General features: G+C 47.7%; 1 protein-coding gene across 1 annotated transcript; it reads right to left on the minus strand.

Moving 5' to 3' along the window:
* Positions 1–19,356: 19,356 nt before the first annotated feature.
* LOC122388686 (signal recognition particle 19 kDa protein-like) lies at positions 19,357–51,835 on the minus strand. The gene is made up of 4 exons (XM_043379989.1): positions 51,627–51,835; positions 47,963–48,038; positions 37,616–37,796; positions 19,357–19,753 (listed from the first exon to the last, which is right to left on the minus strand). Exons 1-4 carry the CDS (start codon positions 51,665–51,667, stop codon positions 19,614–19,616), a joined length of 438 nt encoding a protein of 145 aa, XP_043235924.1. The 5' UTR covers positions 51,668–51,835; the 3' UTR covers positions 19,357–19,613.
* Positions 51,836–72,089: the final 20,254 nt, after the last annotated feature.

A 72,089-nucleotide genomic window follows, 5' to 3' on the forward strand; every position in this document is an offset into this window, starting at 1 on the left:
GGCTACCAGGAAATTTTCCATTGGGATGCCGCCGCGTACGGGAGGTAACGGACTCGAGAACTGCGAGTCGATATGAGGGGAGGGACAGAGAATGGTTTGCGTGGGCAGAGGTGATTGGGTTGCGTGGGCAGAGGCGGATGGATTGTGCGCTTCTAACCGCACTAAGCGGAAGGAGTTAATCAGTTCAGGCGCTGCGCTTGGTCGCTATAAGATCGTCTTCTCGGTTGTCGTCGACAACGACAAAACGATACAATTTTTCACCCCTGTCTGTGTAGTCAAGCAGTGGAGTTTTGCCACAATCATGAAGTTGATTAAGGTGTCAATTTTTGCTCTGGCTTCGGGGACACCTGGGATCTACATTGCAACCTATGCTAGTGTTCAACATTTTGTGTCATAGTATCACTGATGCAAAGCGTGTTGCATCATACACAAATGAGAGCCAGCAAATTGTCAGATATTTTCTAGTGATAGAGAACTGCATGCCTTAAGCAATTGTTGAAGGTGATAAGTGGTGAATGGTAGGGCTCAGCCACTCAGCTCCTTCCTTCAAAAGCTATCAATCAGCTCTAGAAGAGCTGAGTAGGGGAGAACGGGGTCAATTGTAACATTTTTTGCATTTTATCATCTGGTGCAAACACGTTTGCAGTTATCAAGCTCTTTCTTTTATTTTCAGAAACTATGATGTTTTGTCTTTAAAATGCAGTTAAAACATTTCCGAGATAACTTCTTTTTCGGGTCAAAATTGTTGTCCGAAAAAGTCAATTCAGCTGTTACAATTCACCCCAGATACGGGGTCAAAAGTAACACCACCCGGGGACAATTGTTTATTGTAACATGTTAACTTACAGGCTAGAGCAACACAATTTTTTTCCAAAACTTTGATTTAATAAAAGTATTGAACACTTGTTCATCTTCCCAGACTTGGTAGGTACGGTTCTTCTCAGGAAAAAGGCTTAAAACCTCGCACTTATACAGGGGTTGGATGGACCTCCTCACCCTCGGTTTTTCGCAAATAAATCGCGTACAAAGCTGCCGATTGCGACAAAACTTTAAGTTCTCTTAATTCTAGCAATGTTTCATCTCCCTTGAAAATTTGACGACTTTGACATAATGGCCACTGACCTATAACCTGTTACATTTGACTCCCGCAAAAAAAATGTTACAATTGTCCCCGTCGCGCCTTGACATATTTGAGACGAAACTGGCGCAAAAAGATGTTGCATGTACAGCATTTAATGCTTTCAATTTATGGACAACAAACCTACCAACGCTTACACAAGGTCTGAAGTCGATATCTTTTCAATGGCGGGAATGAGCTAATCAAACATAACGGTATAAAAATTTACAAAATGCTCTAAAAAACACATTACAGTGCACAGCCATCGACATACCCGGCACTTTCGTTTCAAACTCCGTTGGGAAAGGCAGTATAGAATTACGCATTTTCGGTCTTAACATCAGCTCATTCTATTGGTAAGTTTATGAATTATTAACACTGTTACAATTGCTCCGTGTTACATTTGACCCCGCTCTCCCCTAGTCATAGCAATGCTTCATATGTGAAGGCTACTTGACTGAACAGAACATTGTGGATTTGTTAATTAAGTACCTCTTTATTACAAGTTTGTGCCCATTACAAGCCAAGCTTAGTTTACTTAGTTTGTTGCAAGTTTTCCAGGCAGCCTTCACACTTGTGTCGCTGAATATTAAACTTTAACTGAAGACCGACGAGATATTGTCCCTTTCGCATCAGATTGTAATCAGTCAGTCGTGTTGGTAGAAGGTACAGTCTGTCTTATAAGTACCGCGCAAAGTGACGGTGGATCCATCAAGCCTGACCGAGGAAGGGCCTGCTATAATTTTAAAGTCACCGAACCAAATGACCTGGGGAACGGACGAGGATGTCATGTAGAGCCACGCAGAAAACGCCGGTGATTCGTTGCCCATCATTACAGAATGAACGCATGCCGGATGAAGGGTTAAGTCAATAGTCTGTACAAACTATATACAGGGATGTGATTGACTTATCTGACAGTGACGAGCGCTAGAGGTCAACTTAAGACCGTAGGTATGCGTTCTTGTCATGGAATGTGTGCTGCAAATCGATTGTTTCATGCGTGTGAATATATGTCTGAATGTAATACTAATAAGGTTTTTAATTTCAACTGTGTAAGTTAAAATATGTGATAACATCGTATCTTTCGTACTCCGTAGCTTTTGGTGACCATTCGATCAGCTCCCTTTCCTTCCACTCAATGACGATGTAGCAGTTTGCCTTTCACACGCGTCATTGTCTTCCTAATATCGAAATCAACTGTAGCTACTCATTTTAGCAAAATGATGAACCTGAAAAATATATGAAACGCAGTTTCCGTTCGAGGCGCGTCGGCCGCCGTCGCCGCCTGCAGTGTTATCCTCGGCCCGGCCGGCGCGTTGTGTCCAAAGCATACCGTGCTGCCACCTGGCGAGACTTTTCGGAACTCTTAGCGCGAACATCCCCATTTCCCCTCCAACAGGGCGTGAGTGTCTAGGCATTCCTGTGGGGCACGGGCAATGACTATCTCATAATCATTGTGGCCATGAACGTCTGCTGCCATTCTTCAACACCGGTTTCGCTGCGCTGAGCGGTGGCCGTCCCGTTTGTTGGATTCTACAGCTGGCTGGCGGAAAGTGTTACCGGCCGCCCGTCCACCGCCCGCGGGCCGGACCGAGCGGTCCCGCTGACCCTACCTGACCTGAGCCCGGCGCGATATGGGACAGGCAGACGGGGTTCGACTCAGCGAAGGCAGCGCCCACTGGTGCTGGGGACTTTTTTAATAGACCTACTGTACACTGCGACATCCAGCGGCTGGGGCCGGTGCGAGCAGTGCGGTGGGAACGTCAGCAGGAGGATCCCGGTCGCTTGGCAGAAGCGCACGTCCTCCAGCGAGACGTGGCTCTCATGATTGTCCAGCAAGAGGAGGATGGGGTTGTCTTGCCTCGCTTTCGTGTGACGGACGACGTGTGGCAGCACATCTGTGGTGAAGATCTCGGCAGTCATCCAACCGGTCGCCGAATTCAGCGTCAGAGTCCCCGCCCGGTGGAGCACCCCGGCCCAGTCGATCGACGGGCACACGTGCAGGCGCGGGAACAGCAGGACCGGCGGGATGGTGTTCCCGTCGTTGGCGATGCAGCCGATCGCAGTCACCAGCGTTCCGCGCTCCGCGGCAGTGATCTACCCAGTCTGTTTTCGGCCGGTCGGCGCGAGAGTCTTGGGGCAGACGGCGACGTTCGTGATGCCAGTTTCATCCAGGTTCACGATCCGGCCGGGGCCGAAGCTGAATTTCTCCAGCAGGGTGACGAGGTTGTTAAAAAAACTGGTCCACCGCCTTGGCGTTGAAGCCGTTAGCCCGTGCCATCGAGGTAGCCTCCGGGCTGCGTAGTGACAGCTTGTTACGCCTCTGGAAGCCAGCCAGCCAGTCAGTGCCAGCTAGCCCACTAGCTGCCCAGCCTCGCGGAATGCTGACACCGTTCACCTGGGCGAAGTCTGCCGCCGCCCAGCTTCCTGGCTTCATTGCGACTGAGACCGTAGAAACGGTCAGTGCACGCGACGATATAATCAGTCAGCTCAGCCTCCTGCACCGCAGTGAACACTCTCCTTCTGCCCGGCCCTTTAGTGGTCCTGCCGTTCTTCTGACGACGCAGTGAGCGCACGGGGATGCCCGTTTCGGCAGGGACGTCCTTCATCAAGGCGCCATGCCGCACCCGATATACCGCGTTCATCAGCTGGAAGCGACTACACGGTCCGAGCTCCGCAAGCATGTAATTATAACGCAACCAGTAGTGCCCGCGGAGTGTAGAACAGTGAAAACGTGAAATGTTTAATTGCAACAACCACATTACATCTGCAACTTTTTAATAAGTGAAAATATATCCTATCTACAATATTTGCCAGTCTCTGTCCAAGGCAGACACATTAATAATTCAGGTATTCTAGGAGGCTGATCCGAAGATGGACATTGGGCAAGAATGGTCGTTAAATGACATGTTGGCTAAGAGGTAAGAGAAATGGTTGAAACATTTATTCTTTCGGGATCAATGTCTATTAAAAATCTATAGGTACTCATACTAGAAAGAATACGTATGTACAAGGAGATATTAAAACCGCATACCGAGACTGACCTGAACTCTGCTGCGAACGAGACAGAAACCGCCTCGGCCCCCGCTGACCGCTCACTTCAGACTGGGGATTGCCTTCTCTGTCTTGACTTGAGCTGACCTCGCCTTAAGGTCATGTGACCAGGAGCCGGCAGCCAATCAGTGGAGATTCCGGGAGCGTATACTAGCTCCTTGAAGGCAGACTGTGCCGCAATGCCACCGCCGTCGGCTGTGAATCCAGCCAGTAGCCTTTCTCATAAACATTTTTTTACTATTACTGGTGTATAGTAGAATAGTGATTTCAAGTTTACTCATCACTGTTGTCTTCTGTCTCATAAACAATAGTGAAAAGTAATTAGTAAATGAGTAAAGCCCGGTTCTGACTGCCGTTTTTCGATCGTTTGGCGGATCGTATGGTGATCGTATGGTGATCGTATGGTGATGGGATGAGGATCGGCTCGCCCGTTTCCCGATCGCCGCGATGGTAATCGTATGTGTGCAGTGAGAACCGGGAAAAAACGTGACTGTGCGCGACGTTCGGTAGCGGCAGATCGTACGTCATAGTGCGTTCCGTCGAAAGATGGATTGCGTTTATCTTTTGTCTTGATCGTATCGTACAGTTGACATCGTGTGGGGAACTCGCTGTGCTGCTGCTTTTCTTGCTGCTGTCTTGTGGAAGGTTTGTGCTAACATATTTGATATAACTTATCTTATCAGTAGCATACTTTAACCCTAGCCCGTAAACGGTGTTTTGCCACCTTCGCCCATGCAGGGGGGGGGGGGGGTTTGGTGCGACCCCCCCCCCCCCCCTGGCGTTTGAAAACGGAGCGTCGTAGAGCTTAGCGGAAAAGACCAACGGATTGCTCTCAACGAGATCTCGCGATTGATGGTATATGTTTTGGTCCTAGGTCAACATTTGACCTACTTATGACCGGTCAAAGGTCAAATTTTCGGAAAAATCCAACTTTTTCAGATTTCCGCGCCGATTGCGGCAAAACGGTAAGAGATATCGACTTGAAACCTTCACTTTCGTGATCCTTGATCAATTCTCTATCGTTTTGTGTGTATTTCGATGTCATAACTCCAAAAATGATGCGTTGGGAGCATCGGAAGTCTGCAAGGTCATTTATGCATTGGGTCACGTCAGGCGTGTGACGTCACTGACCTGACCCTGACCCAAAATGAACTACAAGAAACAACCGACGATGCCTGAAATGGATAGCAAATTCGAATTCAGGGCATCAAAATACCCCAAGAAGTCATTACAGGTCAACCGAGGTCACTGACCTTACCTTGACCTTTAGTAACCTTCAAAATGTCAACGGACATTGTGCCAATGTCAAATCAGCCAGTTGTGATTCTAAAACAATCCATCAGTGTGTCAGGTCAGTCGGCATTTATACCAATGTGAAGCAATCTCCAATTTAGCGTAAATCTGGCCGGAGGTTGTTCCCTTTATGACGTCATAAATCCGTGACCTGACATGACCTTGACAAAAAAAATACCAAAAGTTGCGCAAAGGATGCCCCATAGGGTACTGAAAATTTGAGCAGGCTATCTGAAACGGTTTGGCGTGTAGCTAAGAAAAACCTCAGGGGGGGGGGGGGTTGCACCAACCCTCAAGTAGAAGATTCAGGAAATGCGATGGTACTGAATGCCAAGGATATTATCCCGCGCCCTGCTGGGGGTGGGGGTGGGGGTGGGGGGGTACTTGAATTTTGAACCCTCCCTGTGGTTTTTCGCGAATATCTCTAAAAACGGCGGCTGTTTTTGGCACACCTTATCATGCATCTTTTCTGCACATGTTGTAAAAATTGTACACCAAGGTCACTTAAAGTCAGGTCACCAGGTCACTTCAAGTGACCTCACCTCATACAAAGTTTCAATGTCTTCCATATCTACATCGAGCGACCGACCTCTTTGAAACTCTCAGCGATTGATAAGGGCAACAATACGTCATCATCAGCCAATCAGCAATTCAGGGTGTGTCACTAGAAACAGATCAAGCGCTTCCGCTGATTTTCCTTGTCCCTGTGTCTATGGAAGCCCATTGGAGCAGTTCTTTTTTCCATGCATCGAAAATTCGATCGGCGCCGGCTGAAAGAAGTTCGGGATTTATCGTGGCGCCCGGCGTTGCAGTCTCCATGTTTGGCGTAATGCGTTTGATAACACTAACACCAGCCGCGCGCGTCTTTGCCTGTTAGCGTCGACAGACGCTGTCAATATGGATGTAAGCAATGCAAGCGAGACAGTATCCTCTATTTAGAAAACGGTTACACAGAAAAGATGCATCTTTGCCATTCAATAGCAAACTGAATTCAACTGAATTAGCATTTGCCTACCTTGCCTACCTTCAGGGGACCGATTTTCTTGCAGGCCAGGCCTCCTTTGCGGAGATGTTGCCCGTCCGCACGGCTCTGGTGAGCTGATACGGCAGGAGCAAGGCTATATAAACCAGGTAGAACGCTCCCGACGAAAAAGTGGTGACAAGCGATAATTAGTAGCCGCGACCCTCTTTTGTTCAAAACTATATCCGCAAGCAGCATTTACAGGCTAGCGGAAATCGACCAATCGGCGTTCGGCAATACTCAACGCTGATTGGCCCGATGCTCGTGACGAAATTGCGGGGGACTGCAGCTATTCCCCTATGGCGTTTAATAGACTTACGGCTTTTGAAGGGGATTTGTACCAGTTTTTGTTGGGTTTGAGGCCATTTTTGAGCTTGGATATTCTTTCTGTGACTTTTGACTGTGTAATAACGACATTTAATCATAACATTTCTATATACTACCGGTGTCACATCGACCAAAAAGACCGTAAGTACATGGGATAGACGGACCACTGCTGATGGGGCCACACATGCCGGCGTGTGGTCATCGGAGGCCCATGAGGGCTCGACATAGGCCCTTCATGGGTCGGTATAGGCCCGGTGGGTCCAGTGCAAGCCTATCAGGGGCCGGTGCTGACCCAACAGGGCCCAGTGACATATAATGTAAGGCCGTCTAGGGACGTTGAGGGCTCATGGGGGCCATATAGGACCAATAGGGACCACATAAGCCAATCAGGGGCCATTTAGGCCAATAAAGGCACTTCAAGGGACTTGAAAAGGTCATTCAAGAGCTGTGGTGGGCCCATGAGAGGACGGCACTGGTCCAGCAGGTGCAGTCAGGGGATGTTGTACGGGTTTCTCAGTGGCCCATTTGGGCATATCAGTGACCAATTTAGACCCAGCAGTGGGCTTTGTAGACCTATCAGGGGCTGGTGATGGTTCATCAGGGGCCAGCGTTAGTCCATCGGGGCACGGCATATGCCCATCAGAGGTAATTGCGAGCCCACGCTGAACAATGCTGGCCCTTCAACGGCCCCATGGATCTACATTGACCCATGGGCCATGATGTGTCATGTATGCCCCTATGACAGGCCTACTCAGACCCCTGATGGACGTTCCCGGCCTCTGATGACCCTATGCTGAATGCTGATGGGGCTCTAAGAGTCTCCAATAACCCTTCGTCACCCCATTATTACCATACGCTGGCATTAGGGACCCCACATCAGCCGCAGGGCAGTCCGTACCATGACAGCATGTCTTTTCGGCCGATATTTCATCGGTAATATTTATCAAAATCATGATTTTATGGTGCCATTATATAGGTAACAGTCATAAGAAATATATTTCAACTCGAAAACAGCTCGAAACAGCATATAATTTTAAAGAAACCCCTCCGAAATCCAAAAGCCTATTCGGGTCCATAGAGAATAACTGCGGTCCCCCGCAATTTCGTCACGAGCGTCGGACCAATCAGCGTCGAGTACCGCCGAGCGCTGATTGGTGAATTTTCCGCTAGCGTGTAAGTACTGCTCACGGAACAAGAGTTCGTCGACAATCCTCCACAAACGTCTGTCACCATTTTTCATAATGCTTAACAGCCGGAGCGTACCCCCCTGGGCAGGAGTTGGTCGCTGCTGAGGTCCGCGATGATGTTGTCCGGCAGTTCCAGCCTTGGGCCGCTCACCGGTCGGAACTTCACGGGAGAAAGACGGTGCACGGAGCAGCCGGCTGCTTTGCCCAACGGCCCCGTGAATGATCCGGGTCCACTGGTTTTGCCGTCGAAGTTCTGGAACACTTCCCTGAGTACAAGCTCATTCGAGTGCAGCTGGCAAACAAACCAATGGACCGTTTTCTCTTGAACAAGCTCCAAAAGTCGGCATATTCCACCAGGTCTGCCCGTATTGACAGCCGCGCCACCGCAGCCTATTAGCCAGAGTGGCAACGTGTATCAGCTCATTGGCTTGATCAATGGCTTTACCCGAAATTGGCGTAAAGTTGGAGAGATATTCGTTTCCTGGTTCTGCTACATTAGCCACATGTTCCTCAGTTGCCCTGTAGCCGCCTCGACCCGTGCTAGTTTGATAATGCCTTCCATCAAAGTACATGGCCTTGAGCTCAGCGTCGCTGTGTTGTTGGTCCCGCGCTGCCACTGTACTTTGTCTCACCCGGCATCTTTCTCTCCATACTTTTTCGGGTCGACCAGCAATTCTGTTTTGCCGCTCGCTACGCGACCGATATCCATCTGAAAACCGTTGATGACGGCCGCTACAGCACGGTTGGATAAACCATACCTGTCAGTCAGCTGCCAGTGCAGTGTTTGTCATATCATCATCGTTTGAGTCTTTGATGCATCTCAAATTCACTTGTGACGTCTTCATTGCTGTCGTTGGTGTCGATCGTTGCCGATGAGTCTACCTGACCTGTCTCGTCGATATTGACGCCGTTGGAATAGGTACGGAGGTGGGAAGGACCAGCTTGACCCACGTCGCCCCTCCCCTCGTTCCGTTCCCGTCTCATTCTAAGGCTCGCAGTCTTACGTCGTTTCCTCGTCTCCTCGTAGTCCACACCACCCAGTTTCATCTTCCGAACTCCTCTCTGGTCTCGAAGGAATGCTACTTCCGCTGGCGGTACCCGGTTTGTAAGCGGACAGGTATAGCTTCGCCGATCTTTACAGCGGCAGCGGGCGATGTAAACAAGCTTACTACGAAACAGACTCGCTTCAGAAAGACTTTGTTTCGTTTATCCCTCCCGCATTCTTTTGGGTACCTTGTTCGATCGGCGAAATCTTTCGTAGACTTGCTTCGCACGTAAACATGCAGTGACTGTCCGCTCACTTTTTCTATCCCCTGCCAAGAGTCTCACATAGTTCACTACATCTCTGTTTGTAGGCAGATGATTTACCGGCAGCACACTGGAAGACCCGATAACAAAATGTTTCGCCTTGCTTCGCAACGGCATCACTGCGGCACGGATAGTCCGATTCGATTGCGCCACACGCACTTCTGCTCACGCCGCAGCTGAAACCAGACTCACCCACGTTTTTCGCAAGCTCGTGTGCCTCGGAGAGACAGCACATGACTCGAAAGCCGACACATTGTGTTGCCGACGGAGGGGTGATACCCGAGACCCCGCTCACGTTTCCCTCTGTCCATCCGTGCTCTCATTCTCCCTGCCCCACTCGTGATAGTGTTGCCAATGCCCAGCGTGATCCTATTATATGAATCATCTGTGGGTCCCTGAATGGCCTCAACACATTAAGATAACAATATGTTTCGTCCGACGTCCATTTAAACCAGAAATAGCTATCAAATTTTAACCGTCAAACGGTGTTGGCCGCTTCAGGCCGACGGCGAGTCATATGGCTGGTGTTAGCGCTACGGTACGCATTGTGTTCAGTATGGAGACTTCAACGCCGGGCGCCACGGGAAATGTCAAAATTGATTGGGCCCGCGCCGCCTGAATTTTCGGTGCAGCGAAAAAAGAACAGTGCCAATGGGATTCAATGAACCTAGGGACAAGGAATATCCGCGGAAGCGCTTGATCTGAGACAAAAATATTAGATATGACACACCCTATTCAGCATGCTGCTTACAGCCAATGTATTATGCGTAGGTTTGAACTACGCAATATGATTGGTCACGCGTAAAATAATCTTCAGCGTCAAACATTGCGATTGAATGGCAAAACTGCCTCCACCCTCCCGAGCTGCTATGTGCTTGTGTAGGTCTGTAGGAGGGCATCGAGGGCAGAGAAGTGTTGTCAGTGTGTCTTGTAGAATGTAGATTTCAGAATCTGCTCGGCTGGCTCCACTTCGTAGACGACGAAAGTTAAGCAATAAGCAATACGTACATTGTGCTACCTGTCCTGCGGTCGGCTCCGGCGCTTGCTAATCTCTTCTGCAGATACTGGCTCCGCTCCTTCTACAACCAGCGCGTCCGCAATGTTGTTCCACAAATTTGCCCTTCTCACCGCTTCCTTATAATATTTATCTTTTTTATTATAAAGTCATGGATATTTTCCAACCCATGAAATTAATTTATAGTTTGAAAAGGCAATGAGTCATGTGAAATACAAAAACAGAAGTGAAGCTATCACTCCGTTTGAGATGCAATTTGCAAATGTTTTGAAGGTTTTGAAATAAAAATGAAACGCCGTCAAATTTACGCTTGAATTTTATATTCTCGTGAAAAATCGCGAGACTATTAGGGCACCGTTGGTTGAATTGGGCCTGTAGCGCTGAAACATAACATTATTTCCATCGTGCCTTAATTTCATATCACAAACGGTGGCTATAAGGCAAGGCAAAAGTTGAGATGATTTCAACTTCTTGCCGGACCGGAAAATCTGGCTCTCCGGCCTGCCGGACCGGTCAAAAGAAGTTGCCAGATTTGCCGGTTCACACCAGTTTTCAATTTTCCGGCACGGAATTGGCCATTTTTCCGGCCCGGCAGACGGAATTTTGCCGGCCCGGAATCCGGTGTGAACCCGGCATTAGTATGACCCCCTCTGGTGATTGGCTCCTATGGCACTTAGAAACGCCACATTTACAGAGTAGGTGGGCCCATAGGAGATTTCGCCGCTGTGAAAATTTGGTGACTCTAAGTTAATATTTAGGAGGGTTTTGGGGTAAAAAGTGCAAAAATTTCGCAAAAACATGTCAAACGTTTTTTCAGTTATAACTTTTTATGTAGTAAAGATAGAGCAAAAATAAAAGCACCAGTGAGCTCAGCATGTCCGTGGACATCGAATGAAATTGCTTAAATTGTTACCAATTTAAGCGAACTTAAAATTTGCTTTAAATCAAGTGAATTAAAGCAATTAATTAAGTTTACGTTAATCAAAATGCATCCTATTGCATATCATTCGAATTGCCTGATCAAAAGGAACACAATGACACTATTTTTAAAGCTCTAGCCTAATTGTGTACCAAGTTACGTATGTGAAACGAAACGTATGTGATGTGTTATTTTATCGGTTGCACCGTATGGCACATGTTGGTATCCTTCGTGTGCGTGTATGTGTCTGTGTGATGTGTGAACCCTATCTCTGCCATATTGACAGTTGACACGACTGCCGAGAATAGCCATCCCAGGATGGAACGGACGGTTATAATGTGAAAAAAAATAAATAATAAATAAATAAATAAGTTATTAGCAAAAACGTAGTTTGACATTAGTTGACCTCAGTTGACCCGACCCAAGCGTTCTTGCTGCTTGCAAACACCAATTAGATGTAAATAAAGGTAGTACAGCACAAAAACGTTAAAATAGAGCACAAATCTCTCATCTTTACACATTCAAGCAAAGTTCCTTAGATTTGTGATGACCTCTAGATGACCTAAGGTCAAACAAATTTGAAAAACTGGAGTGCATATGATGGCATTCGGTGAGCTAAGCATATCCTTCAAGTTTGAATCAAATCAATGAAGAACTCAAATTTAGTGAACAAAATAGTGCATTTTAGTGCTATTTTGACAATGTACCAGTTTTTGTGACTTTGTTACCTGACCTCGGTTTACTGGAACCTAAAACTCCCAGGTCAAGTGACAAACAGATGCTCCAAGTCGTGTCCGAAAATTGGTAGCGCTACGTTGTATAGAACTCACGCCATCAACGAAAAAGTCTGGCATTCAGTTGCCGCTAAACTAGTCCAATTTCCCCTGACCTTGCACCGGGTTTGTGACCTGGTGACCTGACCTGAAAAGACTGAAGCCTGAAAATTTTCGGGACAAGTGCCAAAAGGCTGCCCCAGAGGGTATGCCAAATTTGGTGGCGTGTGCCTCGGGTCACTGGAACCTAAAACTCCCAGGTCAAGTGACAAACAGATGCTCCAAGTCGTGTCTGAAATTTGGTAGCGCAACGTGGTATAGAACTCACGCTATCAACGAAAAACTCTGGCATTCAGTTGCCGCTAAACTAGTCCAATTTTACCCTGACCTTGTACCGGGTTCGTGACCTGGTGACCTGACCTGAAAATACTGAAGCCTGAAAATTTTCAGGACAAGTGCCAAAATGCTGCCCGTCGCTCTCCAGCTTGGTGAGCCCAACTTCTGCTGGAGGCGCCCTATTTCTCCTCAATCTTTGCTGTGTCACCGCTCTTCTGCTCGGGGCGCCCTCTCTGCCGCGAGCTATGGGCGTCTTTTCGGATGGAGGGGGGGGGGGGCGGCCGCCCCCGCCGCCCCCGCTGGATCCGCGCCTGGTGTCACGTGACCGACGTATGATATATTTTCGTGACCTGTGATGACCTGACCCTGACCTGAAAATCAAAGTACAAGTTTGGTAACCTCAGGGTATCTATTCTAAAGCATCTGTTCACGAGTGTGTAAACAAAAAATGAGCCTGATCTGACTTGTAAGACGGCGGCTGGAGCCCAAAATGTGAACAAGCCAAAATGCTAATAATTATTACTTTGACCTGACCTGTGACGTCATCGGTGACCTCGAGGTCAATGAAATTAGGTTTCGCTCGTTTTTCCGGGGCTATCAGATGCCGTTTGAATTTTGACGATCGGCCCAGTAGTTTCGGAGTTAGGAGGGGGGGGGGGCTATGAAGAGCCCCCCCCGCAGTAGGGCGTGTTATACGCAGACCCCAGTGGGGCGCGGGTTAAGCCAAGTGACCGTGAGTTATAACCCCCGAAATAAAACTCTAAGACAGAGCTCCATCCTGAAAAGCCTGCTCACCAACTTTCTAACGTTAAGACCTTTTTGACGGCCACTTTGACGCCACACAGTTTTGGCCACATGGCTCACTCCTGAGAGCTGACAAAAAAAAAAGAGCATAAACTTGCAGCGATTGACTCCCGACAAATCATCGGCGTCACTTGCTGACTGTGCGTCCAGTTAGCGACGGTATTACCGGGGTTACATGAGCAAGTAAATGCGTATCAGGAACGGATTTTCCTATTCGCTCACCATTGTAGTCCGTTTGTAATGCGTATTAACTCTGCTCATGTAACCCCGAGCATAGGCTACAGACTGGATGGCCTTAACTCAATCACCCTCAACCGTCGCGAATGGCCCACGTGCGGACTAAATACCGAGACGTACAAGTACCGTAGACCTCTATGTTGCGGCCAGGCGTAGGCCGTCTCCACAGGAAGTGAACTCTCTAACAACAATATGTGGTCTAGACGAATTAGTTACCGTAGAGCATATTCACAGTTGCCATGGCAACCCCAAAAGCTCAGTTACAAAACAAATTAGGCGTGGCTTTAAATAAGAGAGCCTCTAAAAGAAAAAAATAGGTGAGAAGAACTTATGGGACACCCTGTACGTTACGTGACAGCCGAGTGATAACGAAAGAGCAAAACCTTTGCAATTTCGCACTTGAATTACTGCCACAAGTGTTTCTAAATTGTGTCTCATGTCAACTGAAGACATCTCAGAAAATACGCACGTGATGATAACTATCATATATTTTTATTAACCTTCGCCCCAGTGGGGGGGGGGCATATGTTACCACCCTGTCACGTTTTTTTTGCGTGTGAATAAAAAACCGCGGCCGCGCCGCTTGTGGTAGCTTTTGGTACATCAATTTTGGACAATGTGTGAAATTTTGACCCCAGGTCATGTCAGGTCAGGTCACCAGGTCAAGTTAACTGACCAAGCCTAAAAAAGTTTGCAATCATGTCCAGCCTGCAGTGTTTGTCAGAGAGGTTTTAAACTTGGTGGATTGCATGATGTTATGGGTGCCTACAATTTGTAAATCTCGGATTTTTTATATGCGTGACCTAAGGTCAGGTCAGTGGCGTGGCCTTTCCATTATAAGTCAATGGAGAAAAACGAAAATGCCTCTAGATCCGTGTGTACGCATAGGAACAGTCCAAATATTTCAGAATCGCAATGATTTGGACCACCAGTGACCACCAAGGTGTCTCTTTTGCTGATAGCCTCTAGAAAGGTCATCCGAGGTCAGTTGAGGCTACAAACAGTTTTTTGCCAATAACTCTCGATTGGAAAAAGATAGAACGCTGGGGTTGGCCTCATTGTGTTTGTCTTGCCAAGACGCATCGACTGATATGCAACATTACCTTTTCCGGTCAGGTCATGACCTTGACCTGAGGTCAAATTTTGAAGTTGACCTTTCAAGGTCAAATTATAGTTCATTCGACGCGTCTCGGCGAGAGGAACACGATTCTGGCAATAGAAATGTCCTAGCTTTTTTTAGTCAAAAGTTATTGTCGAAAAACACCTTTTCGTAAAAACAGTTACTTGGAGTTTTTGCCCTCTGGAGGCTAAACCGTTGACCTGAGGTCTTTTTTATGGTGACCTTATCAAAAGAAGAGTTCAAAAGCTATCGATTGCTTTTCCCAGCGTTTTTCTAGCTATGATAGTTCCTGAGATAATGGCATGTTTTCTGAAAAAATACAATGACAATTCGCAAGTTTTGACCTTTGATGACCTCTGGTGACCCCAATATTGCTCTAAGATGAAAAATGACCGAAATACTTTCAAACGTACGCATCGAGAGCTATCGACTGCTTTTTACCGCGTCTTTCTATCCCTCTTAGTTTTTTAGTTAGAGGTGGGTGGTAACATATGCCCCCCCCCCCCCCACCACCAGGGCGAAGTTGGCTGAGACCGCCACTGGGGCGCGAGTTAAACCTAATTTCATGGCACTTAATGCTCCACATCTTTCATTTTGAACAATGCACAGTGGGGATTTTTCCGATCTAGCGCCTATTAATTCAAAAAATATTTTTTGGATTTTTGTTTATTTTTTGTGTCAGTAGGGCTCAGAAATGTCTGAATTTTTCATATATGGCATTGTTTTATCTGTATGTCCACAGCAAAACTAGGAAAAATGCGCCCAAAGTTCACACTCATGCGTGATTACTCAATGGGCTCAGCAAGGCCCGAAAGTATAGCTCAATTTCATTGTCCTGTCCTGTTGGTTTTAATCTTGCGAGGTCTAAAAGTTGCATATCGTCTGAAAGGCACCTTTATTAGGAATGGAATGACAAACAGAAAGTATGCCACAACCTTACTAAGGTCACAAAAATGCCCTTTACAAAAAACCCTTACAGACACCATATTGAAGGAATGGTATTCTAAATAAATGCAGGAAATCAACAATGTTCTCCACATTTTTCCACTCCGAAATATATCCTATCGAATTCGCCACTTTCTTCTGCACAAGACAACGCCTAGTTTGGCTGCCGAAACTTGCCTGAACACGGAATATTCACATTAGAGTATCTTAACACCCCACTCGAGGAGCGCTAGGGCAAACAGCACGATATAGGTATGTTCCGGACATAGGCGAATAATTTTACTTCGTGATTTATATGATGCATATTTTCTGACACACATTCATTAGGAATAGGATGACAAGCGTAAATTATACATACCGTAACCTAATTAACCATCGCACTTGTGGGGAGGGGAGGGGGAAGGGGTCGGATAAAACCCCATGGTTTTCCGCAAATTACTCGCGCAAAAAGCGGCCGATCGCGCCGAAACTTTCGGTACCCTTGAGATCATCAATTTTACATCTAACCTAAAAATTTCATGACTCTGACCCAACTGACTTTTGACCTGTGGCATATTTCTCGAGACCATGTTTGGCCGGAATCGCGATTCGGCGTATGCCAGCTCACATTATCCGCGGTTTCCAGTCTTTTTGTGGTTTTAAACGTTCAAATATGTGAAATGATGTTGGTGCCATGCATAATGGTGAGTGTCAAGGTCACGTGAAGGTCAAGTCAAGGTCATTGACCTTTTGATGACCTTGGTTCACTTTTTCGAGTTTTACTTGTTTCTAGGATAGTTTTTGGTGCTGATTTCGATTTTAGCAGCCATTTGAATATTTACGAAGTAGTTCTAGTGCCTTCGTTCCATGTTACGAAGCTATCAGTAGTAGGTGACACTTCTATGGATGGCCGGCAGGACGCCTACTAATTGATCTAACCTGACCTGACCCGACCTGGCCTAAATGCATAAAGACATCGTCTGTGATCAAAACTAGCATGAAATTCGTGATCAGCACCCCAAAATACCCCGTAACACCCTAACTTTGCGAAGTTTCAAGAGGTCTCGATTTCCCAACTTTAGTTGGGTCATTAAACTGACTTGGAAAGTCAGCTTATGACCTTGGACTTTGAAATTGGATATATTCGGCCTAATTTCGTCATAGGCAGCACGCTTGACTTTTCCGCGAAGCTCTAGCTTGATCAGGGGCCAAACAGCTGAGCGGGGGGTCCAATTGAACCCCCTATACTATGTTGATTATGCACATTTACAGGTAAAATTCTCACCAGGACACACCAGCCAACATCTGTGCACAATCTGGCTACAATTCTACCTATGGTTTGCCCTCTACGAATAAATACGTGCTAGATCGGAAAAATCCCCACTGTGCAATGGGGCAACTGAGCAAGGGGGAAAGGATTCAAGTTGCAAAATTCTACCTCCAAACCGGCTCTGGGGTGCAAACACAGCGGAAATTAAAGGCCCAATTAAAAAAAAACTCCTCCCACAAGTGTGCAAAAAGTGTGTGGACACCATCAGCCTCCAATGGCTACAGCAGGACACACTTCCGAGATCAACGATGGTCTGGCTTAACGAGCGCATGGGTGATCGGATCATACAGCTTTTGCCAAATTGTCAGGGAACTCAGATTTGTTTTTCAATAGAAAAACACAATTCTAAAGAATAGTTACGAGCGAGCGAGCGCAGCGAGCGAAGCGAGTCTTTTCAATATAACGGAAAAAATCTCAGTATGAGCGGCCCGGCCCGGCCCGGCCCGGCCTGTAACGCTTTTGAGAGGCTTATATCTCAGCAACCGCTGGACCGATTGGCCTGCGGTCTTTTTGCTGGGTAGCCCCATCCCTTCTACCCCGTAATTGACTACTTTTGATACATCTCAGTGACCGTCGTGGCACGTGCCACGTGAAAAGTCAAGGGTGTTCAAGCTGTTTTGCAAAAGTAGTGATTTTGAGAGGCTCATATCTCAGCAGCCGCTTTGGCGATTGACTTGCGGTAATTTTTGTAGGGTAGCAGCATCCCTTCTACCCAAAATAGGATTCTCTCGATGCATGTGGGTCACCCCCAGTGCACGTGCAAAATACAACAATAAGAGGTGTCAAATTTGTTCCCATTTTAATAACTCGGTAATTACTGGGGCGATTTCGCTGAAACTTGGCATACAGGTAGGCACTCACCAGGCAATGCATTCCCATGTCTTGCGGTTAAGGTGCTACTGCACGTGCGCACGTGCAGGGGGCGCTTCCAGATCTCGAGAACGGCTGGGCCGATTGCGCTCAAATTTGGTACACGGTTGGGGACCAGTTAGTAGGGTGCCGTGCAAAAGTCAGTTTGGACCCCGTTTGCACGTGCGCACGTGCCGATTGCCGCTTCCAGATCTCAGGAACGGCTGGGCCGATTGCGTTCAAATTTGGTACACCGCTAGCGACCGGTTAGAAGGGTGCTTTGCGCAAGCCCGTTGGAAGTACCCTCTCGCCCTTCCGCACGTGCAGCCTGCAGGGCTCACTATCTCGCTCGCTCGTTCTTCGCCCAAAAGGCGTTTTACTGGTGTTAGAACTATTGACAACAAACCGTCGGTTATCCCAGCGTGCCAACGTTAGCTGGCCGCCACACTCCCCAGACCTATCGCCTCTTGACTTTTTTATCTGTAGGGGCTCCTCAAGAGTGGTATACGCAAATAATCCTCAAACTCTGGACCAGCTGAGGAACTCGATCCGGATATGCATCCGGAAAATCCCGCTTGAAACATGTGCCCGCGTAGCCCAAGAGTCCTAAAGACGCTCCGCCATGTGTGCCGAGCGAAAGGGAGGGCACTTTGAGCGTTAGCACGGCTGAACCTTTAACTGGGATGTAATGCGATGCGTATTTTTGTTAAATTAGCAATGCATGAATGAAACCTAGTTTCAATATTTCTAATGATTTTCGTGTTATGTTCTGAGTTGCTGAAAATATCGGCAAATTAACTGAAAGCTTCTTCCCAGAAACGACCGTGGAAATAGTTGAAGAGCGAAATTGCAATGGTTTTGCTCATCCGTTATCACTCGGCTGTCACGTTAAGTACCTACAGTAAAATAGTTTATACCAAACAAACAAAATGCTATGGAATAAGCTTTCATATGGTACCAAATTTAGGATCATTGTATGCTCAGACACTGAGATATCTTAATTTCAAATGAGGTATATTTTTGGGACACCCTGATGTTTTATACGTAAGTTAGTTGGTACCAACGAATACTTTATACTTTGTAAGTGTATTTACTCTTCAATTGTATTTTCTGTTAATTCGTTATGAAAAGTTCACCAAGATCATTATTTGTTTTGCATCCGACGTTTTTTTTTTCTTGACGTGAATGAGTGTGAATGAGCTAGTGTGTGTGAGGGAGAGGTGCCATGAACTAAGCTGAATATCTTGTTTTCTCTGTGGTTATGTCATGCTGATGAAGATTTAATAATCGAAACGCGTCCATGCACTATTTGTTCCGTGTCTTTCTAAGCTGAATAGCTTTTGCAGCGATCCCAGACTGTAATGTATAATGCCTAAATATGTGAATATATTCAATAAAATCGAGCAAGCAACAAAAAAAAAAATCAAGCAGTTTAGGAGATATTGCAGAAAACCGGGAGGGGGGCTCTGTAGTGCATGCGCGGGTAAATATGACAAAGTGTTCATTCTAACCTATGTCCAGCCTGTCTCTTTCCCTCTGCCGACCGCATACCGCCTGCGAAAAAAATCTCCCTGGTTAGTTATTGGTGGGGAAAGACGCATTAAAAATTGCCAGAAGGCTCTCGCGATAGCCACGCAGCACATGAAAAAGGACGTTTAATCCTCGCACTAATTGACGGAAAGAGGGGGGTCGAACGGAACACCTCCCTCGGTTTTCGCGAAAAATTCGCGCAAAAAGCGGCATCCTCTTTTCACGATAAAGGCTATATTTCCAACATCCAGTAAACAATGACGGAAAGCAATGATCGCCCCCATGTCTTTAAAACAACACGGGAAAGAAGAAATGATGCTACATATGAGCACCGGACACTGGATAGGATCAAACCCCACTCCCAACCCCCACCAATGCAGCCAGCCGAGCAGCGCCCCTCTGCTGCTGGCAGCCACGCGCCCACACGAGCGCAGCCCTCTTCAGGCAGAGACCTGCCACCGCACGCCGTTCACCGCTTGCCTTTGTTCTTTTTGCCGGCGGCGGCCACCGGGGCGGCGGCGGCGGCAGCGGCGCCCACCTCGGCCGGCCGGTTCTGGCGGCTCTTTAGCTTCGGAATGTTTTCAGCCAGGTACAGCAGCAGCGAGTCACCTGAAACGTCGCAACACAGCCGTCTCAGCCCAGCAATGCCACACGTACATACGATGTTTGTGGTACAGGGACCCGCAGTTGCTTCTGTACACACTAGTATTTCAGCGTATTCTTTGCCTGTGACACCGTTGGAGGCGAATTGGGAAATGATTGTGTGCTTATTAAAACCACCATCTGAAGGGCTTTAAACTGATGTGCTGCTCTCCTAATTCAGTGAACTTTTTATGGCTATATCAGCAAAACATTGTTTTCAGCGCTTTTTCCTGCCCCATTCCTTCTGAAACCTGGAACCGCCTATTCCATTTACTCCTGCCATCTAACGATGGTCGTGCTGACTACTAGTTCCGGCGCTAGTTACTGCTCCAGTTTTGCACCCGGCACAAACTCAGGCGGCACCGGGCCGTGGCTCGACCATGGGAAGGGTCGGACCGAGCCGACTGCCTGGGGCGCGGTTAGATCGGACGCCCTGCTGGGGAAGGGGTCGGGAGTGAGGGGGAGTTGGGGAGGTGGTCACGTGGTCCATCCAAGCTCGCAGACGACCTGTCCTGCGCCCAGCCGTGTTCCGTGATCCAAAATGGCACGAGAGCCGTGGAATGCCTGGAGGAGACGTTTCGAAAGCGAACTTCAGCAGCACTAATTTACCATATTCTGTGGAGATAAATGAGTATTATCTTAATGAAGATAAAAATTGTATGCCCAAGCTGTATAAGCTGTATCTTTTTAAAAGTTGCAAATAGGATTATTTTTAGGGACTTATAGGTTTCGTATACACAGTGAATCGTCTTACAATAAGCCGTTTCGCTGTTATGGTTACTAACTGAAGAGTTATCCTTTTTCTCATAGGGAATGACAATACAATAACAATACGAATAAAACCAGACGTTTCGCACAAAAAAGTGCCTCCGTCAGTGGCAAGAAATAAGTAATTAGGCATGCATGTTTTCTTTCGATAAAATCGATGAAGTAGTTATCTTTATTTTTTAAGATATATTTTCAGCAGTTTTTTAAGCACATCATGGAAGCTTATAAACATTTGTGTATTTCATCGGCAACCCGGCTGGCCAGACCGAGACGGTGCCGCATTTAGTTCTCATCGATGTTAAACCTAAACACTTATTTTTTCCACTGACGAAGGCACGTTGTTGTCCGAAACGTTTGGTTTTATTCGCATTGTTTTTATATTGTCATTGTCCGTGAGAAAAACATACTCATATGGACTGGTCTGAGTTCATGTAGAAATTGTTGCACATTCATCAACACAGATAAAATGAATATTAGCCCTCACCGCACATATAAGTAGAGGTAAGTAGACCGCGCCCCCTGTTTTTCACCAATAAATCGCGGCAAAGCGAAGGATTGCGACGGTTCTTTGGTGCCCTGGAGTTAATCAATTTTACAACTTCCCGGAAAATTAAATAGCCCTTATCATTTTTGCATCTTGTCTGAGAATTTTAAATCCCTGAACCAAATTACCTTTAACCTGTGATTATTTTTCTCAAGATCATGTCAGGCCAGATTAGCAATTGAAAGTCAGCGCACATCTTCTGTGTGTTTCCATAGTCGTTTCGTGATTAGCAACGTGACAACATGTGAAATATACTATCTAATGTTCGTCTCATTGATTGTTGTGGGTGCCAAGGTCACGTGAAACTCAGGTTAAGGTCATTTACTTGAAATGATCTCGGTTAACTTCCTTAAATTTACACCCTTTTACTGTGGTTTTTAAGAAGTGTTGGTTTGAAATTTAGCACCCATTTTAGCATTTGAAAACTAGACATATACTTAGGTATCAGTTATAGTGCCTATGCAATATGTTGCAAGGCTGTAAGTGCTGGTTAACATTCTATGGATAGCCGGCAGAACGCCTAATGGGTGATCTGGCGTGACCCGTCCTACCCCAAATGCTTTGATACATGTCTTTGATCAAAGCAAGTGCAAATTCGGAGTCAGAAGCAAGCCAAGTCCCAGCAGACTTCACTTGTAGAAATTCTAGCAGGACCCAATTTCCCGTGCTTTTGGGTTATTGTAGTGTCGAGTCCTCCCGTGTGCTTCCGTCCAGTTCCACGTCCTTCAAACTCACTGTTTAGCCACCACCATGATATTAAAATAAGAACAAATGGCGATAACGTTACATAACAGACTCCAGCCCAGTGAGCTGGCTCGGCGTCTACCAGCCTCGGCAGCCGCTCCTCTGCTCTCGTGGCCGGTGTCAGACTGAGCGCCGCCGGCGCCGCACGACCCGTCAACGGTCAGCGCCGCCCAGTCACGCGGGCGGGGCTGCGTCATAACGTACAGTACGTCGTGAGCCGTCAGGCTTAGACCGAACTACGACGCTAGCGCGTCACACAATACTACGCACAACACTACATTTGCCCCTCACAATAATAACGACGACCTGATCGCGTAAAGCGTGACACTCCGTCGCCCCCGACGGTTGGCGACTGCCGTTGCACTGCAGTGGACGCTGGAGGTGATAACGGCGACGCACGCTCTAGGGGTTCATCTGACGGGTCCACTTCCTCACTCGAGTCAGAATCAGTCCCATGACACGAAATACAGTCACCTCGACTCAGAGATGGTGCCCGCGACGGCACTCGACGGCGGACGTCGCGATCCGCCGGACACAGCGTCTCAGTGCCCCCGCCGATCCCGCGAGGCGCACCGCCCGCCTCCGTCTCTGACGGCTCCATCGACGGTGTCCACCTGGAGAGCCGCTCAGCGTGGATTCTGGTGCCGTCGTCCAGGCGGTACGAAGCCGGGCCCGTCTGTTGCACGATCTGTCGGCGACCTGAGAAACGAACATGCCCCTTTCGGGGCCGGGGCATCAGCTTATACCGCACCCAGTCTCCTACAGCGAAATCAGGAACACGAGCCCGGTTACGTGCATCCCACAACTTCTTCTGCGCCAGCTGCTTATCAGCCACGCGATCCCTCACAGCCTGGTCGTCAGACGAGCGACCGCTCTGCACGCCAGATCGGACATCAGCAGCCACCTCCAGCTTTGTTCGTAGCTGCCGACCGTGTAGCAGCTCCGATGGGCTCTTACCGGTAGTAGCATGAGGTGTTGCCCTGTAGTTCTGCAGAAACGTCTGCATGTACCTTCGTCGGTCGACGCCCTCCAAGTCCGCCATCTGCAGGGCCGCCTTGATGCTCCGGTTCATCCGCTCCACCGCTCCTGACCCTGCTGGATGGTAAGGAGACACGCGAATGTGATCAATGCCCATACTCTGGAGGTAAGTCGTGAACTTGTCTGACGTAAAATGCGTTCCGTTATCTGTGACAACTTCTTTAGGAAGTCCCTCTCGGGAGGCCACTACATCCATGAACTCGATCACTGCGTCACTTGATGGCTCCCTTGTGAATGCCATTTCGACCCACTTCGAATAATAATCAACCATTACGATGGCATACCTTTGATGCAGCGGTCCTTGCATCGGGCCGATGAAGTCGATGCCCAGCTTGTCCCAGGCAACATCCGGGAACGGGACTGGCATCAGCGGTGCTCTGCGTGACTTCACCGTTTTGTCAGACAGGGCGCATGCATCACACTCCTTCACGGCCGTCTCTACAGCAGCATCAAGACCTGGCCACCAGTACACTGCCCGCAGGCGCTGCTTGGTACGTATGATCCCCGGGTGGCTCTCATGTGCCAGGGCCACCAATCTCTCCCTCAGACACTCTGGTACTACCACCCGCTCTCCCTTGAAAATGAGGCCACCCATCAGACTTAACTCATCACGACATCGGAAGAATGGCTTCAATTCAGGTGGGACCTCACCTATGCGACTTGACCAACGTCGGGTGAGCTGCTCAGACAGCTTGACCAGCACCGGGTCGGACGCGACAGCATCGGCCAGTTCTCCGCTGCTCACCGCCGTCAGTCGTGAAGACAGCGAGGCAACCAGCTGAGACTCGTCGTCTTCCACTTCCACCGCTGGACCTGGTGCACGGGAGAGTCCATCAGCCGGGTTGAGCACCCCCTTCAGATGCTGGACTGAAAAAGAGTAAGTCATCAGCCGGCTAGCCCATCTTGACATACGCATTCCAGCACGTCCGATCCCATTCGCTGTGATCAAGGTGCGCAGCGCAGCATGGTCTGTTCTCAGGATAAAGTCTCGCCCCCAGAGGTACTTATGCCACTTTTCACATGCCCAGACACAGGCAAGTGCTTCCCTCTCCGAAACGCTGTAGCGCCTCTGCGTTTGACTCAATGTGCTTGATGCGAAACAGACTACTCGCTCACCTTCTGGGTGCATCTGAGACAAGACAGCACCGAGTCCCACGTCGCTGGCGTCGGTTGTGACGATCGTCTGAAGTGCCGGGTCGAACATCGCCAGCGCGTTCGACTGCAGGATGGCCTCAGTGACGTCCTTCAGCGCTGCCGACATCTCCGGCGTCCAGGCAAACTCCGGCGCGTCTTTGCGGAGCTGCCGTCTCAGAGGTTCAACCCGGGTGCTGTAGTTCTTGACGAACTTCGCGTAGAACCCTAGGGTTCCCAGGACTGACTGAAGCTTCTTCTTATCAGTCGGCTGCTGTAGGTCTCGAAGGCCCTGAACGCGCTCTTCAGAGACTGCCACCCCCTTCGGAGAAACTGCGAATCCAAGAAACTCAACCGATGAGACGCAAATCCTGCACTTGTCCCAGTTCAAGGTGATGTTTCTGGCCTGCATCCGCTCGATCACCCTTCTGAGACGCTGGTCGTGCTCCTCCTGTGATCTGCCAGATACAATCACGTCATCGAGATACACTTGAACGCCCTCCAGCCCTTCCAACACACATTCCATCATCTTTTGGAAGCACTGGGGCAGCGATTTCAGACCAAAAGGGCAACGTTTATATCTCCACACCTGTCCTTCATGAATGAATGCAGTCAGATCACGGGAGCTCTCGTGCAGCTCTAGTTGATGGTACGCAGCTTTCATGTCTAATGAAGAGAAGACAACTGCTCCCTGAAGACGGTCTAGCATTTCCTGCATATCTGGGATCGGATGACCGTTCGCGATCACTGCTTTGTTTACCTCAGTCAGATCAAGGCAAACTCGAAGCTTACCGTTCCGTTTACGGACGGCCACGATCGGAGAGAGCCACGGCGAGGTGTGTTTGCCGACCTTCTCGATCACACCTTGCTCCTCAAGCTCTTGCAGGTGCTTGGTGACATCCTCCCTCACAGCGTAGGGCAGTGACCGCAGCTTCTTCTTCACAGGCTCCACGTCAGCCCGAAGCCTGACCTTGTGGACGAAGCCGTTGATTGCTGGGAGCTGGCTGGTCTGTTGGACAAGACAAACATCAGTTCCATTCTTCACAGTCACTCCAAGTGTCCTCTGCAGGTCTCTTCCTAGCAAGGGAATCTCAGCATCAGCTACATAGAACTCTCCTTCTGTCTGTCGACCACACGGGGTTGTTACTAAAGCGCTGAAGACTCCCTGCACGCTGATGCCCGCACCGCCATACGCTTCTAGCTTTACCGTGGCCCTGGTCAGCGGAAACTTACTCAAGGTCTCCCGATACAGCTGCGTGGGTATGATGCTGACTGCTGCACCTGTGTCCACCATCATCGACACGTCATGACCTCCAATGCCAACGGTGTACCACGGACAGTTCGAAGGCATGCTCTTTTGAACGGTAAGCACCTGTACTGCCCCCACCTGACGATCTTTAGCATCTGTGTCATTCCGCTTTGTACGACAGCAACGACTGAAATGACCTGTCTCATGGCATTTGTAACACTGCTTCTCTTTTGCAGGGCATCTCCTATCACCCGACCGGTGTCCTCTCCTACCACAGGCATAGCATGGACCGTACCGGAGGCTGCGAACGGGTTCACATACCTCTTCTTGCTGTTCAGCAGCTGGTCCGACTTCTGCTACCTGCGCAGCTGCTGGACCGGTTGGTCCCTCTGCAGCACCTCTCAGGACGCCTCGCCGCTGAAGACCACGATCGACCGCCTCGGCGATGTCCTCCAGCTTCTCCAGGGTCAGGTTATCCTTCAAAAGAAGCTTGTCACGCAGCTGGTCAGACAGACATCCCTCAATGAACTGGTCTCTAACCATTTCGTCCCTCAGATCACCAAAAGAGCATCTTTGAACAGCTTCTTTCAAGTTTGCAAGATAGACGAGAGCTGTTTCTCCCGGCTGTTGAACACATCGTCTGAATCTTACCCTTTCAGTTCGTACATCAGCGTCTTTTACAAACAACTTCTCCAAGATCTTTACTGTACTGTCGTACATTGACGTGGGGTCATCCTTGATGTCAGCGTCTGACTCAACAGAAGACTCGACTGATTCAATCGCTCTGAACAGCCTACGGGCCTCTGTGCCAACGCAGTGCAATAACAAAGCCTTCTTCCTACCAGCTGGCCAATCATGCCATCCGCTAGCCTCACCATAGATCAGGAAGTCAGCGTACCACTGCTTCCACGGCAAAGTAGGCTTCTGACCCGCGATCGACAAGTACTCACTCGGTGGGGTTGCTTGAAACATCCTCGTCGCCAAAATGTAGTGTCGAGTCCTCCCGTGTGCTTCCGTCCAGTTCCACGTCCTTCAAACTCACTGTTTAGCCACCACCATGATATTAAAATAAGAACAAATGGCGATAACGTTACATAACAGACTCCAGCCCAGTGAGCTGGCTCGGCGTCTACCAGCCTCGGCAGCCGCTCCTCTGCTCTCGTGGCCGGTGTCAGACTGAGCGCCGCCGGCGCCGCACGACCCGTCAACGGTCAGCGCCGCCCAGTCACGCGGGCGGGGCTGCGTCATAACGTACAGTACGTCGTGAGCCGTCAGGCTTAGACCGAACTACGACGCTAGCGCGTCACACAATACTACGCACAACACTACAGTTATTAACCTGATCTGGAAGGTCAACCAGTGACCTAGGATCTCAGCATTGACCAGGACATAAAAATAATTGGCTTTTTCTCGTCAGCGATGACCAGGACCCTCAAATCATCGGATTTCTCTCGTCACGCCAGCAGCTCGTTCTCTTTTTATTTTTCAGCGAAGCTCTGGCTCTTTTTATCAAGGGCCGAATGGCTGAGGGTTTCTACGCCCCTCTGCTACATGTAAGACGCTGAAAAGAAATGCCTAAATGGGTGAGGGTTAAATATCAATTGGTTTTTAAGTGCCGAAGCCCGAAGCACTTTAATTTTCTTCGATAGCAGTTTTTAAGACCAACGAGCTCGAATACTATAACTTCTTGAGCAATGTAAGCAGTAAGCACCACATAAAATGAATTGCGAGAGAAGCGGCTCAAGATTAAGGAGCTATGACTATGAGACACTTGATAAAAACGGCATAGATTAGAAACTGCACCTAACTTGCACTGGTTTTTAAACCTTTTCGTTGCAGACTGGTAGATTAAATTTTAGGATTGATTTCAGCTGATGCTCTAATGGAGCTATTCATTCGTTCATTCATGCGACCATCCAATTCCACTCATAAAAGAAGCCGGTGACAAAATTGTTCATTTTAGATGTGTGAAATACAAACTCAATAAAAGTTTAATGATACGGCAAATTTGACAGCTTTTATAATGAACAGACAAATAACTTTAACAAATCAAGGTTGAGAGCCCCAAATAGGGGAGAGTGAGGTAAGATGAGCCAAGGGGCAAGTTTAGCCACCCCATGTTTCTCAGCTCCTATGGCGCTAATTGACTTGAGCTTCCATGTGCCGTTCGCTTACGATGCTGCAGTCTTTCACGTGAGACGGCAACGTTCTCACGCTCAGCACCCGGTAACATGTGGTATCGCCCCTGATAACTAAGACATGTTTTGCCTTTAAAATGAGATGGTTTGTTATCTGCGGTGCATGGTTATTTTCCTTAGCGGGTGTCATTAATCGAAAATGGCCACGGGTGGGGCAAGATGAGCCATTTTCACCTGGGGTTAGATCCGGATAAGCCATTGTTGTCTCCACTGTCGAAAACCAAACTGAGCAGTGAGCTGCGCTTGTTTCTGCTGAATAAAAATGGCAGGAGATTGTTTTTTTTTTGTTGATTACACAAGTTGTAAGTAATTTGCAGATTATCTGAAGGATAAAATGATTTCTTCCGTGATAGAAAACTTGACGAGTTATTAGAAGGCTTAAAACAGTCACTTTTTGATGGAGGAAAAAAACTTTGCCATAAGTATGTATGCCATGGAGTAAATAAAAGAGCCCACTCTTCGCCGCGCCCGGGAAAAGAAGAGCTTCGCTTTTTCTATCCATGCTCAACTTTCCCCACGACGTGTCTCAACTTACCCCGCCCATGGGGAAGGATGAGCAACGTGCAAGATGATTTTTGACGTAGCCTTTCAGTACAAAAATAAGCGGTATGAAACATTTCTGGCCACCAGTACATGCGCAAATGACCACTCTGTCCGTCCAATCCGTAAACGCACAAAAATGATCAGTCTGTAGCTTACGAAAAACAAAAAGCGGCTCAACTTACCTCATTCTCCCCTACGTAACACAATTGAGGGCATTTTTTAGGCCATCACAGTATTTGTCAACAATTGTTGTTTGGGGGACTGGGGAGGGTGGTTACTGGCTCATAAAGTGTCCCCCCCCCCAAAAAAAAAGAAAACGAAACCAATCATCCGCGAAAAGAACTATTGCGCTAGAACCAAGCTGACGAATCGATTTATAGGTATGCAGGATGACTAACGATGCCACTTTTTGACTTCTTGTGTCAAATAAATTCCATCATCTGGATAACACGTCAACATTCTATTTGACATTTTACAACAAACGTATACTATTTGGCGCGACTGGCCTCATAAATGTTCTGAAACTAAAACCGTTTCTTCGCAATTAACTTGGACCACGTCATCCCAGCTTATGCACGACAAAAATAAAATAATGCTTCAGGATCACTGGCCTGAATTCCAATGCTTAAAGTTAACTCAAAACCGGTGTGGCTGAGGCACTCTTCGCTACATCTCGTGACGGCCACCATTGTGTTGCATTTCTTTTTCGGTAAGCTATAAGTTAATAAGGAAAGGATTGGTGAGTGGGTTGAAAACAGCCCTCACCCTCCACCCCCCCCTCCTTCTTCTGGAAACATAAGTAACCGAAAGATCTGGCGATGGTTTATCCACCTCCTCTGCCGCCGCGCTGCGAGGCCTCGATTCGTTCGGTATGTGGCTTCCTGAGCGGTCCTCCCCGGAGGCAAGGTGAAAGGTCATGGCCTGTATCAGAAATTTATACGTTGCTGACTATGTTTTATAGTTCTTCCAAGGCCTTGGACACCGTTATATTATATCGGATAAGCATTGCACTTTCTTGTCAATCAAAAAATTTAAAGAAAACTTGATCATAATCTTATACTGCGGCAATTGTAGTTCTGCTTACGGTTGCCTCTTTATGATACGGGCCACCACCACCTCCACTGCGCTGGAGCTCAGGCGTTCTACCCCTCCCCGCTACGGACCGGCCCTCGGGCTAGGTGTGTTAGTACTGAGCGCAAACCTGTAGTAGTCACGTGACTTTCATTCACGTAGCGGGAACGGAAGCTATAGGCGATACCAAGGACGGGCTCTGGGGAGGCAACCGGCGCGGAAAAATAGCACGATTGTAGTTTTGGAAGAATATCTGTTGCGGTAAGAGGAATTATACAAAACATACGTCCTAGGAGAAAACATGTGTTATTCCTCCATACTTTGCGCTACATTTCCTCTTTCCAATGGCCAGCACTTCGCAAATAATAGCGCAATTCTAAATTGGTAATATATGTGTACAGTAGCAACTGCGGGTCCCTGTACAAACAAATGAATGATAACTTCCACCCTTAGAGGTAAAAATAAGATCATTAAATTAAAGGTAAAAGTTACGCCAGGTCGAGGAGAATCACTTCGTGACACCCCCAGCGCTCTAGTTTTGCAGCGTAGATTTTAACCCGCGCACCGACGGGGGGGGGGCGGATATCCACCCCCCCTGAGGTTTTTCGCGAATAGCGGGAAAACCGCGGCGCGTAGCGCCGCGAAATTTGGTATGACTATAACCTCATCAATTTTACACATGGTGTGCAAGTTTGAACTTCCTACCTTTTAAGGTCAGGTCACCAGGTCACTTTGAATGACCCAACCTCAAGTCACTTTTTTGCAACTTTGTCACCGTGCCAGAGCTACAGTAGATGTCGGAGGCCTTTGAAAGTCGCAGGATATTATTAGGTCATTAATAGCTACAATTTGTGTATCTCGGAATTTTGATATCGGTGACCTAAGGTCAGGTCAATTTCGCGACCTCCCCATTATAAGTCAATGGGGGAAAAATCAACTCCCTGTTTATACCACTAAAACGGGTCGGAATGGCCCCATATACTTCACATGACTTCATATACGATCAACCTTCACTACCTTGAGGTCTGTTTTGCTGTTGGGCAGCTGTGAGGTCATGTGACGTCATCAAAGGTCACCAAAGGTTTTTGGCCAATAACTCCGTACAGGAACAAGATACAGACGCGTGGATGGTCTCATTGTGTTCAGCTCGTCAAGACGCATCGAATGATATACATGATGACCTCGAGGTCACGTGACCTGAGGTCAACCTTTGACCTTGACCTTTCGAGGTCAACATATATATCATTCGATGCGGATTGACGAGAGGATCACGATGCTGCCCTTAGTTTGTTCCTATCTTGACTAATTCGAAAGTTATTCGAGAAAAACTCTCTCCATATCTAGCGCCGCCATTTTGACTTTTTCGACCCCTGTGACGTCATCTTTGACCTGACCTGAAAATGACCTTGGTAAAAATTGTAGATCTTGGCCGTGCGTATCCGATGCCGTTTACCGCTTGTCGCTATCTTGCTTCGTTCTCGAGATCTCAGGGGGGGGCGGTCATCCGCCCCCCCCCCCCGTCGGTGCGAAGTTGGCGCAGACCCCCGTCGGTGCGCGGGTTAAGCTTCTGTGCAGAGTTGGATCAATGCTCGGAAAGCACGTTACCCGCGCCCTGCTGGGGGAGGGGGGGGGTGTTTGAACACCTCCCCACCCTGTGGTTTTTCGCGAATATCTCAAAAACGACGGCCGCCGTTTTGGCACACCTTATCATACATCAATTCTACACACAGGGGCGGATCCAAGGGGGGGGGGGGTCACATGGGTCATGGCCCCCCCCCCTTGAGGCCCGGGGGCCCAAAGACCTTCCAGGGGCACCACCGGCCTATCAGGGGTATCACAGTCCTGACAGGGGCACCACAGGACCAACAGGGGCACCACAGGCCTAGCAGGGACACCACGGGCCTGGTGCCCCTGGGCCCTGACAGGACTGTAACGCCCCTGACAAGCCTGAAGTGTCCCCGGCAGGCACGTGGTGCCCCTGACAGGCCTGAGGCGCCCCTGCAAGGCCGGTGGTGCCCCTGGTAGGCCTGTGGTGTCCATGGCAGGCCTGTGGTGCCCTTGCTAGGCCTCTGGTGCCCCTGACAGGCTTGTAATGCCCCTGGAAGGACTGTGGTGCCCCTGGGCCCTGACAAGCCTGAGGTGCCCCTGACAGGCCAGAGGTGCCCTTGCTAGGCCTGTGGTGCCCCTGGCAGGCCTCTGGTGCCCCTGACAGGCTTGCGGTGCCCTTGGAAGGACTGTGGTGTCCCTGGGCCCTGACAAGCCTGAGGTGCCCCTGACAGGCCCGTGGTGCCCTTGTTAGGCCTGTGGTGCCCCTGGCAGGCCTCTGGTGCCCTTGCTAGGCCGCTGGTGCCCCTGGCAGACCTCTGGTGCCCTTGCTAGGCCGCTGGTGCCCCTGGTAGGCCTCTGGTGCCCCTGCGCCCGGAGAGGACTGGTGCCCCTGAAAAGTCTGAAGTGCCCCTCGGCAGGCCCGTCGTGCCCCTGACAGGCCCAAAGTGCCCCTGCGAGGCCGGCGGTGCCCCTGGCAGGCCTCTGGTGCCCCTGGCAGGTCTGTGGTGCCCCTGGCAGGTCTGTGGCGCCCCTGGCAGACCTGTGTTGACTGGTGCCCCTGCTAGGTCGCTGGTGCCCCTCACAGACCTGTGGTGCCCCTGGGCCTTGACAAGCCTGAGATGCCTGGCTATGACAGGCTCGTGGTGCCCCTGATAGACCAGTGGTGCCCTTGCTAGGCCTGTAGTGCCCCTGGCAGGCCTCTGGTGCCCCTGCTAGCCCCTGCGCCCTGAGAGGACTATGGTGCCCCTGAAAAGCCTGAAGTGCCTCTCGACAGGCCCGTGGTGCCCCTGGGCCCTGACAGGCCCAAGTTACCCCTGCGAGGTCGGTGGTGCTCCTGGCAGGCCTCTGGTGCCCCTGGCAGGTCTGTCGTGCCCCTGGCAGGCCTGTGTTGACTGGTGCCCCTGCTAGGCCGCTGGTGCCCCTCACAGGCCTGCGGTGCCCCTGGAAGGACTGTGGTGCCCCTGCCCCTAGGGGTGCTCATGGGCCCAACAGGCCCGTTGTGCCCCTGACAGGCCTGTCGTGTATACTTGCTAGACCTGTGGTGCCCCTGCTTCCTGGCAGGCCTGTGGTGCCCCTGGCGGGCCTGTGGCGCCCCTACAAGGCCGTAGGTGCCCCTGACAGGTTTGTGGTGTCCCTGGAAGGACTTTGGTGCCCCTGACAAGCCTGAAGTGTCAAGGACAGACCCTTTAGACGCCAGGGTCAAGTTCGTCGGACTGACAACGATTTGCTTACCTGATAACGTTCCTGGTAAGTACTCATTACTCAGCGTCCACAACATATATACACATAGCACATTCATATATACTTGCTTACAATTGGTAAATGTGGTTGTGGCTAAGAGGTAAGATACTGACTAAAAATAAAAAAAATAAAAATAAAAAACTGAAAATGGGGGCACCACCAAAATGAAGTGGACGAAATCCGTTGAGTTTTTAATTTTGGGTATAGGTAGGGGCACCACTTCGATTCATGACCCTCCCCTTGGAGTTTTCCTGGATCCGCCCCTGTCTACACATATGAAAATTTCGGACCAAGGGGTCCTTCAAGGTCAGGTCACCAGGCCACTTAAAGCGACCTCAACTCATAAAAAGTTTCAATGTGCCATAGCTACTAGGTCGTTCAATAAGTAAGGTAAAATCACATTTCTTTCAGATTTCAGTCCGCCTTTGGTGTAATGACATGAAACTTACGACATGTGTTCACTGAAATTCCGTCTACAAAATGGTTATAAGCATTTGCTAGCAGGTTTCATCGGCCAGCCACCCCAGCCTTCGGAACTCACACCTACTTCCAATCACCGTTCAGACGAAAAGTGTTTTCTGGTTGGTCAAGGCTGACCTCTGTTGTGACGTCACAGGTCATCATCCACTCAGGTGACTATCCACATTCCACATGCCAGATCTATCATATACATCATATCTAGACTCATTTAGGAAAATTAGATTTCATTTTTATGACCGAATTCTCGTCATTGTAAATTGGACGAATTTGACCTTGTTTGACCTCCCTGTGACGTTACAGGCCAAATATCAAGGTCATCGATATCCTATCTTGTCCATCTCGATGAGCTCTTTCGAATGCCGTTTGAATGTTTCCGATCCGGCTATTGGCTCCGGAAATACGACGGGGGCCCTTTGCCCCCCCCCCCCCCCCAACAGGAAGTGGGACCTGCCAGACCTTCACGGGGCGGGGGTTAATAGGGCTATCGAATGCGCTTTTCCGTGGCGCTGTATCTCTATTGGTTCCCGAGTTATGCGTTGGGTTCTTGGAAATTGTCGACATTCGACCTTTAAGTCGGCGAAATTTTGCCTTCATTGGCCTCTGGAAACGTGACCTTTGACCTGACCAAAAATGCGACCGAAGTGATTTCGTTGTTATGGGTGCGTTCTTTCATCTTTGAGCTGAAATTTCACGTGAAATCTCACGGCTCAGTCAACTGATGCGTTCTTTGCCGTCCGCACCGGAATTTCGCGGCGCAATGGTCAGAGGCTTCATAAATGTTATATACCGAGAGTTGCGAAACATGCAGTGATTTTAGCGTGTCATTTTTCTCTTGAAAATTTTCGTCGCTGTTTTATTATTTTCGGGCTACATTGGGTATAAAATAAGTCACTGGAATGGAATTGAAAAAAAATCACCGGAAACCAGGTTACATGGCAAAGAACGCAACCTAAGAACGCATCCCTTCAAAGAACGCATCCTATTTTTTGCACTCTTTCCAACGCCGCCTTCTGCCTATCGCTACGTGGCCCAGGAGCCGAGGTGGTAGGGGGTGTTCACCCCCCCCCCCCCCAGCAGGGCGTGAGAATCCAGGACCCCCAGTGGGGCGCGGGTTAAATGGGCTATCCAATGCGGTTTCCGCGGTACCGTAGCTTTATTTGTCCCCGAGTTAGGTATACACCGATTTGTCGAAAGTTGTCGAAATTTGACCTTTGATGACCTCTGGTGACCTGACCAAAAATGACTGAAGTAATTTCGTTATCATTTTTACGCTCTTTCAAACACCTCCTACCGTGTTTCGCTACGTGGCCCAGGAGCTCAGTTGCGGGGGGGAGGGGGTCAAACACCCCTATTAGGGCGAAAATCCAGGATCACTAGCGAGGCGCAGATTAAAAGTTCTATAACGCTCAATTCTCATGAGATACCGACATCATACGTGTATGAAACATTCCTTAGCTGTTAAACTTCAGCCCAGGCCGCCAATAAGCTAGCATGGTGAATAGAGCTAAGTTCTTAACCCTATTAGTGGCAGGCTCCTGGCTACCCCTATTAGTGGCAGGGGGGGGGGGGCTGTTTACGACCCCCCCCCCCCTGATATCTCGAGATCTAACGGGCCAATTTTCAAAATTCAAACGGCATTCGATTTCGCTCAACGTGATCTACATTTAAAAAAAAATGTCAATAGGGGGGTAGAGGGGGGTAAAAATGGGCAAATTGCAGATGCATTTTAGACTGTTTATCACGGCCAGGTTTCTGAACCAATCTTAACGCAACTTTTGCCGATCGATAGAGAATGAACCAGGAATTCACATGGATCCTAAAAATATGCATTTTCAAAAATCATAGGCGGATACAGATCATTGAGATTGGGGGTACACAAAAAGTGTAGTAAATAAGGTTTTTGTTGGTACTGTTTCTAAAAAGGGTGGCAATGGTCTTGTTATGTTACAATTTTCTTATGAGAGAACGACTACAATTGTATTGGTCATGCATAGGCGGTGTCAGGGCACCTATGTTGGGAGGTTAAACATAACCCCCCTTTTTGGACGCCTGGATCCGCCTATTATAGCAAAAACGTGTCAAAAGAGGATGCACAATAACTTTGTATGTATATGTTATCACATGATACCTTTCATTCACTGTTCGTAAAACTGGTGCAGCATCGTGATTTTCGCCCAAATGACTCGCTTCACGAATAGGACCCCCCAATTCCCAGTGCTCTGGAGCCGCCCCTGGTAAAGTTATGAACTTGAAATTTTCAGGGAATGTGCCCAATATAGTTTTAGGAAAAGTCAGAAAATTTCAGCATCGTAGCTTCAGCAATTTCGGAGATATTCCCGAAAAACCTGAGGGGTGGATGAAAACAACCCCCCCCCCCTGCCACTAATAGGGTTAACCCACGATCTGCTGGGTGTGGGCCGGGGGGGGGGAAAGTTGCCCCGTTTACGTTTCGTGTGATATTTCCGAAACCTGTTTATGATATATGAACTTGATACTTGGTATAGCTTTAACCCGGCAGGCGGTGGGCCTCCCGGCCACCTTCCGCGCGGGGGGATTTTTGCCCCCCCCCCCCCGTATCTACGAAACTGCTGGGCGGATTCGTAAAATTCAAACGGCGTTCGATAGCCAAGTCAAATTTGTCGCCGTTCGCCGTTCACGGGTCTTCTAGGGAATGCGTTATGACATCTAGTAAAACGCATTTTGTCGAAAATCAGAGATAGAGCGTAAGCTGCCTAGTACATATGTTGCTATTGGAGGTCACTGATAATACCAGGTCAGGTCACAGGAGGCGCGTAACCACCACTGGGGACACTGGGGAACGGTCCCCAGCAACTTTTGGGTTACTGGGGACCGTCCCCAGTAAAACCGACGACCTCCTCAATTTGCTTAAATAGCCAAATATTGTGTCTAAATCGACGTGAAGAGTATTATGCAGTCAACGGAAGACAAAGCTATGGATGTTTTGTTTAGCCAGCGCCCGGGTGGGCAATTGGGCATCTCGGGCAACTTCGGCAATCGGCATGGTGTGCGTGTGTGTGGGGGGGGGGGGGGGGGCTTTTTGGTCACACCAAATTATCTCAGAAAGTAGGCAAAGCTAGAAAGGTAAAAAGCAACAGATAGCTCGCTACAGTATCTTTCAGAATTACCTGTCATTTCTGATCAAGTCATCGCTGAGGTCACTGGAGGTCACCAAAGGTAAAATTTTCACGAACTTTTGTTCCAAATTTTGACAACTTTTCACAAATCGGCGCACAAGTCAGAAACCAATAGAGCTGCAGTGCTGCGGGAAAGCGCATTCAATAGGTCTTCCAAAGACCTTTCTGAGTAATGTTCTCAAGTTTGACCTAAGGTCAACGGTTTAGCTTCCAGGTTGGGCGTTTTTGCGGTAAATGTGTTTTTTTTTTGCATCATAACTTTTGACTCAAAACTTGTATGACGCTGATTTTACCTGCATCGCGTTTGTCTCGTTGAGACAGGGCGAATGAACTATAAGTTGACCTGAAAAGGTCAACTTGAAAATTTGACCCCTGGTCAAGGTCACGGAAAAGGTCATGTTGCATGTCTTTCGATTGGTATTGTTGAGCTGAACACATTATCGTATTTTCAGCGCTCTAGCATGTTTCGACTTAAAGGTAGTGTGCCACCTTTGAAAGATTTCCCATTTTATTTTTCCTAGGATAAGAAGCTTCTGTTTTTACCTAATATCGCAAAAAAAAATCAAAAATGGGCCTGGAATAGTGCCTTTTTCGCCTAAAAGTTTTTCGGTTTTTAGATATGTATAACAACTGTAGTGGGCTCACCTGCAAACAGGCGTCGGGCAACAATCGCGAATGCGGCGCACTTGTGACAATAAGCAAAGGTCATTATAGTGTTACGACCATACGACGTACGGGAATGAGTTATCAGCTGTCTAATCGTAGACAACACAATGTCGAGCCTTAAACTGTAAGCCCGTATTGGTATTGTTTCTTTTATTTGGCTGTCAAACATTATTTATGGTTTGAAATATGATTTTATGTAAAATAATTGATATGAAAAAGCCGTCTTATAAGTTATGACCCCATTTCACAACACGCAAGTGGCAGAAATGACAATGATCAGCTGACGCATTTTTCTTGGCCGAAGTCAGAGCGCGCGGCCCGACGCACCACGCGTATTTGGAAATTCCGACCTCGACGAGCATCAGAAGCCACCTAACAGGCGTGTTCGAAACCGCAGGAGATGATGATGAACGGGTTTATCGAAACTTGATTGGATGAGCATATCGGTAATAGCGATTTCAGTGTGTGCATTTATTGTTCATAGTGGTGTGAAATGTGGTTGGGGTACGACCGACAACCCGTCGGGGCGAATTTCGCACTGGGGTACTCAAAATTTGAAGAATTTAAGACGTTTCCATGAGTTTTGAAGGTATGGATAAGTTCTAAAAATCCGGTTCTCCTTATCTGGGCCATTAACTCCATACGGTCCAAGAAAGCTGGCACACTACCTTTAAAGTTATGGTAGAGCAACTGTTGGAGATGTTTCATGGCCTGAGATGACCTCAGGGGCATAAAACACACACAGGTGCAATTTTCGGGTTCAGTGTGGAATGTTTACCTGTGTCACGGTGTTTGAATGTGTTTTCAGCCAAAAGAATTGCATTTCAATTTTCTCCCTATGATTTATAATGGAGAGGTCGCAAAATTGACCTGACATTAGGTCACAGATGTGAAAACTTTGAGATATACAGGGTGTCCCAGAATTACCCCAGCAAGTACAAGATGGAAACTTACGTGACGGGAACTCTGGTTTGACGGGCTTCCCGTTGTCCTGTTTGAGCTGGACGCGGATGCGACCCCGGAAGAGCAGCTCCTTGCTGTTCTCGCGCGGGTAGAGTTTGTTCTCGACGCCCACCTGCAGGCCGGCCGAGGAGAGCACATCCCGGATCTCCTCATAGTTGGGGTTCTCCACTGCCTGCCGACACCCGGCGCTCGGCTCAGCGGCACACTCCACACACGTCGCCCACAGCGGCACACACCACACACGTCGCCCACAGCGGCACACACCACACACGTCGCCCACAGCGGCACACACCACACACGTCGCCCACAGCGGCGCACACCACACATGGAAACATGCTCTCGTGACACCCATCCCGAAGGGTAATATGTTATCGCGCGACCCGTCTGACACGAGACCCATTTCTTTACTCCCTGCCGTTATGAAGGTGGTGGAGCGTGCCGTGCAGGGCCAGCTGTCTGGGTATTTAGAGCAGCACGCACTTCTAGCAGATGCCCAGCACGGCTATCGCAGGCATCGTTCAACTGAGACAGCACTTCATGTCATTACCGATAGAGTGTTGTATGCTATGGACAGGGGCGACATATCGATACTAGTACTGCTAGATCTTTCGAAATGTTTTGATGTGGTGTCACATGCTAAGCTGCTGGCTAAGCTTGCCCTCTACGGAATCGACACTGAGTGGTTTCGTAGCTATCTGTCCGGCCACACGCAGCAGGTCCGCGTGCAGTCGACCGGAGGGCGTCATTTATTGTCTCGCACTCGAATGAACAGCATAGGAGTATTCCAGGGAGGAGCGCTCAGCTGTATCCTCTATATGCTTTTTGCAAATGATTTGAGCCTGAGGCTGCCCAGTGACGTCACAATAGTGCAGTACGCCGATGATACGCAGCTCCTAGTGTCCGGCCGTAAATGCGATATCCAGAGGCTTATCGGTAGCATGGAGGACGCGCTGTGTCATGTGTATGACTGGTTTTGCCACAACGGCATGAAACTGAACACTAAAAAGACACAGATGATCGTGCTAGGAACGCCTGCAATGCTCCGAACACTGCCGCCTGTCGTTGTCCGTTTTTGCGGGGACATGATTACCGACTCGAGAGAGGTCAAGAACATCGGTGTGTACATTGACCGTCACCTCAATTTTGAAGCTCACGTGACATACATCTCACGGAAATGTACGGGTATTTTGATAGGGCTGTCACACGCGCGTCACGTGCTACCGAAACAGACATTGAAGGTGATTGTGGAGGCGCTGGCGATGTCAGTGGTGCTATATTGCCTGTCCTTGTACGGCACATGTGGTGTGACCCAGCTCGGCCGGATTCAGAAAGTTGTTCACTTTTGTGTTCGCGTCGTGACGGGCAAACGACGCTTTGACCATGTCAGCGGGGCGCTGCAGGAGCTTGCTGCCTACCACACTGTGTGTGCGCTAGCGCGTATAATTGAGACGGGACAGCCTGAGTACCTGTACAACACCATTGGACCGAGAGCGGACCAAAGGCATGCCCATGCAACACGACAGTCGGGGCTAATCACATGCCCCAACATTCGTACCGAAGCTGGAAGGAGGAGAATGTGTTTTCGGGGAGTGAGGTTACTGAACAGTGTGCAGGCTGTTCCCGGCGACCCTGGGTTCCGCCGTACTGTCAGGCGGCTCGTGGGATCGGCTGACGCGCTGTGATCAGTTGGTGTATGTATGATGGGTTTGTGTGTTAAGTGTAAATGTGTCCTCATTGTGTCCGCATTGTAACTGACGTAGAAGAATGAAAAGCCATATTGTATGGATTTCTTTTGAATACATCTGTATCTGTATCTGTATCACACGTCGCCCACAGCGGCACACACCACACACGTCGCCCACAGCGGCGCACACCACACACGTCGCCCACAGCGGCACACACCACACACGTCGCCCACAGCGGCACACACCACACGTCGCCCACAGCGGCACACACCACACACGTCGCCCACAGCGGCACACACCACACACGTCGCCCACAGCGGCACACACCACACACGTCGCCCACAGCGGCACACACTACACACGTCGCCCACAGCGGCACACACCACACACGTCGCCCACAGCGGCACACACCACACACGTCGCCCACAGCGGCGCACACCACACACGTCGCCCACAGCGGCACACACCACACACGTCGCCCACAGCGGCACACACCACACGTCGCCCACAGCGGCACACACCACACACGTCGCCCACAGCGGCACACACCACACACGTCGCCCACAGCGGCACACACCACACACGTCGCCCGGCTCAGCGGCACACACCACACACGTCGCCCACAGCGGCACACACCACACACGTCGCCCACAGCGGCACACACCACACACGTCGCCCACAGCGGCACACACCACACACGTCGCCCGGCTCAGCGGCACACACCACACACGTCGCCCACAGCGGCACACACCACACACGTCGCCCACAGCGGCACACACCACACACGTCGCCCACAGCGGCACACACCACACACGTCGCCCACAGCGGCACACACCACACACGTCGCCCACAACGGCACACACCACACACGTCGCCCACAACGGCACACACCACACACGTCGCCCACCTCCAAACACAAAAGCACTACCGCAATGCAAGCCAAGCCTGCACGCTTATCCAACACTCAAATTTGCGACCCACGAAGCCGGAAGACATCAACAAAGAGGGAAGGACAGAAGTGAACCTATAATATGAATATAGGAAACTAGGAAAGACAAGTTGCCAGAGAACCACAAAGTTAACATAGCATACCAAGCTCCAGTTGTGACTAAGTGGTCATAAGGGTGAATCTCTAATTACAGACCACGGTGCTCACATTATTTAACTTTCCTCAAGGACAACAGAAGACCAGCTGTCCGATAACTTTTCTCAAGATACCTATGAAATTGATTCTGACCCAACATGTCAAACGCTCGAGCAAAAGCAGTCCCTGGCGTGGAAGTCGCCACATACAGCTTGCTTTTTGCTCATTTTTCATATCATACATACATCAATTTCGTATCGTTTGTGAAATTGATGACCCCAGGTCACATAAGATCAGGTCATCAGGTAAAATTAGCCCAACTAATGGTAGGCTTTCTCAACATGAAATATATATATATATATATATATATATATATATATATATATATATATATATATATATATATATATATATATATATATATATATATATATATATATATATATATATATATATATATATATATATATATATATATATATATATATATATATATTCGTATACTTCGGCAGAATGTCTTCATTTTTGCATGTGATGTTGAAAGCCAGAGCGTATTTGCATTTGATTCGTTTCTTTTCAGTTTGTTCTATGTGTCGAATAAGCGTTTTGGTTTCGTTCGGAAGTCGATATATTATATCACCTAATGACATATTGGCTAACCGGTTTCAACGATCATTCGTCATCGTCAGAGCCTTTCGTATAAATAAATGAACACTAGATACATATATCATACACAAAGCAAAATATCAGTATATGTGCTCAAAATCAGTTTTTGGGTTTGATATTTAAATCAAAACGAGCTATCTCGAGCTTTAAAATGATAGGCACTAGTGATATAGCTAAATGATGTTTCCTAGTTATATAAACGTCTGAACATGAGATAAAATAAGGCCTAAAACTGCTACATAGTAGGGTGCACTATCACCCCTCAGAAGGCACCACCGAATAGCTCAGTAGTGCGCCAAGACTTGATTTGTTTGTTAATGAATGGTGTATTCTTCGATGTCAGCAGGGCTTCAAAGATCCAGAGTTTCCTGTGGCTGTTACAGGACTTGATGATGCAGGTGTTGTCATTCAGCTCCTGTCTGGTCAGGCTGTGGTCATGGTCGTGTTCCATGTGGTCGTGTGGGCCACCTGCGTTCCTGTGCATTGTGAGACGTCGCGATAGAGTTGTTGTTGTTGCACCGATGTAGTGTTTTGGATGACGCCGGCAGTCGTCATGTGGGCAAGTGAACTTGTACACTACACAGGTGCGCTGCAGAGAATCAGTCGGTGAGTTCATGTTGTTCTTCATGAACAGATTGCTGGTTCGTCTGTTCTTGTAGTAGATGACAAGGTTGATGTCCGTGTTGTCATCGCTTGGTATGACGTTGTTGTTGATGATGTTTTTGAGAGCGCGCTCGTCAACTTTGTGAGAAGGCGACATTTGGTTCTTGTAGAACAGCCTGATGGTGTAACGTTTGGCTACTGCAGGTTTAGTCTTTGTCTGGTTGTGTCGACTCAGTTGGGCCTGGATTTCTTTGTCGATGTCCGTGTTGGAGAAGTTGTTGTTGACCAGAATCTGCTTTACATGCTTGAGCTCCTCGTGTAGCGCCTCCCAGGTGTTGCAGTACTTCACTGCTCTTCTCACGTAGGCACGTATCACACTGGTTTTGTAGCGCTCTGGGCACTCGCTCTTGCCGTTCATGCAGCGTCCCGTGTTTGTGGGCTTTCTGTACACGGTAGTTTTGAAGGTTCCATCACTGGCGTCGACATCGAGATCCAAAAAGGCCAAACGCCGTTCCTTGTTCTCTTCGATGGTGAACTTCAGGACGGAGTTTTCTTCCATCTTTGTTTTCACGGCTTCTAGCTGTTGAGGATGTTCAACTTGTAGGAAGATGTCATCTACGTACCGACAATAGATGGATGGCTTGGGCTGGACGTCCAGCATCACCTTGTTCTCGAGCTTGCACATGTACATGTTGGCGAAGAGGCATCCCAGGGGCGAGCCCATGGCTACTCCGTCCTTCTGCCGGAAGAGCTGTCCTGTGGGGCTGCGGAAGAGAGTCTCAGACGTACATGCAAGCAGCATCTTCCAATATGTCATTAGGTGATATAATATATCGACTTCCGAACGAAACCAAAACGCTTATTCGACACATAGAACAAACTGAAAAGAAACGAATCAAATGCAAATACGCTCTGGCTTTCAACATCACATGCAAAAATGAAGACATTCTGCCGAAGTATACGAATATCAAGGTCAGCCCGGCAGCAAGAGCAAAGCGATTCACCAAGGATTACCGAAGACAACTAGTCATTCATGAAATAGAGGCGAAGGAGAATGAGCTCACCCAACTGAATGAGAAACTCGCAGCACTCAAGGCGCAGCTCTCCAAATGTCTCATCGACGGACATGTCCGAGAACAAATGCTTGACAGTCTGGACGATGTTATCAAGAAAAGTGATCATGGTGCTAGAGTTAAAACGATCAAGAAGCTGTCCAAATTATACGGTGGCTCACTGATGCTACCAGAGGCAAGTGATGGGTACCTCAATCTGTCTTCACTCGAATTGACTGAGAATCAAAAGGACCTCTTGAACATGGGACTTAACTGTCACATACAAAGTAGGTTTGATCCACTTGAAAAGCAAGCCAATTTGGAAATGCTCTATCAGGATATCGTTCAGCTAGAACAAAATAAGAAAGTGTTAGTGCATGAGGATCTTAAGACGCTTCTGGCCGCCGAAGGCAGAAAAGTCAGAGATTCACAAACCAGCAAGCTGATGTCTGAAAGTATGAAACAGGCCGCCAAAGAACTGAAAGAAAACGAGTCCATCGTTGTCAGACGGGCAGATAAGTCATCCAGTTTTGTTATCCTGAACAAAGACGATTACCTTGCAAAGATGAACACCATACTCTCTGATGAGAGTAAGTTCGAGACAGTAACACGAAACAACACAAGAGAGTTCCAGGCCAAGGTAAATCAGCTGATTTACGCAGCCAACGCTGTGATTGGTGGCGAACACTTTGATCCGATCGTAGGAGACTACACACCTGGGTACGCCTACGGTAATGTTAAGACTCATAAGGCGGGCTATCCACTACGACCGATCATATCGCAAGTACCGACTCCGACCTATCGACTGGCGAAGCGACTCAACGATCTGATTGTGCCTTACCTGCCAGACCAGCACTGCCTGAAGTCTACAGGGGACTTCGTCGACATCATTCATTCCAGCATGCCTTCAGGAACAATGGCATCACTGGATGTGGAGAGTCTCTTCACCAATGTACCGGTTGGTGAAACTATCGAGATCATACTGGACTGCGTGTACAAACACCCGACGCTACCACCACTGAAGCTCACCCCCAGCATCCTTAAGAAGATGCTGCTTGCATGTACGTCTGAGACTCTCTTCCGCAGCCCCACAGGACAGCTCTTCCGGCAGAAGGACGGAGTAGCCATGGGCTCGCCCCTGGGATGCCTCTTCGCCAACATGTACATGTGCAAGCTCGAGAACAAGGTGATGCTGGACGTCCAGCCCAAGCCATCCATCTATTGTCGGTACGTAGATGACATCTTCCTACAAGTTGAACATCCTCAACAGCTAGAAGCCGTGAAAACAAAGATGGAAGAAAACTCCGTCCTGAAGTTCACCATCGAAGAGAACAAGGAACGGCGTTTGGCCTTTTTGGATCTCGATGTCGACGCCAGTGATGGAACCTTCAAAACTACCGTGTACAGAAAGCCCACAAACACGGGACGCTGCATGAACGGCAAGAGCGAGTGCCCAGAGCGCTACAAAACCAGTGTGATACGTGCCTACGTGAGAAGAGCAGTGAAGTACTGCAACACCTGGGAGGCGCTACACGAGGAGCTCAAGCATGTAAAGCAGATTCTGGTCAACAACAACTTCTCCAACACGGACATCGACAAAGAAATCCAGGCCCAACTGAGTCGACACAACCAGACAAAGACTAAACCTGCAGTAGCCAAACGTTACACCATCAGGCTGTTCTACAAGAACCAAATGTCGCCTTCTCACAAAGTTGACGAGCGCGCTCTCAAAAACATCATCAACAACAACGTCATACCAAGCGATGACAACACGGACATCAACCTTGTCATCTACTACAAGAACAGACGAACCAGCAATCTGTTCATGAAGAACAACATGAACTCACCGACTGATTCTCTGCAGCGCACCTGTGTAGTGTACAAGTTCACTTGCCCACATGACGACTGCCGGCGTCATCCAAAACACTACATCGGTGCAACAACAACAACTCTATCGCGACGTCTCACAATGCACAGGAACGCAGGTGGCCCACACGACCACATGGAACACGACCATGACCACAGCCTGACCAGACAGGAGCTGAATGACAACACCTGCATCATCAAGTCCTGTAACAGCCACAGGAAACTCTGGATCTTTGAAGCCCTGCTGACATCGAAGAATACACCATTCATTAACAAACAAATCAAGTCTTGGCGCACTACTGAGCTATTCGGTGGTGCCTTCTGAGGGGTGATAGTGCACCCTACTATGTAGCAGTTTTAGGCCTTATTTTATCTCATGTTCAGACGTTTATATAACTAGGAAACATCATTTAGCTATATCACTAGTGCCTATCATTTTAAAGCTCGAGATAGCTCGTTTTGATTTAAATATCAAACCCAAAAACTGATTTTGAGCACATATACTGATATTTTGCTTTGTGTATGATATATGTATCTAGTGTTCATTTATTTATACGAAAGGCTCTGACGATGACGAATGATCGTTGAAACCGGTTAGCCAATATGTCATTAGGTGATATAATATATCGACTTCCGAACGAAACCAAAACGCTTATTCGACACATAGAACAAACTGAAAAGAAACGAATCAAATGCAAATACGCTCTGGCTTTCAACATCACATGCAAAAATATATATATATATATATATATATATATATATTGTTGGTTTTGGAGAAGGGGAAGATAGTTGTTACCCTGCTTGATGCCGGATAGATAGATAGATAGATAGATAGTTTATTAGATGCCTCCACTGGCATGGATTTTGTGGCATGCACGTCAATCACACAAGATAAAAGGTAAAATACATGACAATCAAGCCGGTAAGCGACCTTGAACACACCATTGTAAACATGCGTAAAAGGAGATAAAACAAAATGCTATAACACTAAAAACACAAATAAAAGTAGATACACTACACAACACACGACCATAAATCACCTATTGTTCCATGTGGAAATCGCGCGATACGTAAAGCTGCGCCGCGCAAACTCGGTCCTCACTCTCGGTAGCTGGAGCAGGCCGTTGGCCACCGCCCGGGTTTGGCGGCCCGAGACATCGCTTCGGTGGATCAGCTGCCCAGTCAGTGCCTCAGCCCCACATGCAGGGTTAAGAAGGCGACATATGGCAGCGATGTCCCGCTCATGCACCGTCTCATCGACTGTGGGCCATCCCAGCTCCAGTGTTGCCGCAAGGTACGATTGTACCAGATCTGGTACAGTTCAACACTTTCTGGTACGCTGGTACACTGAGGCCGAAAGCTGGTACATTTCACGGTTTCGCGCAAGCATTTCTTTTTTTACGTTAAATTTACATATTTCTGCCTCCAAAAATCAATCAGAATGAATATTAAAACGAATATGCTGTAACAGGAAGACCACTTAAATAAGCATCTTCCTAAGCATGTTCCTATAGTTCGTTTTTTTCAAAACCGGTTTGAATCCAACTACATTGTTCGACTAAGCACGCGTTTTACCCGGCGAAACGACCAAAAAATGAGCTTGAGAAAATCGAACGTCGCCTAACGTGTGATTTATTCCCGATAAATTCCATGCGCACTTTTCAGAACTTAACATTGGAACAGTGATGATGTCATGCTGTCGAACTTGCATTGCAATGTAATGTATAACCAGTACCTATTACTACCATGGACAGAATTGTTTATTCCGTTCTGACCTCGGTAACAATGAAACTGAAATTTTCCTTAAATTCGTCGACACATTAAGCCACCGTAGGGATATTAGCTGCCAGCTGCCACGAGTGACGTCATCATAGTATGATAATTTTTGAAGATATTTGCATGTATTTACCGAGCATAATTTGAAATTGAATATTTTACCGGTAATAAATTATTGGTCAGACGCTGAAGTTGACAAAACTAACGTGAGAGCTTCGATAATGAACTTTGAGCCAAACCGGTGTTGAAAAAAACGAACTATAACTTTACTCCTTAGCAATATAGTAGGTATGACTCAAAGTTAAAATTATTGTTAGCCTGACTTAGGTACGTAACATCAATGCGGTTAAAACAAATCACATTATGAAGTGGATACGGACAGCAGAGGCCTCTTGCACCAAACTACCTAGCTAGGTAAAATCGAAAAACCGGTTTCAGAATAAGCTAATCTAACGGTGGTAAATTTGTTTGCAATAGCCCAATACATAATCCTACATGTGCTTGCTAAATTTTGCACGCAAATTGTTACATTTGAGACTTGGACTGGGTATACGATGCAAAATAATCCAAGCATTGGTGCAAGAGGATTTTGGTGCAAGAGGCCTCAGATGTCGCATATATCCAAATATGAGCACCAAACACAGGAATTGACCGGAATTGATGTAGAATCTTGCATCTATGACGCTTTGGTGTATTTTACGTCGCGATCGGCCGCTTTTAACGCGAGTTATTCGCGAAAAACCGAGGGGGATCCCTTCGACCCCCTTATTCGGTCCAGGGTTGAGTTGAAAACGTGGCAAAGTTGTAGTTATTTATGAAAATTCGAGATAGCCATTTGGTTTGTCTTTTTTTAAATACGGTTCAATTTTTGAGTCTCTGCAGGCAGAGTCCGATTTTCTGCGATATTTTTCCGTGAACAACATTTTCGACCAAAAAATGGCCGAACATGATCTCAGTTTGACCTCTAACTCATGAACTGAGATGACCTAGAACCCATTTCTTTTTTAGTTATGTAAAATTGACGTCTGGAGAGTCGACTAGTCGAGATTTGCAGCCGTTTCTGAGCTATTTCCGAAAACCACAGGGGCCCTTTGCCTCCTCCATCCACCCCCCCCCCCCCCCCCACTTTCAAAGGGTCGCAGGTTAGAAGAGCTTTCGAATGCGCTTTTCTGCAGCGCTGTAGCTCTGTTCGCTTTCGAGTTATGCGCTGATTGATAAACAAACAAACAAATGAAAGGCAACAGTTGACCTTTGATAACCTCTGGTAACCTTACATTTAAACTGACCCAAGACATGACCAAATTACTTCGTCGTAATTTTTACGCTCTTTCGAATGCTACTTACTGTGTGTCACTACGTGGCCCAGGAGCCGAATTGGAGGAGGACATGCTAAAACACCGCCCCGCCCGCCCCGCATCCCGCCCGGCACGCTTGGCGACCAGCACCGGCCCGGCGCGGGCTAAAGAGTAAAAAGCGAAAAGCGAGTCCCGCGTGGGCGCACGTGCAAGCTGCAACATCCAAATAATTTGAGCGGATAACCCATATAGCTGACACACAATGTTGAAAGGCATGGTAGTCGACGGTCACAGGTAGGCAGATGACGTACCTTTTCTTTGGGTATTCTTCTGCCTTGTGCCAATGTCTTCTGATTATTTATATATGACGGGTAGATGCATATCCACCTGTGGAAAGAGAATCGTGGGCAATGTGATATTTGATAATTAGCGTCCGAAACAGCATAAAACAGCAACCGGCATCATAATCCCTTCAATCAAGCCTGTCGACGTCGCGGCTTAAATCAGGACTTGATGTTTGTCGAATTGGATGAAGTGTTCGAGAGTTTGGTGTTTGATTAATTTTCCCAATAAACAAACATAAACAAACAGTTCACAAACAATGGTGCTCGCGAACAAGTGACGTCACTGGCCGAATTTTAGTGAGCAAACAGCGAACAGTGCGCGATTGTTCATAAATTGTTCACGATAACAGCAGGGGGTAGATAAGACCCCCTCCCCAATGGTTTTCCTCCTAATTGAGCTAGAACCTTGCGGAAAAAGCGAGCGTTTGCGTCGTTCCGAAAACAACGATGGGTATCCGATTTTAAGGTCTTGGGTAAATCGGTGAACCCTTAGGTCAGGTCAAGTGTCCCAGGATCAGGTTTTGGTTTTTGGTAAATAACTTCGCCACAAATGGTAGCAGAGGCGCGGTTGTGGCGCCACCGTGCTCGCCGTGGCCAGGCGCGTCTTACTTTTTGTTTGGGTTGGGTCACATAACCCGCGCACCGACGGGGGTCTGCGCCAACTCACCCCCGTGCCGTGCTCAATATGATGCCAATGCAACAGACTGAGACAACAACCAAGAAAAATCAGGCACAAAAATGTGAGTGAAAATGAAGCAGCAAGGGAAGTATGGGCAGGATGCAGAGGGGGGGGGGGGGGCAGGACTGTGGCCCAGCAGTACTTTCCACATGGTAATCATGCAGGATGTGCAGCGCAGCAACAGTGAGTCGTATCAGCAGCACCAAGCAGGATGCAACCTCATGTAGACCATGCAGACCTCGTAGACGAAGACGCACCACAGCACAGCAGATACCTCGGACAATTCAAATTCAGACTAACAGTCGACACCGGTGGCCGAAAACCTTGCAATTGAAGATTTGTTGACAGGTTGCCTGTGCCACTTTGACTTGTCAGTTATAGTCTGAAGACAACATGCGAGATGCGCTCACAGCTGTTGAAAGAGACTAAATTCAGCTAAGCTTTTTGCGGTATTATTAGGTACTTTTATGGCATCCCAAGACAAACGCTTGTTTATCATCATGCAAAGATAATTTACGAAATTGTGACCCTACGTACAAAGTTAGGAGCAAAACATCTTTTTTAAAATGCAATTTGCGAAAAATCCACAGATGATAAACATACTAAGAAGAACCATAGCTTGTGCAATGATTTGAATGGTTGCGCTAGGCATGCTTCAGCCTTTGCACACTAACGAAAAATGTTGGCTCTGGAAGAATAGGTATTTGCATTTTTCGTGAAGTTACCCCTCCGTACCCTACTTGCATTTCAGTCGGGGGAGATTTGGTCAATCGTTGTCATTTTTTGCACATGCCATTTCTAGCAACCATGTGCCATAAATGACAACGCTATCAGCTATTTTTGGCAACGATGAAGCCGATTTCACTCCTCAGCGAGGAAATCACGATTTTGGAAATACAAGCACTGATTTTGGAAAAGAAGTGCTGCCACCTGGTGCAAGAATATAAACCAGCTTTAATATGGCCGTTGTTTGTATGGTATTCCAACGTTGAAGTATACCCTTTTTTGCATAGGCGGCGGAACGGGGGGGCACCGGCCTCCCCTTAAATTCTGCAAGGGGGCACCAATAGCAAGGTGCGCCCCCCCTTAAATTTGATGTATTAGTACCAGGGGCGGATTCGGGAAAACTCCAAGGGGAGGGTCATGAATCGAAGTGGTTTATTTATTTATTTATTTATTTATACATACAACAACATCCACAAGCATCGTGGCTTTTCAGTTGAGGTTCCCCTACCTATACCCAAAATTAAAACCTCAACGGATTTCGGCCACTTAATTTTGGTGGTGCCCTATTTTCAGTTTTTTCTTTCTTTATTTTTGGTTAGTCATGTGATGACTGGTGCCCCTGCTAGGCCGCTGGTGCCCCTGGAAAGACCTTGGTGCCTACCTACCCTGCCCCCTGACAAGCCTACGGTGGGCCCTGACATGACTTAGGTGCCCATGGGCCCTGACAGGCCCGTGGTGCCCCTGCCAGGCCTGTGGTGTCCTTGCTAGGCCTGTGGTGTCCCTGGGCCTTGGCGGGCCTGGACAGGCCCCTGGCGAGCCTGTGGTGCCCCTGTTAGAACGCAGGTGCCCTTGACAGGTTTGTGGTGCCGCTGACAATCCTTAAGTGCCAACGACAGGCTTGTGGTGCCCTTGACAGGCCCATGGTGCCCTTGCGAGGCCGCTGGTTCCCCTTCGAAGCCGATAGTGCCCCTGGCAGGTCTGTGGTGCCCCTGGAAGACCTGTAGTGCTTTTGCTAGGCCGATGGTGCTCCTGACAGGCCTGTGGTGCCACTGTGCCCACTGACAGGCCCGTGGTGCCCCTGCTAGGCCTGTGGTACCCCTGGCGGGCCTGTGGTGCCCCTGTCGGCTGTCAGGCCTGTGGTGCTCCTGGCAGGCATGTGGTGACCCCAGGCCTTAAGTCATGACCCATGTGACCTTCCCCCTGGGATTCGCCACTGATTAGTACTGCGATGGCTTCTTAGGAATTTGATACATGTAGGATAAATGGAATTTATCAAACGACAATAAGGAAGAGACAAACACATACATACTTGAGGATCAGCTTAAAGTTAACCACACACATGAGGGTGAACTGCCATTTTCGTTTAGTAAAAAAAAAACATAATAAAAATCATCGTGTCAGGGCTGTGACGAAAAATAAGTGGCCTAAATCCGATGAGAAAACAGGATTTGGGGGGACCCTAGGTTTGGCTCCTTGAGCTGGTGCCCCCCCCCCTTGTCTCAAATTGTTCTGCCGCCTATGCTTTTTTTGTAGCCTGAAGTTGGAACTTCAACTTGCAGCATCCAAAAATGATCAATATTGATCGAAAACATAATTTTGATGAAAAAAGAATATGCTGAGTTGAAAAAGGAGGCGATTTCATCCAGATGCGGTGGTTTACTTCTTGAAATTATTTTTGTTTATGACGGCCACTATGTAGTGACGGATGATGCGCGGCCGTCAATTAGCAAAAATAATTTCAAGAAGTAAACCACAATAGGATAAAATGGCCTCCTCTCTCAACTTAACATAGGTATTATTTTTTTCATCAACATGTTTTCAATCAACATCAATCATTTTCGGATGCTTCAATTTTAAGTTCCAACTTCAGGCCACAAACCAAACTACCATACAAACAACAGGCATATTAAAGCTGGCTTCTTCTTCCTGCACAGGTGGCAGCACTTCTTTTCGAAAATCAGTGCTTATCTTTCCAAAATGGTGATTTCCTCGCTGAGAAGTGAAATTGGCTTCATCGTTGCCAAAAATAGCAGAATCGTTGCCATTTTTGGCACGTGTGGCAAAAATAGCACGTGTTAAAAATGAAGATTGACCAAACCTCCCCCGACTGATTTGAATTGTAGAGGTGTGCCTAAGTGCTTTCTGAAATTACTAAGATCTGAAGTGTCACTTCTATGCATAGGTACCTACTTTTCATCCATGAATAAAACATTCAAATATACTCACCTTTCCTTATCCGAATGCTTCTTGTCTTGTGCGAAGACCATCGTAAAGCTTTCCTACGTACCAGAGGCCTTCTGCACCTCCCCCAACCTGAATTCCAATGGGCCCTATATTGATACCGCTATATCTAACCAAGGCTATAGAGCTCTTATCACGGTATATAGAGAACTGCTCTTATATCAAAACAATCACTGCACGCGTAACCTGAGCTCTGTTCGCACCCCGTTTATTTATCAGCAGGCTGCGACCATGCTGCTACTTCTTGGCTCCTCATTGGTCGAATTCAAGTGGTCTATTCGTTAGACCAATGAGAGGCCAATCCGCGCCAGCAATAACTTCCTTATATGGGGTAACTTCGCAATCTAAGCTGCGTTGCGCCATTGGCGGTTATGTGCGGCGTGTATGCCGCATGATTAGTAAGCGGCGACCACTAAATTAAAGACTCAAACGCCACGGCCTCCTCTAAGGATTTTTTCACTGGGTGGGAAAATTTTTCGCTACTCCCTTCCCCTATTTTAGGCCCATTTTTGATTTTTTTTTTTGCAATATTAGGTGAAAACAGAAGCTTCTTATCCTAGGAAAAATAAAATGGGAAATCATTGGAAGGTGGCACACTACCTTTAACCCGCGCCCCGCTGGGGGGGGGGCAGAATCTGCCCCCCCTCCCGTTTTTCGCCAATAACTTCTAAACGCGTTACGCCAGCGACGTCAAACTTTCAGTACCTTATCATACATCAATTTGACACGTTCCCTGAAAATTTTAGCGAAATCCGTCGGAAAATTTTTGAGAAAATGACGTCTTAGTGACGTCATGTTCGCCATTTTCGCCTCAAAAATGGCAAAATTTCAAACGCCGCTAACATCGTCATTTTTAAAGGGATCAAGACGCAACAAAAAAGGTTATACGTGATTCTACTTTGTCTATCAAATGGCTATCTCGGTTTTTTGAAAATTTTGGATTTTGGCCCAATTTTTTTCAAAAAACTGACTTTTTTGGGAAAATATTTATAAAATCCAAAATTTTGAGTATATCAAAAAAACCGGAATATATGTCAAAGAAGTGGTCTATGTGCACCTACATACCAATTTTTAGAAGAATCGGTTCAAAAATGTGGAAGTTATTCAAAATTTTATGACGTCACGACACACAAAAATTTTGAAAAATGATTTTTTTGGAAGTTTTAGACCTCGTACGGAAACAAAAATAGCACCATTCGATTCGCCGTCAAAAACTGCATCAGATAGACACCTTTTTAGGCCTTAACAACCAACTTCAAAATTTGACCTCAGTTGACCTGACCTTGACCTGACCTCGACCTGAAATTCATCCAGAGGTGGTCCATATCACTTATTGAGTGTGCCTATTGAATTCTATGAATAAAATGACCCATAAAACATGTGTCGCACATGCCCTTTTCTATATTTTGTTTTTGGTGACCTGACATGACCTGACCTGACCTTGACCTTGACCTTTGAACGACATTTTATGCAACGAATATTGTCTTGGTAGTCTAAGAACACGTTTTGGGCAATCAGTCTCAGTCCATTCTTCGGCAACTACGGTGCAAGGCCGATACTGTAGAAACTTGCATCTTGTACCCTTGACCTGACCTTGACCTGACCTCTGACCTACTTAAGCAAAAAAATTTGGGCTCTTAAGATCCGCCTTGTTGAGAGCTTTCGATTGCCGTTTTCCCCGTCTTTCTACGACCATCGGTTCGGAAGTTAGACAGGGGGGCAGAATCTGCCCCCCCCCCCCCCCCCAGCAGGGCGCGTATGGCTGAATAGCCCAGCGGGGCGCGGGTTAAATTTGGTAGCGCTTCGTGCTATAGAACTCACTCTATCAACGAAAAACTCTGGCATTCGGTTGCCGCTAAACTAGTCCAATTTTCCCCTGACCTTGTACCGGGTTTGTGACCTGGTGACCTGACCTGAAAAGACTAGAGACCTGAAATTTTCAGGACAAGTGCTAAAAGGTTGCCCCAGAGGCAGGGCTGCGGAGTCGGAGTCGGAGTCGGAGTCGGAGTCGGTCGGAGTCGACAGTTGTGACCGGAGTCAGAGTCGGAGTCGGAGTCGGAGTCGATTTTAGAAACCCGAGCCGGAGTCGGAGTCGGAGTCACCGAAAATCTGTCGACTCCGCAGCCCTGCTAGGTCTGCGGAGTCGGAGTCGGGAGTTGGAGTCGGTCGGAGTCGACAATTCTACCCGGAGTCGGAGTCGGAGTCGGAGCTGGTTTTTGAAAGCCGGAGTCGGAGTCGGACTCGGAGTCGGAGTCGCCGAAAATCCATCGACTCCGCAGCCCTGCCCAGAGGGTATGCCAAATTTGAGCACCGCCGTTTTTACGTTATTTGTGAAAAACCTTAGGGGGGTGCATCAATCCCCCTCACCAGGCGAGGGCTAACTAACATATTACATTGTAGTAAAGGCTACCCGAACCGGTAATGATTCTTGCTTATTTGTTCAGCTCAGCCGTATTTAGAGATTTAGCTGGCTTTGTCCATGAATAACAATATCGGCACTCGGCAGGGGCGTAGCCACGGGGGAGGGGCCACGGGGGCAATGGCCCCCTCCCTTAAGCGCAAAACGCGCCATGGGGGAGCCCCTCAGGCCCCGGATATTTTTTCAAACACTGGATAAAACGTCTTTTACTCGGAAGAAAATTGATATCGAAGTTTCATTTCTGTGGCCCTCTGATGACTCAATGGGCCCCTGCACTCATCCGATGACCCCCGGTTTCCTGGGGCCCCTGGTCGCCTAGGGGGCCCCGGTCGCTTGGGGGCTAGTCGCCTGGGGGCCCCTGGTCGCCTGGGGGCCTGGTCGCCTGGCCCCTGCCCCCTGGTCGCCTGGAAGAACGCTTGTCACCTGCAGTGGCATAGCCAAGGAGGGGGCCAAAGGGACCATGCCCCCCCCCTGGAAGCCAGGGGTCCTTATTCTATCTATTCTATTCTATCTATTCTATCTATTCATTTCTATCTTATTCTATCTAAGCCCTCAAATGCCCTGAACGGGTCCTTAGTTTGTCTGAGAGAGCCCTCCGTCGGCATGACTGGGCCTCTGCAAGTGCAAGGAGGGCTTTTGTCGGTCTTAGTGGCCCTTAGGCGGCTTATATGACCCTCAGACGGCTTACGAGGCTCTCATGCGCTGTAGGGGCCTGTGACGGTCTGAAGAACCCTCATCCGACCTACGGGCCCTCAGACCACCCTCAAAACCGACTGGCGACTCTATGAAGCTATTCGTGGGCCTATCTAACAGGGCCCATGGACTGCTTAACCCCTCAGTTCTAATATTTTTTGTTAATAAATATCTTTTTCTATTTAGTTGGCCCCCCTCCCAAAAAATATTGGATGCAACCAGATGGCTTTTTGGATTTTAAGGGGATTATCTTGGGCCCCTGTGCGTTTGCCCCCCTCCTTGAGGAAATCCTGGCTACGCCCCTGAATATCGGGCAACCAGAAAACTTTTTTTGACCTTCAAACAGCATCCAGTTTGCTTAAGACCAGAAAGGTAGTACCGGACGTCCGGCCGGACCAGAATTTTTGCATTTGCTTCTGGGTGGGCAAATCGACGCCACTGGGTGGGCAATTGTGGTAACTGGGTGGGCATTTGCCCACCCAGTGGGTATGTTAGAGGAGGCCCTGTCAAACGCTCCGACCGGTTTTCAATGAATAACAAACACAGCATACCAAAAATGCCAACCGCTCTCGTCATAAGATATTTAGCTTTAAATAACTAGGTTATCTAACTACATCATCATTTCGGACCAAATTAATATTTCCAAGTTAAAATTGGGTATCATCGGCTTCCTTTCGTCACGGGCAACACGCTCGTTTTTTCCGCGAAGCTCTAGCTCGAGCAGGGGTCAAACGGCAAGAAGGGGTCCAACGGACCCCCCCCCCCCCTTATACGTCAACCAATACGGGCGAGGGTTCAGGAGGGAAGAGAGTCGGTGACGGTCAGGGACACTACAAGCAGAGCACCATGAGCCGGTGACCGGGCTGACAAACCATGTTTTGATAGCATGACTGAAACAGACTTTTTGGGGTAGCCAGGAAATCGCATGCGAGAGCCTATTCAAATTCTTAGATCCGCCTTTATATGCACCAGTCGCATACAGGTACGGAATTTAGCATTTTCAGATTTCCAGACAATCGAAAGACTGTTTGGACCCAACAAAGGAAGGAATGAGTGAGTTAAGTTTGAAAGTATTAATTTGGTTCAAAATGCTGATGTAGACAACTTAGTTATTTAAATCTAAAAATCTTATGACGAGAGCAATTGGCATTTTTGGTATGCAGTGTTATTCATTGAAAACCGGTCGAAGCGTTTGAGTCTTTAATTTAGTGGTCGCCGCTTACTTACCTATCATGCGGCATACACGCCGCACATAGCCGCCAATGCCGCAACGTAGCTTAGATTTCGAAGTAAGCATTTAGTCTCACCCCTTATATGGGGAAAACCACTGAACTCTATTATCGGGGTTACATGAGCACAGTAAATACGTATTTAGCCGCTAATTCGAACTAGGAACGCATTACCGACTCATGTAGCCACCTGCTAGTGCGAATCGGCGATCCGATCCGCGGTTACATGAGCAAAGCAAATACGTATCACGATCGGATTCACCGCTAATGCGAATCAGGAGCGTACTACCGACTCATGTATCCACCTGCTAATACGAATCGGCGGTCCGAACAAAATCCGCTGAGAAAGGCAGGGGCGGCGGATTCGGGGGGGGGGGGGCAGGGGGGGGCAGCTGCCCCCTGGAAAACTCGTGGGGGGCAAAAGTATCTTTTTGCCCCCCCCCCCATAATTTGTGACAAAGCTTAGACAAGAAACCATATATACCTGATTATTCTGTTCGATCATCTGAAGATGTAACCAGATGCCTACCTATATACTTTATCATACGCTGCCTTTCTTAAACGGCAAGCGTTCGCGTTCCTCTGAAGTTTTCCTCTCTTCAACCTAGTTTTGGAGGCATTATAAGCGTCAACGTGACGCAGCGGAAACCCAGGGCTTCAGTGACCGCTTACAGGGGCGACGGATACGGGGTGGCAGATGAGGCACCGTCCCCTAAAAAACTTTTGGAGGAGGGGCAAACGTATATTCTTGCCCCTCCATAATTTGTGCCCTAAACATGAGAAAATTTTTTTCATAACCTGATATTGCAGCTATGCGCTCCTACGGTTTGTTCAACGGTGCCTTTTGAATATGTGTAAATGCTAACCATTTCCGCTTTATTTCATTTTTTGTCTTTTCAGATCCGATTTAGAGAAATTTGAAGTGTGCGAGAGACGCAACTCATACCTTCAGTGGTCGTTTGCCGCTAATTTGTACCTACATAAATGCCAAATCGCAAGCGAGCGGAGAGGGAAGGGCTAGCCATTCGCTTACGGGTACCTAGTTAGGACTGATGAGCGCTCATAATAAGCCACTCCCCTGATTTTTTTTTCTAGCGCAACAGTTTCCAGCGCATAAAATGGTAAACGTCGAGGTCGTACACATTAACCACATTGACCAATGCACGGTATGACACCCAAAGGCCAGTCATCAGAGATCTGCTTTGGGCATTCGGAGGCTTGTGTGGGGTGAGTGTAAAAACTGGATGTTCACAGTTCAGTATCCGCTTTATTTCAGTTTTCACTATTAAAAAAGTAAAAATTAATGTTGGAAACTTTTGAGGGTTAGGGCACTGGTCATTAGTGGGCCCCCTCTGTCTAGAGGCTGGCTATAGAATGAAGAGCATCAAACACGAACAGAAGCGGCGGAACACCTTCAATTAAAGGGACACTCCCACCTTAACATTAGTTTTGAGTTGAGATAGCCAAATTGGTGGCCATGGCCTGCAAATACCGGTTTGGGCACTCACAACATCGAAAAATGCTTTAATTCGAAGATATGGAATTTCAAACTTGCAGTTTTCGGATTCTAAGGGGCTAATGCATTGGAATGCCCCCTTAGAATTTGTGACGTCAGCGGAGATCTAACGATTTTTAAATCTTAGACTAAAACCATCGTTAACACGCGGTGGTATACGCTGCTTTGCGCGCAACGTCTGCCGCACTTTAAGGCTGCCAAATTATTGCTTCCAAATAAAGTCGCTAGTAACAGGGGAGATCCCAAAAAGTAAACAAAAGTAAAAGGCTAATATCTTGAAAACCAGTGAATATTTTTCGGTGAAATTTGGTAGGTATTCGTTTTTGCTCTTTCTGAACCAAGGGACATCATTTTCATGCCAATTCATTAACTTTTTTGAAGGTGGGAGGGTCCCTTTAAGGGGGGGGGGGGGCACTGCCGACTTTTGGTCCCATTCTTTTCATGCAACGCCCATAGCGCTAACGTTAAAATGCCAAAATCAAAGGGGATCACGGTGCCCTGGTGTCCTCCCCGTTCCGCCGCCTATGAACATGAAAGCAAAATCTGAGGCATTTTGGAAAAATGAGTATGGCCCGCAGCGTCCGATAAAGTTACCACCTTCCAGTGGGTCAAGCCAACGGGGCCCAAGTCTATAATGGCACTTAACGATAGCACTAACTAGTGGTGCCAATTTCATGAAATTTCAATTCCAATTCCGATCCAATTCCAAGAAATTGCCAAGTAAATTTCCAATTTTGTCCAAAGCGGGGGCTATTCCAATTTTTAACGATTTTTGCATTTTTTGCGTAAATTTTAAAAGTGATTAAAAGCGTTTTAAAGGCCTCCGTTTTAAAATTTTAAATTTTAAAGGCCTTGTGTTCCGATTAATTTCCAAAAAATGTTAAGAATTCCGTCCAAATTCCAAATTGGAATTGGACAAAAATTGGAATTCCAAGAAAAGAAATTCCGATTGGCACCAATAGCACTAACCTTGTCTCACTTTTCTTGAAGTCTGTTCCGAATGGTTTCGGCCACAGACTGGCTGCACTGAGGTTTGGCATGTGCAACTGTAATTAAAGCCACCTGAGGCGCCCTGACACCAGGCTGAAGCTGGGTAGGAAATGCTTCGTCTTTGCAGATATCACTGGCCGCTGATTCTCGAGTGCCTAAACCGGTAGATGTCGTGGCAAAATTTGGTGTGATAATTTGGACCTTAACGCAGTCAGCGCACCCTAAAGCCCTAATAAAGAAACGCCCACCCAGAGCTTCTGGATTCTCGTTCCAGTCCACCGGGCTTCACCCCAGCCCGCCGCCGCGCTCCCTCACCCCAGCCCTCCGTTCCCAACTTGACGAGCGTTTGGGCCTTAGTTAAGCCTTGCTGTAGGCTTACTGTATAAACCCATCGAGACAGCCCGTCTCGGTGAGCTTAGTTGGCGAACTATACTGCCTTGGGGAGGGTTTCTGGCGGATCGCTGTCCCAATAGGTTTAGATGCGACCGACTGTCTCTGAATGTTTAACCCGCGCCCCACTGGGGTCTGTGTATAACACGCCCTACTGGGGGGGGGGGGGGCTATTCATAGCCCCCCCTCCTAACTCCGAAACTACTGGGCCGATCGTCAAAATTCAAACGGCGTCTGATAGCCCCGGAAAACTGTCGAGCGAAACCTAATTTCATTGACCTCGAGGTCACCGATGACGTCACAGGTCAGGTCAAAGTAAAAATTATTAGCACTTTGGCTTGTTCACATTTTGGGCTCTGGCCGCCGTCTTACAAGTCAGATCAGGCTCATTTTTGGTTTCCACACTCGTGAACAGATGCTCTAGATACCTTGAGGGTACCAAACTTGTACTTTGATTTTCAGGTCAGGGTCAGGTCATCACAGGTCACGAAAATATTATATCATACGTCGGTCACGTGACACATGTTTTATGGTCCATTTAGGCCATAGATTTCGAATTTGATGTCGTCTGTGTCATTCGAGGTCATTTTGAGTCGAATTTAGCTTAGGTCAGGTCACTTTCAGGTCAAAAAAGGTCAAATTTTGAAGTTAAAATTTTTCAACAAAAAAGGTGTCTATTGGATGCAGTTTGAGCTCAGGAACACGATGGTGCCATTTATATTGGTGTACGATGTCAAATACGTACTGAAAAAGTGATTTGAAAAATTAATAATTGTGAATTTTTTTGCAATAATGCGTATAACTTGGCCATTTTTGAAGATATTTAGCTAAAACTTGCTAGAGTTAGTCATAATCATGCGTTCTGTCACATATATTCCGGTTTTTTCGAAAAGTCAAAAACTTTTTGAAAAAAATATAAAAATATAAATTTTGAATATTATTATATAAAATTTTCGAAATTTTCAAAATTTTGAAAATCCGAGATAGCAGTTTGATAGCGCGGTCAATTCTGAGTCCTTTCATGCAAAGAAATTGGATCTAGCTTAAAAACTGAGCTCTTGGGAGCGATTGCCGTGGTTCAATGTTTTGCGTCGAAATCGGACGAACATGACGTCACTCTGACGTCATTTCCGGCCGACCTATGGTAGCTACGAAGTTCAAATTTTGACACAAGGTGTCAAATTAATGCAGCCGAAGGTACTGAAAGTTTGGCGTCGATACGTCAAGCGGTTTGGAAGTTATTGCAGAAAAACGGGAGGGGGGGCTATAAATAGCCCCCCCCCCAGTGGGGCGCGGGTTAAGCGGTCTCCTCCCGCTGTGAGCTAGTTTCAGTTGATATCTGTCTCAGAAATACTTTTTAAAGGAAGATTAAACGGAAATCGAAAGTAATACGAGACGTAGTAGCCTTTGCTCATATTAATGTTCAAATAATGCACAAAATTGGATATATTAAAATAATACTGATATTTCGCCTTGCGGCATCATCAGAGTACACACATACAACTTTAGGTTTAACAAAATGCAAGAAAGAAAGAGACACGTGCGACTTTACCACGGGAACAAACGCCAGCCGATAGTCAAATCTTGTCCTATATAAGAACATTGGAAGAACCTATAACATACGTTGACTACATTTTATACATATGATAACAAATACATGTAACAGTACGGTAGAGCGAAGAACAAACACACAACAGCAATAGGAGACGATGTGCAGACTGCAGAGGCCAGAGACCTATACCACACACCATGTCGGTCAGACACCAGAGGGCTACCCTAGTAGAGGCCATGTATCTAACTGATTGTTCAGACTGGGACGCCTGTCCCGAATGGCCAGAGCCTCTGCTATCTTTCTGTCTGCTGCATCTTTGCACCGGCGTATGATGGAGACAGACAGCCGTGGCTCTGACACATTGGGGGTGACACTGTTCCATATGATCACCGAATGGGGTCTGCCGAGTGCGATTCGCGCCGTCACGGAAATGCTCATCGAATCTATATCTGATACACCGTTTGGTTTCACCGATATAGACTTGCGGTGGTCCTCCCAAGTCAGCACATATGGTGCACGTGATTGTGTACACCACGTTCTTAGTGGTGCACCGACCCGTCAGACCATTGGTGCACGTGCGGCATGAACGCTTTCCAGCGCGGCATGGAGGTGGGTCTAACGCCGAGTGAACAAGGCGTCTTTGGATGGTGTTCTCGTTCTTCCAAGACGCCGTGAGACTCGGATTGACTGATTTTAGGGCAGCATCTACTCTCCTAGTCAGGGTGTCGTCTATGAAAGGAAGGGTAACGTATATCCTGTCTTTCTTCTGTGGTCGTTTTGTTGTCTTTTTAGGGTGTTTGTGCTGACGTATAGCTTGTCGAGCCACCCCGTCAAGCCAGTGGGGTGGGTAGCCGTTAGAGAGGAACAGTGCACGAATCATATCCATGCTGTGTTTGGCGCTGGTCTGATCTGAAGAGACTTTGAGTGCACGTAGAAACTGTGACTTCACTACTGCTTTTTTCATCTTAAACGGCTGGGCGGAATCGTACGGGAGGATGATGGAGGCTGCTATCGGCTTTATGTAAAGTTGGGTGGTATACTGGCCATCCGGGCGCACGCTGATGATAGTGTCCAAAAATGGAATCTGTCCGCATTGTTCAGCTGTATCTGTCCGTTCGATGGTAAATTTGATAGTGGGGTGGACTATGTTCAGATACTCAAAATAGGACGTCTAGGGAGTCTTCTCCGTGCGACCACACGCACAGACAGTCATCGATATAACGCATGTACATGTCCGGCTGGACACGATCCGATGACAGAAATATTTCCTCTAGGGCTCCCATGAAGATAATCGCTACTGAAGGGGCTATGCGACTACCCATAGGCAGTCCCATGTTTTGTTTGTAATATGCCTGACCAAATCTCAGGAAACTATTGCTTAAACAATGATGTAGTAGGCGTTCAACGTCAGCCAAATCGAGTCCAAACATGTTGATGACATGTCCATGTTCCTGCAGTAGGTTCGTGACCGTCTGTACGGCCTCATCAATGGGAATATTGCCGTAGAGGTTAGTAACATCCAGGCTAAAGACTATCGCGCCCGGAGGAAATCCGTTTGCGTAGCGCTCATTTAAGCGTTGGAGATAGCTGTCAGTGTCTGGAAGGTGGGCTGGGACATACGTGACCAGCTGGGAGAGAATCTGTTCCAAAAACCACGTTACCTTATCGAGAGGACCCCCACATGCGGACACAATGGGGCGGAGGGGCACCCCGCTCTTGTGGTTTTTTGGGAGGCCGTAAAATTCTGCCGTCCTTGAGCCCTGTGGAAGTAGAGATTGGACGAGTGTTTTCTCCACTTTGTCTGCCATGACCGTTTTAATGACCCTTTTGGTCTCGGCTTCTACTTTAGGGGTAGGGTTCGTCGGAACCTGCTCATAGTCATCGAGAATGTGAAGCGCCTTACTGACATAGGCATCCCTTTTCATGACCACGAGACCTTTACATTTGTCTGACGGCTTGACAATCACGGTGTTATCTCGAGAAAGTTGGGCGATGGCTTTGTCTTCTTCTGGGGTTACGTTACTTTTGGAGGCACGCTGGTTTTTATACAGGCCAATGACCTTACGTTTAAGCTCGCACATAGCGCGTTCAACATCGGATGAAGCGAGACGGGGGACGGCAGCGTCATTGTCAGCAAAGCGTGGTTTCAGCTGTCGCTTGGGCCCCGCGTACGATGCTACGTTAGTATGCTTTTGTTCTAAAGCTAACTTCCACCGTAGCGCATACATGGCCCTCTCAATCCCTACCTCGACATCCCTTAGAGTATTTTAAGTAACGTTCTGTGCAATGGCAAACTTGGGGCCCTTCTCTAATACACATGTTAGGTGGGAGTCTAACTCAGCGCTAGTCATATTCAAAAGCTTGTTAACAGGCTTCGCATTGACCTGATTGGTAGACCGATCTAAAGTGTAGGACGGCTCACCTCTTTGTGCCGACCCAGCCCCGTGCGACGGCTCGGTGGTCACCATCGAACACTCACTGTCAGTCGGCTCGCTGGTCGCCGTCGGACACACACTGTCAGACCGAATCGAAAGTAAAAAGAACAGAGAAAATGGTAACGAGTTACCTCATTGAAGAATAGCGCTCGCCTACTTCAGAAGGTTTGGCACCGTTCTTCAACATCTGATATACGATCGGGTTATGGCACAATTTTTCCCATTGGAGCTTTTTTTTCTAATACAGCAATACGAAATGCGTTACATCGTCCACTGGCGGATCCAGGGAGCGGGCATTTAAAGCAAATGTTTACTCCCCCTCCCCCTGGCCCCTGCATTGCCCGAAATAGACAAAACGTATCTTATGTTTCCTAATAATAACACTTTTATCGGGATTTTTTTTTTGCTTTATACCTACTGTTCAGCAGTAGGTCCGTAAGGAATCGAAATCCGAGGAGTTTTTGGAGTTTGGACACTTTTTTTGGGGGGGGGCATGTCTCCTACAGCGTCGAAAACGCCTTTCTGGATCCGCCTATGACATCATCTCGACTGGGATCTTGCCCCCCCCCCCCACGCCAAAATCGAATCCGCCGCCACTGGAGAAAGGAGGTTTAGAAGCGAATAGGACCAAGATACGTATCACAGGAACTATTTCTTTACAAAAAGAAACATTAAAATGCAAAATAATTGGTATTTTCCTTTGCTTCTTTTGAAATAGTAATTAAAAAAATATATCGGTTTTTTGCAAGTTTTCAAAAATAAATATAGTGAAAACCAAAAAGAAAATATCAAAGTACTTTCAGTTGAAACATTTTTCTGACAGCACTACAGACGAATCAAGAGAGGCAAGTGCTCAATGAGTCAAAGCAAGACAACTTTATGTTTAACTTTTTTTGTTGTTAAGTTAATTGAGAATGTTTTGAGCAGATTAAATGCAAAAAAGACATAAGATATTAAGTTTTTGATTCAGTCACCTCTATTGCTACGGAAATGCGCCACATTTGTATGCTATTCCGTTTGTAGTGCGCATTACCTTCCGTCAGGCCGAGAGCCAAACTAGATCCGTTCGACGTCACTGATACGAATTTGCTCATGTAGTCGGTACACTGAATGCGTTCTTGGGGAGCTGATGCGAATTAGCGTAGTACGTATTTGGAACGGATCGCTCATGTAACCGAGGCACACGATTAGGGCCGTATTTCACAAGCACTATTCTTTGCTGAATGGAAGCGTCAAAATGCAAAACACTAAGCATTTTTTTATTGGCTGCCTCGTAGAAAATAACAAAAAAATGTTGGTATTTTGGTTTAGTCTTTGAATGTGAAATAAAGTGAATGAAATATTTTTATAGATAATTTTTCTGACCACCCTGCTGTCGCTGCATGGCGAATCAGTGCCCAGTGACTTAAAACAAGAAAATTTTGTTTTCATTTTTTGATTTCATGTTAATTTGAAATGGTTTTTGAGCCTATCAAATGATATAAATATTTAAAATTTAGTTCAGTCGCAGGGGCGGATCCAGCCGATCCGTTTGGGGAGGGCAAAAGTTTCCGATCTATACGGCGACCCCAACCCACCGCCGTACCGGTGACCAAGCGACATTACAACGCCACACTACACCAGCATGCATTCAGTTGAAAGGAATAGTTCACTTTCACGAAATTGTTTTTTTTTTTGCAATGGATTTATGATTTTTGTATGCTAAAAAAGATCAGCAAAGTAAATAAAACCTTTTTATAAAAAGATTTTATTTTCTATGTTTTAATATGAGAAAAATTCTTCAGTTTTAAAAGGGTGCAAAAGAGAGAATGGCCCCTGCAAGGCACACATCCTCAGCAAGGCACTTTTCGGGACAACAAATGGAATATCTTTGCCTAGGGTGATCGTTGGGCCGCAAAAGCCGCTGATTTGTGCTTGTCTCAGCTCAAGGTACGGAACTGCTATTCCAGTTCAAAACCCCATATTAACCCGCGCACCGACGGGGGGGCGGATATCCGCCCCCCCCTAAGGTTTTTCGCGAATAGCAGGAAAACCGCGGCGCGTAGCGCCGCGAAATTTGGTATGACTATAACCTCATCAATTTTACACATGGTGTGCATATTTGAACTTCCTACCTTTTAAGGTCAGGTCACCAGGTCACTTTGAATGACCCAACCTCAAGTCACTTTTTTGCAACTTTGTCACCGTGCCACAGCTACAGTAGATGTCGGAGGCCTTTGAAAGTCGCAGGATGTTATTAGGTCATTAGTAGCTACAATTTGTATATCTCGGAATTTTGATATCGGTGACATAAGGTCAGGTCAATTTCGCGACCTCCCCATTATAAGTCAATGGGGGAAAAATCAACTCCCTGTTTTTACCACTAAAACGGGTCGGAATGGCCCCATATACTTTACATGACTTCATATACGATCAACCTTCACTACCTTGAGGTCTGTTTTGATGTTGGGCAGCTGTGAGGTCATGTGACGTCATCAAAGGTCACCAAAGGTTTTTGGCCAATAACTCCGTACAGGAACAAGATACAGACGCGTGGATGGTCTCATTGTGTTCAGCTTGTCAAGACGCATCGAATGATATACATGATGACCTCGAGGTCACGTGACCTGAGGTCAACCTTCCACCTTGACCTTTCGAGGTCAACATATATATCATTCGTTGCGGATTGACGAGAGGATCACGATGATGCCCTTAGTTTATTCCTATCTTGACTAATTCGAAAGGTATTCGAGAAAAACTCGCTCCATATCTAGCGCCGCCATTTTGACTTTTTCGACCCCTGTGACGTCATCTTTGACCTGACCTGAAAATAACCTTAGTAAAAATTGTAGATCTTGGCCGTGCGTATCCGATGCCGTTTACCGCTTGTCGCTATCTTGCTTCGTTCTCGAGATCTCAGGGGGGTGGCGGTCATCCACCCCCCCCCCGTCGGTGCGAAGTTGGCGCAGACCCCCGTCGGTGCGCGGGTTAAAGGTAGTGTGCCACCTTTGAAAGATTTCCCATTTTATTTTTCCTAGGATAAGAAGCTTCTGTTTTTACCTAATATCACAAAAAAATCAAAAATGGGCCTGGAATAGTGCCTTTTTCGCCTAAAAGTTTATCGGTTTTTCGATATGTATAACAACTGTAGTGGGCTGACCTGCAAACAGGCGTCGGCAACAATCGCGAATGCGGCGCAAATGTGACAATAAGCAAAGGTCATTATAGAGTTACGACGTACGGGAATGAGTTATCAGCTGTCTAATCGTAGACAACACAATGTCGAGCCTTAAATTGTAAGCCTGTATTGGTATTGTTTCTTTTATTTGGCTGTCGAACATTATTTATGGTTTGAAATATGATTTTATGTAAAATAATTGATATGAAAAAGCCGTCTCTTAAGTTATGACCCCATTTCACCACACGCAAGTGGCAGAAATGACAATGATCAGCTGACGCATTTTTCTTGGCCGAAGTCAGAGCGCGCGGCCCGACGCACCACCACCGCACCACAAAGTATGAGCAGAAGCCGCGCCCAAAGCCAGGGCCCCGGTAACGTGAGGTAGCCGAGTCGGGGCAGCGTGCGCTGACCCAAGCCGGGGCCGCAGCTTTGGGCGCGGTCTACCGCATCCCCGCGGGCAGCCCCGGGCTATCACATGACACCGGGAGGACGCGCGGCCCCGGCTTGGGTCAGCGCACGCTGCCCCGACTCGGCTACCTCACGTTACCGGGGCCCTGGCTTTGGGCGCGGTCTACCGCACCACCTAACAGGCGTGTTCGAAACCGCAGGAGATGATGATGAACGGGTTTATCGAAACTTGATTGGATGAGCATATCGGTAATAGCGATTTCAGTGTGTGCATTTATTGTTCATAGTGGTGTGAAATGTGGTTGGGGTACGACTGACAACCCGTCGGGGCGAATTTCGCACTGGGGTACTCAAAATTTGAAGAATTTAAGACGTTTCCATGAGTTTTGAAGGTATGGACCAGTATAACGCCTTTTGGGGCGACTAACGGAGCGAGCGAGAGGGTGAGCCTTGCACGTGCGAAATTTCGAGGGGGTACCTCCAGTTGACTTGTGCACGGCACGCTACTAACCGGTCTCTAGCGATGTGCCGAATTTGAGCACAATCGGCCCAGCCGTTCTCGAGATCTGGAAGCGGCACCCTGCACGTGCGCACGTGCAAAATGGGTCCCAACTGACTTTTGCACGGCACCCTACTAACCGGTCCCTAACCATGTACCAAATTTGAGCGCCATCGGTCCAGCCGTTCTCGAGATCTGGAATCGACCCCTGCACGTGCGCACGTGCAGCAGCACCCCAACTCTGGCACATGGATATGCATTGCCTAGTGGGTGCCTACCTACATGCCAACTTTCAGCGCAATCGGCCAAGTAGTTACGGAGATATTGCAACAATTACAAAAGTGACACCTCTTCGTTTTGCACGTGGCACGTGCATAAGGGGTCACCCACATGCATCGGGAATAGTCCAATACTTGGTAGAAGGAATGAAGCTACCCTACAAAAATTACCGCGTGTAAATCGGTCAAGTGATTGCTGAGATATAAGCCTCGCGAAAGCGTGACCACGGCCGGCCGGCCGCTCATACTCAGAAATTTCCGTTAAAGGTAGTGTGCCACCTTTGAAAGATTTCCCATTTTATTTTTCCTAGGATAAGAAGCTTCTGTTTTTACCTAATATCGCAAAAAAAATCAAAAATGGGCCTGGAATAGTGCCTTTTTCGCCTAAAAGTTTTTCGGTTTTTAGATATGTATAACAGCTGTAGTGGGCTCACCTGCAAACAGACGTCGGGCAACAATCGCGAATGCGGCGCACTTGTGACAATAAGCAAAGGTCATTATAGTGTTACGACCATACGACGTACGGGAATGAGTTATCAGCTGTCTAATCGTAGACAACACAATGTCGAGCCTTAAACCGTAAGCCCGTATTGTATTGTTTCTTTTATTTGGCTGTCGAACATTATTTATGGTTTGAAATATGATTTTATGTAAAATAATTGATATGAAAAAGCCGTCTTATAAGTTATGACCCCATTTCACCACACGCAAGTGGCAGAAATGACAATGATCAGCTGACGCATTTTTCTTGGCCGAAGTCAGAGCGCGCGGCCCGACGCACCACGCGTATTTGGAAATTCCGACCTCGACGAGCATCAGAAGCCACCTAACAGGCGTGTTCGAAACCGCAGGAGATGATGATGAACGGGTTTATCGAAACTTGATTGGATGAGCATATCGGTAATAGCGATTTCAGTGTGTGCATTTATTGTTCATAGTGGTGTGAAATGTGGTTGGGGTACGACGGACAACCCGTCGGGGCGAATTTCGCACTGGGGTACTCAAAATTTGAAGAATTTAAGACGTTTCCATGAGTTTTGAAGGTATGGATAAGTTCTAAAAATCCGGTTCTCCTTATCTGGGCCACTAACTCCATACGGTCCAAGAAAGCTGGCACACTACCTTTAATCTAAGGAAAGACTACGCTCGCTTCGCTCGCTCCGTAACCAGTATAACGCCTTTTGGGGCGACTAACGGAGCGAGCGAGAGGGTGGGCCTTGCACGTGCGAAATTGCGAGGGGGTACCTCCAACTGACTTGCGCACGGCACCCTACTAACTGGTCTCTAGCGATGTGCCAAATTTGGGCACAATCGGCCGAGCCGTTCTCGAGATCTGGAAGCGGCACCCTGCACGTGCGCACGTGCAAAATGGGTCCCAACTGACTTGTGCACGGCACCCTACTAACCGGTCCCTAACCGTGTACCAAATTTGAGCGCAATCGGTCCAGCCGTTCCCGAGATCTGGAAACGACCCCTGCACGTGCGCACGTGCAGCAGCACCCCAACTCTGGCACATGTATATGCAGTGCCTAGTGGGTGCCTACCTACATGCCAACTTTCAGCGCAATCGGCCAAGTAGTTACCGAGATATTGCAACAATTACAAAACTGACACCTCTTCGTTTTGCACGTGGCACGTGCATAAGGGGTCACCCACATGCATCGGGAATAGTCCAATACTTGGTAGAAGGAATGAAGCTACCCTACAAAAATTACCGCATGTAAATCGGTCAAGTGGTTGCTGAGATATAAGCCTCGCAAAAGCGTGACCACGGCCGGCCGGCCGCTCATACTCAGAAATTTCCGTTAAAGGTAGTGTGCCAGCTTTCTTGGACCGTATGGAGTTAATGGCCCAGATAAGGAGAACCGGATTTTTAGAACTTATCCATACCTTCAAAACTCATGGAAACGTCTTAAATTCTTTAAATTTTGAGTACCCCAGTGCGAAATTCGCCCCGACGGGTTGTCGGTCGTACCCCAACCACATTTCACACCACTATGAACAATAAATGCACACACTGAAATCGCTATTACCGATATGCTCATCCAATCAAGTTTCGATAAACCCGTTCATCATCATCTCCTGCGGTTTCGAACACGCCTGTTAGGTGGCTTCTGATGCTCGTCGAGGTCGGAATTTCCAAATACGCGTGGTGCGTCGGGCCGCGCGCTCTGACTTCGGCCAATAAAAATGCGTCAGCTGATCATTGTCATTTCTGCCACTTGCGTGTGGTGAAATGGGGTCATAACTTATAAGACGGCTTTTTCATATCAATTATTTTACATAAAATCATATTTCAAACCATAAATAATGTTCGACAGCCAAATAAAAGAAACAATACCAATACGGGCTTACAGTTTAAGGCTCGACATTGTGTTGTCTACGATTAGACAGCTGATAACTCATTCCCGTACGTCGTATGGTCGTAACACTATAATGACCTTTGCTTATTGTCACAAGTGCGCCGCATTCGCGATTGTTGCCCGACGCCTGTTTGCAGGTGAGCCCACTACAGTTGTTATACATATCTAAAAACCGATAAACTTTTAGGCAAAAAAGGCACTATTCCAGGCCCATTTTTGATTTTTTTTGCGATATTAGGTAAAAACAGAAGCTTCTTATCCTAGGAAAAATAAAATGGGAAATCTTTCAAAGGTGGCACACTACCTTTAATCTAAGGAAAGACTACGCTCGCTTCGCTCGCTCCGTAATAAGTTCTAAAAATCCGGTTCTCCTTATCTGGGCGATTAACTCCATACGGTCCAGGAAAGCTGGCACACTACCTTTAACACGCGCAGTGGAAGGGTTGCGAGTACTACGCCCAGCGGAAGAGGGGGGGGCGGATGGCGCCCCCCAAAGATCTCAGCTCCCAGTGGAGCTAGGAAGATGAAATTTGGAGGGTAGGTGGGGGCCATAGGGAACTCTGTTGTGTGTGAATTTCATGACCCTAGGTCAATATCTTCAAGGTCAAATGAGGTCAAATGTAGTCAAATCTGCCATATGGGCGACTTTTTTGCGTTTACACGCCGATAACTCAAAAAGTTACCAGCCGATTTCCTTTTTTCTTTCGCTATACGAAAGAACAGACATTTGTGAGTAAGTATGGTGAATTTCTAGTTAATCAAACAATTAATATGGCAGTTAGAAGCCTGCTAAGGGTAAGATGTCGCAGGCTGAAGCGGGATCGGCCGACGCGGGAAAAGCGGCAATCACAATTTTGTGTTTACACACTCATAACCATGGGTGGAGAATGTTTGAAAAAGTTACCCCGGCCGGCGACCGAAAGTCAGAAAGACGATGATGCACAAATATTTGTCAACGGTTATCAACAAACCCCTATTCTGTGGCATGGAACAATGGATGTCTGCCATTACGAGTTATCCAATGTTTTATTTGCAGTGATTTAGCTCGAATTTTTTAATGGACCGATTGACAGAGCCGGGGGCCCACGCTAAGCAGAGCTTGTTGCGTAGGTAGACCCCGAACCCTACCGTCCGATCGCGCAATTCTGGGTAACGGGATAATTTAGATGCCAAAGTTTAACGTGCCCTTCAAAGCCGGACACGGCCTGTCCCACTCAACTGACTTCAGCTGGCTGCGGCTGCTCCCACCAACCGCAGACCATCACCGTCAGGAGTCTCAAATATCGAGCGCCGGAGCGACTCGAACCCGGGCTCTCGGGAGTCCTTTGCCTCTACCAACTGAGCTACGGGACAGACTTATGTTATGAACTTTGAGAAAAGTCGTTGGAGAACGCTAAAATCAGAGGAATTTGGCTTTTATTATCTATGGTGATTTTATGATTGAGCTTGCCTAAAACTTGACCAGATTTCTCTGATCACGTTTGTCCCTCTTTCAAACGTCGTTCCGCTTTTCGCCTCGTAGCCCAGTAGCCGAGTTAGAAGGAGCGTGAAACGCCGACCGCTCGACTCAACGTGTTACGATAGGGCCACCACCCTGGCGCGGGTTAAGTTGGAGGAGCCTTGAGCCCCAGCCCCCAACAGCTCGTCCTTCTATCTCACTGGACACTGATATTACCCTCGTCCTCTCTTGTGATGATATTGCAGTGCCATCTTACGATAACGGCCCTTAAATATGATTTAGGGTTGTTAGATGAAACTTGTCGGGCTGCGCGATGAAAAAAAAATTGAGAGCATAGAAGCTCCAAAATGAAAATAAAGTAAATTTTAAAAAACCTTTGAAGGTAGATAAGAATAATGAGAGATTCTTTTATAGGTGGCAGTTTTTCGCATGGAGATAGCTTTTAGGATTTACAAAAGTGGACAAAGTTACCCCGGCCGCGCCGGGGTAGGCTGAAAGTTACCCCGGCCACGGCCGGGGTGGCCGGGGCAGGTTCTCCACCCATGCTCATAACTCAAGTTTTTACCGGCTGATTTTCAAAATTCTTTAACCATAAGATTGCCTGTACATTTCTTAGTCTTGTTACCAAATTTGACGCGAATCAAATGTAATCAGCGGTAAGGAGCGTGATGTAAAGACGGAACCGTCCCGCCCCGGCACAGTCTACAATTCAGGCGGCGCGTAACGGCTAGCGCCGGCCGCCGCGCTGCCGCGGCGGCAGGATGTTTGACTTTACACCGCTGTTACTAGAAAAGTTGCGAACTGATTTTCTTATTTCTTGCACGAGAAGATCCGCAATTCAATTCTGGACAGGTAGCCAAAATTTCACATTCATATTATGTTTGCAGCGCGAGTTATTGGCGAAAAACAGGAGGGGTGGGCGAAATCCGCCCCCCCCCTTCCACTGCGCGTGTTAAAAGTGAGCTATTTCCTTTGAGGGAGTCCCATCTTTTACCAGCACACCGATCCACATCATCATTAGCGAGCGGTCAGCTCCTTTCTTCAGAATGACCGTCAC

This window comes from Amphibalanus amphitrite, unplaced genomic scaffold, assembly GCF_019059575.1.
Source record: "Amphibalanus amphitrite isolate SeventyFive unplaced genomic scaffold, NRLGWU_Aamphi_draft 000331F_arrow, whole genome shotgun sequence".
In the NCBI taxonomy this organism is placed as follows: Eukaryota; Metazoa; Arthropoda; class Thecostraca; order Balanomorpha; family Balanidae; genus Amphibalanus; species Amphibalanus amphitrite.

Excerpts from the sequence above, each read along its gene's own strand:
- LOC122388686 (XM_043379989.1), bottom strand. The coding sequence starts at position 51,667 with ATGGTCTTCGCACAAGACAAGAAGCATTCGGATAAGGAAAG. Across the intron at positions 48,039-51,626 it reads AAGCATTCGGATAAGGAAAG|GTGGATATGCATCTACCCGT; the intron begins GTGAGTATATTT and ends CTCTTTCCACAG. Across the intron at positions 37,797-47,962 it reads GAAGAATACCCAAAGAAAAG|GCAGTGGAGAACCCCAACTA; the intron begins GTACGTCATCTG and ends GGGTGTCGGCAG.